This window comes from Myotis yumanensis, unplaced genomic scaffold (genome assembly GCF_028538775.1).
Source record: "Myotis yumanensis isolate MYYU_CA2020_CCGP unplaced genomic scaffold, mMyoYum1.0.hap1 SCAF_1, whole genome shotgun sequence".
In the NCBI taxonomy this organism is placed as follows: domain Eukaryota; kingdom Metazoa; phylum Chordata; class Mammalia; order Chiroptera; family Vespertilionidae; genus Myotis; species Myotis yumanensis.
In genome coordinates this window covers 197,843,944-197,914,618 of record NW_027223752.1, presented here as the reverse complement: position 1 = coordinate 197,914,618, position 70,675 = coordinate 197,843,944, and the positions used below count along the sequence as shown (strand labels likewise).

At 39.3% G+C, this 70,675-nt stretch overlaps 1 protein-coding gene across 1 annotated transcript; it reads right to left on the bottom strand.

The window, feature by feature from the left end:
* Positions 1-10,522: 10,522 nt before the first annotated feature.
* On the bottom strand, positions 10,523-62,247 carry TMPRSS11D (transmembrane serine protease 11D). Its single transcript, XM_070410191.1, has 10 exons — positions 62,160-62,247; positions 48,619-48,740; positions 46,982-47,100; positions 39,695-39,762; positions 37,664-37,821; positions 35,177-35,215; positions 26,447-26,624; positions 20,370-20,629; positions 19,030-19,172; positions 10,523-11,993 (listed from the first exon to the last, which is right to left on the bottom strand). The coding sequence occupies exons 1-10, from the start codon at positions 62,165-62,167 to the stop codon at positions 11,832-11,834; spliced, it is 1,257 nt and encodes a 418-aa protein (XP_070266292.1). The 5' UTR covers positions 62,168-62,247; the 3' UTR covers positions 10,523-11,831.
* Positions 62,248-70,675: the final 8,428 nt, after the last annotated feature.

Below are 70,675 nucleotides of genomic sequence, written 5' to 3'. Positions count from 1 at the left end.
GGTCACATCAATGAACTTCTCTGACCTTTTGCATAGAGTATACATAACTTTTAAGGAAAATACTATCTCTTCGACCAAATGTGACCATTAGATCATATTATGAGTTGAATTTATTTTCTTATTTCTTATTTTTCTAAAAACAATAATATGTAAAAATGTCTGGTGGGCCAAAGTAGGTTAATAATAATAAATAATGCAAAAATAAATAAATAAATAGGAAGAAACTGTGTTTCTCAGACTCACAACTGTAAACCTACATTTGCCAACCCCTGTATTATCCACATAGACAGTTACACTAACAACCATCATTGCTGTTCATGAAATTTAGCTTTATATTGTTGCCATCTAAAAACTCATCAGTAATGCTCTGAGATAATGTTAAAGTTTCTCTTCAGTGTGGATGTTTACCATAAAACCCACATTTTAAAAGTTATGAGTCAATTACACTCCAGAAAACTGGATGAAATAGAAAATTTAGGTAAAATTCTGACATTTTCCTGCTGTTAGTAGAAACATACAAATATCTAGTAATATTCAAGAGTTTTACTGATTCATCTTTTCTGAACATCCATTAGTGATAGATTGGTTACTAAATTTGACAATTTCCCCCCCAGTTGCAAATCAAATAAAGAGATAGCCCAGCTGGTGTTGCTCAGTGGTTGAGGTCAACCCATGAACCAGGAGGTCACGGTTTAATTCCTGGTCAGGGCACATGCCCACATTGTGGGCTGGATCCCCAGTAGAGGGCATGCAGGGGGCAGCCAATTGATGATTCTATCTCATCATTGATGTTTCTATTTCTCCCTTTCCCTTCCTCACTCTGAAATCAATAAAAACATTAAATACATACATACATACATACATAAGAAACAGCTAGTAGGAAACCCTAGCCATTTTTTCTGATTAGTAGAACAAAAACTGGAAACTAAATTGCTATGGTTATAAAAAATGGAAATTTTTAGAATATTGAAATATGTTTACTTCAGGACTTTCTCTATAAAAGAATTGAAATTTATAAAAGCTGTAAAATGCTAATCTTAATTTTATATGTTTCACAAAGAGAGAATAAAAATGGAAATGTAGAAAATTATCAGCAAAGAAAATTTGGGAACATTGATTCCCTAACTATTTTTCTAAGAGCTTTATAAGTATTCTATTTAAATACACACACACACACACACACACACACACACACACACACACACACCTTTTATTTAAAATATTTTCACTTTTATTATTGCAAGTACAATTGTTTAACAATCTCTCTGAATCATTTAAGCCTGCATCTTGTTACAAAGTGGGATTATATTTATCTTTTTATTTTACCCTCAAAAACATAGTTTAGGAAAATGACTAATTGTGGAAGAAAGAGAATCTAATATTAGAATAGAACCATACACACTAGAAATGTTTAAGTATATTTATAATGTTAACATTGCTAGGCAATCCTGTAGATGTATAAAATTTAAATGAAAGTTGAATTCCTTCTTTTTTTGATGTACCTGTTTCAACCTTTTGCTCATTTTCTATCAAGTTATCTGTCTTTTCCTTATTGATTTGTAGTCCTTCCTATAAATTCTAGATATAAGATAGTTGTTAGCTATGTGTATTGTAATAATATCATTCAGTCATTTGGCCTTTTTTATCCTTTAATGGAGTCTTTTGAATAACAAAAAATTCTTACTTTTAATAAAATAAAATGTAACATTATTTTTAAGTCTCTTTTTGCTGTGATACTAAAAACATTTTGTTTTTCTCTTCTTTAAGATATCAAGATATTTCTTGAGCTCACCAAGTATCTATAATAATAAAAGGGTAATATGCTAATTAGAATTGACATCTTCCGAACGTCATCCCGGGCATCCTTCCTGACCAAGTCAGGGCTGGAAGGAAGCCAGCCCAGGTCCCGGGTGCCTGCCGGTGGCCAGAGGAGGGAAGCACGGGTCCCAGATGCCAGAGGGAAGCCGGTGTTGGTAGCCAGGAGTAAGGAAGGCCTACTATTGCATGAATTTTCATGCATTGGGCCTCTAGTATATATATATTTTAATAAATCTTTATTGTTGAAAGTATTACATATGTCCCTTTCCCCCTCATTGCCCTCTTCCCCCTTACCCCCCAAGCCTTCAATACCCACTTTCTGAGTCCTTGGGTTATGCATACACGCATATGAGTTCATTGGTTGATCTCCTCCCCCCATGCCTTCCCTCTGAGATTTGATAGTCTGTTCGATGTTTCCATGTCTCTGGGTCTATTTTTGTTCATCAGTTTATGGTGGTCATTAGATTCCACATATGAGTGAGAACATGTGATAGTTATCTTTCTCCAACTGGCTTATTTCACTTAGCATAATTCTCTCTAGGTCCATCCATGGTGTTGCTAATGATAAGAGTTCTTTCTTTTGTATAGCTGCATAGTATTCCATTGTATAGATGTACCACAGTTTTTTAATCCATTCATCTGCTGATGGACACTTAGGCTGTTTTCAAATCTTAGCTATGTAAACTGTGCTGCTATGAACATAGGGGTGCATATATCCTTTCTGATTGGTGTTTCTGATTTCTTGGGATGTATTCCTAGAAGTGGGATCACTGGGTCAAATGGGAGTTCCATTTTTAACTTTTTGAGGAAACACCATACTGTTTTCCACAGTGGCTGCACTAGTCTGCATTCCCACCAGCAGTGCACAAGGGCTCCTTTTTCTCCACATCTTCGCCAACACTTGTTGTTTGTTGATTTGTTGACAGGCATTTGCAGGTGTGAGGCACAGCAAAAGCAACCATCAATAAAATAATAAGAGTGCTCACTCTATGGGAGGACATATTTGCCAATGATACATCTGATAAGGCGTTAACCTCCAAAATCTGCAGGGAACTCTTATTACTTAACAAAAGGAAGATAAACAACCCAATTAAAAAATGGACAAAGGACCTGAATAGACACTTATCCAACATGGACATACAAAAGGCCAAAAGGCATATGAAAAAGTGTGTAAAGTCACTGATCATCTGAGAGATGAAAATTAAAAAGATGTTTTCTAGTATTATTTTCTAAAAGCTACATTTCCCATTCTTTCTTCTAGTCATTCAATATGACTTTTTTCTCCTACTTCCTTGAAAATGTAAATGCCTTCAAAGTGGTTATGTCCTGTCTCAATCCCTCCCTCAAGCTCATGATCTATATTTACAGTTGTTTGCTTGACCTGCTGGCTTGTACATTTCAAATGTAACAGATTCTCCATCCCCAAACTCAGTCCTCCCAAATTTTCCTCTCAAGTTGTTCAGGCTCAAAATTTGAGTCAACCTTGATCTCTCCCTTTCAGCCCCTAAAATTAGTCTATTAAAAATTCCTATTGTTTCTTTCTAAAAATATTTCCTGAATTCAACAATTTTTCACCATCTTCACTGCTCATGCCTCAGTCTAAGTCAGACTCATTGTTTTCCTGGATTACTGTGTCTCCTGACTCCTCTCCCTCAATACAAGTCAGCCCCATTATTTCTCTGGATTACTGTGTCTCCTGACTCATTTCCCTCCTACTTTTGTCCTCTTGTAGTTCTTTCTTTTTAGAGTAGCCAGATAAATCTTTAGAAAATGGAAAATTGATCACAAAATCTTGTCTTAAATTTAGAATAAAATCCAAACTTCTTCGTAAGGCCCACAAGCCATTTCTTCAATTTCATCTAACCCATCTCTCTTTAGTTAGTTTTGCCCCAGGCACATTAACTTCTTACAGTTCTTCAAACCCTCAGACTTGTAATCACCTCAGGACTTTTGACCTTCCTTCTTCCTCTTCTTGGTTTCTCTTTTTTAGAACTTGTTTGACTACTCTGTAATACTGCCTGGTACATTATAAATGCTCAAAAGCTATTGGTAAACAAATGGAAGGATGAAAGAAATGAATGATTGATTAGATGGATGAATTTTTTCAGAGGAGAAACATTTATTAATGTATCAAATGTTTTATTTTTTATTGCTTTAGTAATTTCAGTCTAATTTTGATGCCTGGAGGTAGGTTACATGTAGAGGTAGCCCTGGAGAAAGCCCTGTGAACTCTGCTTGCTTTAAAATTAATTCTTTAATTTCATGAAGTGCCTTTTTCTCCAAAATGAATTTCTATTTTGAATAGAAATTTGAATTCTGATTGGTTTGATTTCTTTACTCTAGATCAGTGATTCTCAACCTTCCTAATGCCGTGACCCTTTAATACAGTTCCTCATGTTGTGGTGACCCCCAATTTCATTGTTACAAACTGAACATAATTAAAGCATAGTGATTAATCACAAAAACAATATGTAATTATATATGTGTTTTCCGATGGTCTCAGGTGACCCCAAAGCGGTCGCGACCCACAGGTTGAGAACCGCTGCTCTAGATGATTTTTTTTCATGGTTGTGCACCAGATTAAACAAGCAAACAAGTGTTCCAATACTCTAAACTTTCTCACAGAGGTCTTATGCTTCCTTAGAACTATTTGTGTATCATGGTGTGAATGTTAGACAGAAAGGGACCATAGGAATGATCTGCTCTTAGGCTGAACCATTTCAGAAACCTTCCAAAACATTTCTAGAGGAGACAATCCAGCTTTTGATTAAATGGCTCCCATAATAAGGAACCTGTTTCTTTAAGACAACTGGTTGTTTTAGAAACAAGTCACTAGAAATATGTGGGGGAAATGACCTGTTTTCCCCTTTGGAGATTAATCAACCTGACTGACTAGAAATGGAACTGGGTTTTGGATTATGTACACATATGAAAAACACAGAGAGAATCTATTTTGGATCTGTTTAGACCCTTTATTGTTTAGCAAACTGGAAAATGGTAATTGAATTGTGTAAATTAGAGCCTGTGCCAGTTTCAGGTGAATAATCTAAGTTCTTAGTTCCCTTCTCTCAAACCACAGAGTCATTACCATGGCGCATGGCAAATTGATGCTCTGGAAGACTCACTTTTGATATAAAATATTTTCCTTGAGTCTTCTAGGACCTTCTCCTTCTTTTGTTATTCTGTAATAAATATCATATTCTTTATCATTGCATCCATTATGTTACAGTTTTTTCACACCACCATTGTCTGAGTGTCTTAAGGGCAGGGACTATACCTTACTTATTGTTTCATCAGTATGTAGTAAAAACCTGGAACATGGTAAGGGCTTAATAAAAGTTTTAAACTATTGATCGACCACTCTATAATCAAGACCTCCAAGTGTAAGAAAAGGTCAATTGTTTGCTCTAAATTTTCTGGGATAATTCTGACTCTTGTTAGTTCTGTTTATTACCTTAAACTCAGAAGGGTTCAGTTTGTTTGCCATGTTTTGTTATTGGTTTGTCTGTGTATTTTCTATACACTGAACAGGATTCTCCTTGGTATTTCTATCTGGCACTGAATTAGGGTGCTAGAAAATTTCTGCTAGCATTTCAATAAATAATTTTTTGGATGTCTCATAATTCTTTTTTATATATATATTTTTTATTGATTAAGATATTACATATGTGTCCTTATCCCCACATTACCCACTAACCCCCGCTCATGCCCTCACCCCCTGTTGTTGTGTTGATTGGTTAGGCCTATATGCTTACATATAAGTCCTTGGGTTGATCTCTCCCCCTTACCCCCACCCTCCCCTACCATCCCTCCAAGGCCTGACAGTCCAATCAATGCCTCTCCATCTCTGGATCTGTCCTTGTTCATCAGTTTATGTTGTTCATTATATTCCACAAATGAGTGAGTTCATGTGGTATTTATCCTTCTCTGACTGGCTTATTTCACTTAGCATAATGCTCTCCAGTTCCATCCATTCTGTGGCAAATGGTAAGAATTCCTTATTTTTTACAGCAGCGTAGTATTCCATTGTATAGATGTACCACAAATTTCTAATCTATTCATCTGCTGATGGGCACTTAGGCTGTTTCCAAATCTTAGCTATGGTAAATTGTGCTGCTATGAACATAGGGATGCATATATCCTTTCTGATTGGTGTTTCTGGTTTCTTGGGATATGTTCCTAGAAGTGGGATCACAGGGTCAAATGGGAGTTCCATTTTTAACTTTTTGAGAAAACTCCATACTGTAGTGGCTGCACCAGTCTGCATTCCCACAAGCAGTGCAGGAGGTTTCCTTTTTCTTCGCATCCTCTCCAGCACTTGTCCTTTGTCAATTTGTTGATGATGGCCATTCTGACAGGTGTGAGAGGGTACCTCATTGTTGTTTTGATTTGCATCTCTCGGATGATTAGTGACTTTGAGCATGTTTTCATATGTCTCTTGGATTTCTGAATGTCCTCTTTTGGAAAGTGTCTACTTAGGTCCTTTGCCCTATTTTTTTTTTTTTCAATTTGTGTACATTTTATTTTTTTTAAATTTTTAAATTTTTTTATTTTTTATTTTTTTTTATTGCTTAAAGCATTACAAAGGGTATTACATATGTGTCCTTTTTTTCCCCCACCCTTGACAATACCCCAGCTTCCCCTACCCCCCAGTGTCTTATGTCCATTGGTTATGCTCATATGCATGCATACAAGTCCTTCAGTTGATCTCTTACCCCCCTCCCTCTTGACCCCCAACCCTCCCCAGCCTTCCCGCTGCAGTTTGACAATCTGTGTGAGGCAGTTCTGCCTCTGTATCTATTATTGTTCAAAAGTTTATAATGGTCTCTATTATCCATGAATGAGTGAGATCATGTGGTATTTTTCCTTCATTGACTGGCTTATTTCACTTAGCATAATGCTCTCCAGCTCCATCCATGCTGTTGCAAATGGTAAGAGTTCCTTCTTTTTTACAGCAGCATAGTATTCCATTGTGTAGATGTACCACAGTTTTCTAATCCATTCATCTACTGATGGGCACTTAGGCTGTTTCCAGATCTTAGCTATGGTGAATTGTGCTGCTATGAACATCGGGGTGCATATATCCTTTCTGATTGGTGTTTCTGATTTCTTGGGATATATTCCTAGAAGTGGGATCACTGGGTCAAATGGGAGTTCCATTTCCAGTTTTTTGAGGAAACTCCATACTGTCTTCCATAGTGGCTGCACCAGTCTGCATCCCCACCAGCAGTGCACAAGTGTTCCTTTTTCTCCACATCCTCTCCAGCACTTGTCGTTTGTTGATTTGTTGATGATAGCCATTCTGACAGGTGTGAGATGGTACCTCATTGTTGTTTTGATTTGCATCTCTCAGATGATTAGTGACTTTGAGTATGTTTTCATATGTCTCTTGGCTTTCTGAATGTCCTCTTTTGAAAGGTGTCTATTTAGATCCTTTGCCCATTTTTTGATTGGATTGTTTATCTTCTTTTTGTTAAGTTGTATGAGTTCCCTATAAATTTTGGCGATTAGGCCCTTATCAGATATGACGTTGGCAAATATGTTTTCCCACACAGTGGGTTTTCTTGTTGTTTTGTTGATGGTTTCTTTTGCTGTGCAGAAGCTTTTAATTTTGATGTAGTCCCATTTGTTCATTTTCTCTTTAGTTTCAAGTGCCCTAGGAGCTGTATCAGTGAAGAAATTGCTTCGGCATATGTCTGAGATTTTGTTGCCTTTGGATTCTTCTAGAACTTTTATGGTTTCCTGTCGTACATTTAAGTCCTTTATCCATTTTGAGTTTATTTTTGTGTATGGTGTCAGTTGGTGGTCTAGTTTCATTTTCTTGCATATATCTGTCCAATTTTCCCAACACCATTTATTGAAGAGACTATCTTGGCTCCATTGTATGTTCTTGCCTCCTTTGTCAAATATTAATTGAGCATATTGGTTCGGGCCGATTTCTGGGGTCTCTATTCTATTCCATTGATCTATATGTCTGTTCTTGTGCCAGTACCAGGCAGTTTTGAGAACAGTGGCTTTGTAATACAGCTTGATATCTGGTATTGAGATCCCTCCTACTTTGTTCTTCTTTCTCAGGATAGCTGCAGCTATTTGGGGTCTTTTTTTATTTCAGATGAATTTTTGGAGAGTTAATTCTAGGTCTGTGAAATATGCCGTTGGTATTTTAGTGGGGAGTGTGTTGAATTTATAGATTGCTTTGGGGAGTATGGACATTTTAATGATGTTGATTCTACCAATCCATGAACATGGTATGTTCTTCCATCTGTTTATGTCTTCCTCTATCTCTTTTTTCAATGTCCTGTAGTTTTCAGCATATAGGTCTTTTACCTCCTAAGTTAAGTTTATTCCTAGGTATCTTAATTTTTTTTGTGCAATGGTAAATGGGATTATTTTTTTAATCTCTCTTTCTGTAAGTTCATTGTTGGTGTATAAAAAGGCCATTGATTTCTTGGCATTAATTTCATATCCTGCTACATTGCTGAATTCACTTATTAATCCTAGTAGTTTTTTGATGGAGTCTTTAGGGTTTTCTATGTACAGTATCATGTCATCTGTGAATAGGTACAATTTTACTTCTTCTTTACCAATTTGGATACCTTTTATTTCTTCTTCTTGTCTGATTGCATTGGCTAGCACTTCCAGTACTATGTTGAATAGGAGTGGTGAAAGCAGACATCCCTGTCTTGTTCCTTTTTTAAGGGAAATGGTTTTAGTTTTTGCCCATTGAGTATGATGTTGGCTGTAGGTTTTTCATATAAGGCTTTTATTATGTTGAGGTATGATCCTTTTATTCCCACTTTGCTGAGCATTTTTATCAGAAAAGGGTGTTGGATTTTGTCAAATGCCTTTTCTGCATCAATTGATAGGATTATGTGATTTTTGCCTCTCAATTTGTTTATATGGTGTATCACATTTATTGATTTGTGGATATTGTATCAGCCTTGCATCCCTGGAATAAATCCCACTTGGTCATGGTGTATGGTCTTTCTAATGTAATGCTGGATCCGGTTTGCTAGAATTTTGTTGAGGATTTTAGCATCTATGTTCATCAGAGATATTGGCCTGTAATTCTCTTTCTTTGTGGTGTCTTTATCTGGTTTTGGGATTAGGGTAATGCTGGCTTCATAGAAAGAGTTTGGAAGAAAGAGCTCTGACGCACCCTAAGGGGCCCCGTGTTAAAATTGTGGGACAGTGTCTATTGCAGTGATGGCGAACCTTTTGAGCTCGGCGTGTCAGCATTTTGAAAAACCCTAACTTAACTCTGGTGCCGTGTCACATATAGAATTTTTTGATATTTGCAACCATAGTAAAACAAAGACTTATATTTTTGATATTTATTTTATATATTTAAATGCCATTTAACAAAGAAAAATCAACCAAAAAAATGAGTTCGCGTGTCACCTCTGACATGCGTGTCATAGGTTTGCCACCACTGGCCTATTGGAAGTTATTCAGGAAGAGTGAATTCAGAATTTCTCCTGTGGGGCAGTCCACCCACATTTGCACAATATCGCACTCAGCGAGGCTCGCAGTGGCTCCCCAGATCTGCCTGAGGGGTGGTGGGCTCCAGGTGCCTGCCTGTAGGAAATCTTGGTTCTGGTGGTGCCTTTGCGCAGAGCTCTGATGCACCCTAAGGGGCCCCGCGTTGAAATTGTGAGACAGTGTCTATTGGAAGTTATTCAGAAAGAGTGAATTCATAATTTTTACCGTGGGGCAGTGCACCCCGTTTGCACAATATCGCACTCAGCGGGCGCTTGCAGTGGCTCCCAGGAGCTGCCTGTGGGGTTGTGGGCTCCAGAGGCTTGCAGGCTAGAAATGCAAGAATGTGGTGCCCACCGGTCTGCCACTGGGGAGGGGGAGGCTGCACTCACTGCTGCGGTGCGGTGATCCTTTGGAGGTGGAGGTGGAGGTCTCAGGGTCTGGGAGTCTGTGGGTGGGGCAGCAGGACCCTGGCTGGCGTGGCTTCTGGGTCGTGGGCAGTATCCCAGGCCTGTCTGGGTGGTGTTGTTAAGTTCCTAGATGGCCGCTCTCCCCTTCAAGATGGCGTGGGGTGGCCTCCGTGCCCGAGTCCTGCCGTCCAGGGAGTGCCCGCAGCCATAGTAGTCTCTCCCTGTCCAGAGAGTGTGGTCTGCCCGCCCCTGGTACGCCTGTCTGATTCAACTGGCCCTCACTCACTCACACACACACCACACGCACACACACACTCTCCCTTCACCTCTCACTCCCTCACATCCTCTCCCTCACCTCCGTCCTGCCAGCCGCCATCTTCCAACCTCCTCAATAAATAATTGAGTTTTATTTATATTCTTCTAAATAAGCAATTTCCTTTATATAGCTTTCAATATGTAGGAATAAACAAAAATACATTTATGATTATGTGACAGAACACACACTTTCAAACACACCAACACGAGTACAAAACCCGGTCCCCTTGGGGCATACTCTAAATTACCAGTTTAATGTTGTCCTCACAGGGTGGAGCAAGGGAGTGCCAAGCTGGACGCTTGCCTCGGTTATAGAGCTTGATTATAAGGCAGCAGAAAGTGCCAAGCCTTTAGAGTCAGTTGGCAGTTCTCTTACTGGAGAACCAATTAAATAAATTGTTTTGGATTGTCCTTCCTAAATCATAACTTCCATAAATACTTAGACAGGGAACTGATTTGTAAGATTTATTTGAAATAGTGTAAGTCAACAGTTTATACATTTCACCAGGAGTTGGTTACATTTTCAACATCTTTTCTTTAAAATTAAATGACTTCAATGTAGGTCTCACAATTTTACACGAGGAATTATAAGAAGGTTTCATCATAACGCGTGTGGTTTTTCTGGTACCCATAAGTTAGCTTTTGGAAGGAGGAAGCCCTGACACATAGATGGTCATGCATAACCACGCTTTAGCTATGCTAGGGTCCCATAAAAATTCAGTAACATTCATGATTCAGATGATATAAATTGTTGTGTCATTAAATTTTAATATATCTTTATTTAATTTATGTTTGTATGTGCATGAGAGGGAAAGAGAGAAAGAGGGAGAGAGAAAAGTCTCTTTGTCTCTCTAAGATGATTTCATTGAAATTAAACTTTCTCTTTGCAAACTAGTTCTTCACATTTTTTCCCTCATGACTTCCAATTCATTATTTGGAGTTAGGTTTTGAGGATTCTTAAACTCTAAAAAATAACTGTCACTAGTGTTCTTAAGTTCTTAAAATTACTCCTATTTAATTGTAAAAAAGCCCCATGTAGTTGTAAGTTACCCAAGATGCTTGTATAGATGTACTTCCTAAATTTATCTATGGAAGAAATAAAATCTCTCCTTCAGGTAGATCAAGAATATATTTAATAAAAGTTGTCTGGAAAATTATTTTTAATTTTTTCGGTCTTAGTTGAGAAGTGAATATTTTAGCTTTGATCTTAAATGCCTAAAATTCATCAGTTAGCTCTTATGGGAGCATGTTCTTACAGGATAATTAAGATTGCTATGGGACTGTACAATGACTTTATATATATTTAATTTTAAGACTTAATACCACCCATAAAATATCGAGTAAGCAGAAGTTTCAAATAAATAGTATCTTTTCTTGCCTCATGTTGTTCTTTCTGTCTTGAATGCTATTCCACCACTTCTTTTTGCACGTTTTGATACTCTGCCTACGTATCAGCTTTAGTGAAACTTCTTAGAGAAGAGGCTTTTGATGCTGCAGATGTGTCTGGGTTCCTCTTATCTCCTCCTGAAGACCCAATTTCCTCACTACTAGCAGTAATCCACAACTGTCATACATCTCTTACCTCTGCCTGGCATGCTGCCACAGTACTGTGCAGTGTTCATATGGTTTTCTTGAGGAAAATATGAAATCCATAGTAATACAGAAAGATAAAATTGCTGGTGAAACCATATTTATGTAAAGGGTATTAAATAGGGAACTTGCAGTTTATTTTGCAGTTGAAAAGTAGTCGTAGAGTTTTAGACCGGCACACCCGCATACAGACTTTGCAACAGAGAGGCATTTATTCCACTAGATCCCAGTTTGCTCAGCTATCCAGTCACGGTAGGCTGTCACGCGAGTGTACACTCCTGGCTTATCTGCCAGACCACATTGTTCCCCCCAGCTCACTATCCCCACGAGGAACCAGAGCCGCCGTGTGTCCTGTTGTACCAGTGGGCCACCAGAGTCACCCTGAAGAAACAGAAACAGAATAATGATTTCAGTGTGAAGACAACCCCAAAGCGTTAAGGAGTTTATTTTTTATGGCAGTGGAAACAGTCATAGCCATTATGACAATACAGTTAGTCTGACATTACCTGGTAAGATACTATACCAAGTCATGTGAAAATCACCAAACTTTTCCAAGAACACACATTCCTTCAGCAAGTGTGAGAAGATGAGGGGCACATTTTCCAGGCTCCTTCAGTTGCTTGGTTGACTCCACTCAGCACAAGCTTTATCTCCCTTAGGAAGCCTTCCTGAACACCTGTGCCTTCCCTCCCCCTGCCAACCCTTCCACCTTTGGGCTGGATTAGTTTGTCACGGCCTGTGTTCCTATATCTCCTGTGTATCTTTTTCACCACTTCATCATGGTTTTACACAAGCACATTTGTGTGCCTGTTTGAACTTTCTCCCACTGGGTCAGTTCCTCTCATTGTGGCAGCTGCACATCTCTGCAACCCTCCTTGCATTTTCATGATACTTGTTCAGTGTCTGCTTTTCTGGTCATTCTGTAAAGTCCATCAGGGGAAGGGGCCCACCTATTCCAGACACTGCTGTATTCAGCCCATGGTAGATGCTAAGAAAACATTTGTTGAGTGAGTTTTTAGAAGACTCACTTATCCTTCTATTCATAGTACTCTCCCTGCATGGTGTCATTAAATTTGTTTTATTTTTTATCAGACATATGTCGTAGCAATATCTTTACTGATACAGCTCCTAGGGCAATGGAAACTAAGGAGAAAATAAACAAATGGGACTACATCAAAATAAAAAGCTTCTGCACAGCAAAAGAAACCATCAACAAAACAAAACAACAAGAAAGCCCATGGCATGGGAGAACATATTTGCCAATGTTGTATCCAATAAGGGCCTAGTCTCCAAAATTTATAGGGAACTCATACATCTTAAAAGAAAGATAAACAATCCAATCAAAAAATGGGCAAAGGACTTAAGTAGACACTTTTCGAAAGTGATCATACAAAAGGCCGAGAGACATATGAAAATATGCTCTAAGTCACTAATTATCTGAGAGATGCAGTTCAAAACGACAATGAAGTACCATCTCACACCTGTCAGAATGGCTATCATCAACAAATTGACAAACGGCAAGTGCTGGCGAGGATGTGGAGAAAAAGGAACCCTTGTGCACTGATGGTGGGAATGCAGACTGGTGCAGCCACTGTGGAAAACAGTATGCAGTTTCTTCAAAAAATTAAAAATGGAACTCCCATTTGACCCAGTGATCCCACTTCTAGGAATATATCCCAAGAACTCAGAAACACCAATCAGAAAGGACATATGCGCCCCTATGTTCACAGCAGCACAATTTACAATAGCTAAGATTTGGAAACAACCTAAGTGCCCATCAGCAGATGAGTGGATTAAAAAACTGTGGTATGTCTACACAATGGAATACTACACTGCTATAAAAAAGAAGGGACTTTTACCATTTGCAACAGCATAGATGGAACTGGAGAGCATTATGCTAAGTGAAATAAGCCAGTTGGAGAAAGACAAATATCACATGATCTCACTCATTTGTGGAATTTAATGAACAAAAATAGAGGCAGAGTCATAGAAGCATTGAACAGACCATCAAACTTCAGTGGGAAGGCAGGGGAGGCAGGGAGCGGTGGGGTAAGAAGTTAATCAAAGGACTTGTATGCATGCATATAAGCATAACCAATGGACACAGACACTAGGGGTGGTGAGGGCATGTGCTAGGGGGTGGGAGTGGCTGGGGAGAGGTCAATGGGGGAAAAAGGAGACATATGTAATACTATCTGTAATACTTAAAAAAAAGAAAAAAAAGAAAGGGGATTCCACTGTGTGGGAGAGCATATTTGGCAATGATACATCTGATAAGGGGTTAATCTACAAAATATATATACTCATACAACTTACCAAAGGAAAACAAAAAATCAAATTAAAAAATGGGCAAAGACCTAAATAGACACTTCTCCAAAGTGGACATACAGATGGCCAAGAGACATATGAAAAATTGCTCAACATCACTAATCATCATAGAGACCTAAATTAAAACAATGAGATATCAACTCACACCTATCTAAATGTCTACAATCAACAAATCAACAAATGACAAGTCCTGTGAGGGTGTGGAGGAAAGGGAACCCTAGTACACAGTTGATGGGAATGCAGACTGGTGTAGCCACTATGGAAAACAGCATGGAGTTTCCTCAAAAATTAAAAATGGAACTTACATTTGACCTAGTGATCCCACTTCTAGGAATATGTCCTAAGAAACCTGAATCACCAATCAGAAAGAATATATGCATTCCCATGTTCATAGCAAGACTATTCACCATAGCTAAGATCTGGAAATAGCCCAAGTAGATGAGTGGTTAAAAAGGCTGTGGTACATCCTATATAATAAAAGGCTACTATGCAAATCAATCGTACAGCAGAACGACTGGTTGCTATGATGTGCAATAACCACCAGGGGCAGATGCTCAACGCAGGAGCTGCCCCCTGGTGGTCAGTGTGCTCCCACAGGGGGAGCACTGTTCAGCCAGAAGCTGGACTCACCTCTGGTGAGTGCAGCCAAGGTGGCCGGAGCCTATCCCGCTACCGCGGCAGCACTAAGGATATCTGACTGCCGGCTTAGTCCCGCTCCCACTGAGGAGTGGGCCTAAGCCATCAGTCAGATATCCCCTGAGGGCTCCCGGACTACAAGAGGGCACAGGCCAGCCTGAGGGACATCCCCCCACAAGTGCACGAATTTCATGCACCAGGTCTTTAGTTTATAAAATAGAATACTATGGAGTTGTAAAAAAGAAGGATCTCTTTGCCTTTGAGAGAGCATGGTAAGACCTGGAAAGTATTATGTTAAGTGAAATAAGCCAGTCAGAGAAAGACAAATACCATATGATCTCACTTAGATTTGGAATTTAATGAACAAAAGAAACTGAATAGGTCCAGGGACATGGAAGCATACAGCAGACTGATGATTCTCCGGGGAAAGGGGTTGAAGAGGAAAGAGATTAACCAAAGAACTTATATGCATATATACATAACCCATGGAGACAGACAATAGTGTGCTGAAGGCTTGGGGAGGGGGTGGGAGTAGGTTGGAGGGAGTTCATGGGGGAAAATAGGGGAAATCTGTAATACTTTCAACAATAAAGATAAATATAAAAAATCCAATATTTTTATTTTTTATGAATAAGCAGAAAGATATTTATATGGCAATGAGTAAAATGCTCCTCATGAAATACCAGCCAATTATAATAATAAACCAACCAACAAATATGTGCATAGGCTTTCCAGTTGGGGAGACAAATTTAGTAGGTCTTACATGCTGCATGATGAGGTAAATCTGTGAGTTCTGGAGTTAGATAGCCAGTGTTTGAATCCTCCACTAACCAGCAACATGACCTTCGGTAAGCTATTTAATAGCTCCTTGTGCCTCAGTTTCCTCATCGGTAAATGTTTTTGAGTGTTTAAATGAGGTTAACACATATAATGCCTGGCATAGAGTTAGTACTAATAAAAATCAGCTATTATTACCAAGTGTGCTTCTAGAATAGTTTGCTATTCATTTGACTGACCTTGGTAGCTAGTGCTTCCATGCCTACTTAATTACTGGTCTAGATGGGAAGATGGGTTAATGTGTGAATCATCAGAGGCACTGCCTCTTTCAGATTATGCATCTGTGCTTCAGATAACCAGTGCTCAGCACTGTTTTCACCATTGCCTTTTTGCTGCTATTTCCACTATTGTAAGACAATTTTCTGTATAATGTCTTATCAAGAGTGCACAGGCAAATGTTAAACGAAGAAGGACATGTCATGTTTTCCTGTATCTAGCCAGCTTCACTGTCTGATTGTGCAGATATTTGAATTTGTGTTCTTTCTTCTAGACATTGCTTTGCTGAGTGCAAGGAACACATTGTGTTAGCAAGTGTCTGATGCACAGAAACTAATATATTTTCTTTGAATGAATGAATGAACAGAAATGATAGGACATCGTAAGATCTTATGTGAAGTGCTATTTATTCTTGAGGCACAAACTGTACGCATTATAGTATTTCAGCTGAAAATTAATGAGGCCTGGAGTAGAAGACACAGGAAAGTTTCAAGATGAGTTATGGCTTCAACTAGGCTTGGGGGAAGAGCCGAATTTGTATATGCCGAAGGTAAAGGGCATCATGAGTAAAGCATGATAACATCCTTTTATACTCATGTGTGTCCCTAAGTCAGTGGGTGTTAATGCTCTTAGTAGATCTGAAATGGTCAGTGCAGAGGTGTGTTGCTTATTAGATTAGTGAATTATCTGCAAAACTACTATGAAAGTTGAGAGTTTGTTGTTTACAGGGCCAGCAATAAAAAAGAAGCTGCTAAGGGAAGAAGAAGCGGCCTCTACCACAAAGTCATATCCACTTAAACTGGGGATAAAAGGCCATGAGTAATTAACAGTATCCTGAAAATAAATAAACAACGCCCCTCACCTACACACAACTTGCAATCAATAAAAATGTTTCATTTTGGGGAAAATGTGCATGGGTTGGAGTCTTCACAAAAGTTATGTAAGAAGTTCTTCTTACTCAGTTTTTAAAAACATGTTCACTAAATAAAAAAGTCAGTAATGTTTGAGAAAAGAATAAACCTAGTTTTTCTGCATACAGTTCCCAGGAAAAAAGTATCAAATTCCTCAAGAAAACAGATTGATTTTTCTTAATTCCAGTAATGTAATTTCTGATACTGAGAAGCTGTTGCTATTAATATATGGAATTGGATTTCTGATAAAATCTATGAAAAGATATAACCACATCAATGGTGTAGATAACTTAATTAAAATTTTTAATATTAAAATATTATTGTAATGATTTTAAAGGGAGAATTTCATATTTATTGTTTGCATTTTTATACTTGGTTTAAAATTATAGGCTAGATCTAAATTTTTTTCTCATTTGTGCTGTTTTACAATTTGAGAGCTCTTGTAACTCAAGTAATTAAGCTTTTAAAATAAATTTTCTATCTTCAAGGTGCTGATATTGAGGTGTTATTTAATCTTAAAATCAATTATTGCCCATGACTCCTAGATGATAATTAATTTACTTAAACCCTCATAGAGATTAAACGGTTGAGATTACAGTTATTAAGGCCAGTGATCATGATCTAGGTTAATAACAATAAAAATAGCTGGTATTTCCTTGTTGCTTAGTATGTACCCTACAAATTTAATCTCCATCTACTCTTTAGTAGGATGTAAAACATTAGATACTACTACTACTATTATTATATCATTATCCTCATTTTATCTACACTAGTAAAAGAGAAACATGGTAATTAGCGTACGACCGCTACCCTTCCCATTGGCTAATCAGCATATCCTTAAGCAAATTAACTGTCAGCCAAGATGGCGGCCAGCAGCCATGCACTGAAGCGAGCAGGGAGGCTCGCTTGCTCCAGTGACTGCTGACTCCAACTTTCCCCGCACTTGCCGGCCTCTCAGCTGCAACTCTAAGCAACTATGTACTATGTTGCAAATAAGAAGCTAAACAAAACCCCAGAAACTGGCTGTCAGTCAGCCAGGTTCAGCCAGCCTGACCACAACATTGTATCAATGTTTTCAGCAGCGAGGCCTCAGAGCTAAAGCTGGCCCAGAATAAAAAAGAAAAAAAGGAGCGGTTGGAAGCTTCAGCCACCCGCTTCCGGAAAACAGCCCTCAGCCCCTCAGCCAGACTGGCCAGGCACCCCAGTGGGGACCCTCACCCTGATCCAGGACACCCTTCAGGGCAAACCAGCCAGCCCCAACCCGTGCACCAGGCCTCTATCCTATATAGTAAAAGGGTAATATGCCTCCCGGCACCGGGATCAGCATGACAGGGGGCAGCGCCCAAACCCCCTGATCGTCCTGCGGCTCTGTGTGTGACAGGGGGCGGGGCCACAACCTCTCTATCCGCCCTGCTCTGTTCGTGACAGGGGAAGGCTCCCCAACCCCCTGATCAGCCCTGCTCTGTGCCTGATAGGGGGGAACTCCCCAATCCCCTGATTGGCCCTGCTCTGTGTGTGACAGGGTGCAGCGCCCCAACCCACCCCCCCATGGGCCCTGCTCTGTGTGTGACAGGGTAGAGCCATAACCTCCCCATTGGCCCTGCCCTGAGTGTGACAGGGTGCAGAGCCCCAACCCCCTGATCCGCCCTGCTCTTTGTATGACAGGGGGCGGTGCCCCAGCTCCCCTATCAGCCCTACTCTGTGAGTGACAGGGGGGAGCTCCTCAACCCCCTGATTGGCCCTGCTCTGTGCATGACAGGGGGGAGCTCCCCAAACTCCTGATCGACCCTGCTCTGTGTGTGACAGGGTATGGAGTCCCAACCCCCCTGATGGGCCCTGCTCTGTGTGTGACAGGGGGTGGCGCCGCAAACTCCCCATTGACCCTGCCTTGAGTGTGACAGGGGGCAGTGCCCCAACCCCCCAATCGGCCCTACCCTGAGTGTGACTGAGGGTGGCATTGCAACCTCCCAATCTGCCCTGCTCTGTACATGACGGGGCAGTACCCCAACTCCCCAATCGGCCCTGCTCTGAGCCTGACCAGGGGCTGCACCTAGGGATTGGGCCTGCCCTCTGCCACCTGGGAGCAGGCCTAAGCCAGCAGGTCGTTATCTCCCAAGGGGTCACAGACTGCAAGAGGGCACAGGCCGGGCTGGGGGGACCCCCCCACCCCCAGTGCACAAATTTTTGTGCACTGGGCCTCTAGTTGATAAAATAATTGGTTATAGATGTTAAGGAATTAAAACTTAGGCCTGTCTGGTTCTTGAGCTTGGATTAACCACTCTGCAACCTGCCTTCTCAAAATTAGTAAATTAGTATTTCATGACAAATCAACCTCATAAAATGAATTTTATCTCTAAAATCTAGATAATACCTTTTTATAGGACCAGGACTGTATATTACAATTTATCTCTTTGACTATCATGGTATCACATGCTAGTAAGAACTTATAAACTTGAGTAGAGTCATTGATAACATGGTCTTGAACTTACCCGGCATGCATCCACTCCACCTTGAGCCAGTCCAGCACATAGCATTGAAGACAAGACTGCGCCATCATAACTAGTTGGTGCATTACATACACTATTACTTATTATGTTGACCTGTCCTTGTTCTAGTTCTGGAACTGGGTTGCCTGTTAATTACAAATCAGAAAGAAAATAGATTCAAAATAAGTAAATAAATTGAAGACTCTACATTGAATATGGGAAGGAATAACTGTACTCCAAACTTTATCTCTTATTCAGAAAAGGCTATTAAGATGTACTTAGGTGTCTCTTCTCAGTAAAGATACACATGAGTAGAGAAAGATAACCTTTTTTACACAGATCAGTTTCTCTCTCTCTCTCTCTCTCTCTCTCTCTCTCTCTCTCTCTCTCCTTTCGCTTTGTGATGCCACTTAGAATTTAAAAACAAAAAAATAAATCTGCCATTTTAAAATTGACGAGTAGCATTTAAATTATCTACTGACTGACTTTGAATTGGAAAATTACATGTTGAATAACCTTTAATCTAGAAACAAAAGAGAAACTAGTCTGTTTTCAAGGCTAAAGAACTAATTTATTTTATATTGATGTTCCCTCAAAAAAACAATGCCATTTTTGTGATTCGCACAAATTTTTATATACTACACCAAATCACATTGGACCATCAGAACACAATAAAATATTTTCCTGGACAATTAAATCTTTGTGTTATTCTGGAGAGACATCTATAACATTGGTAAATCCCATGAAAATTGTTAATGCTATCTTTCCACTCCTCAGCTGATGATACTCTTATTTTCCCCTTGGCCCTATTTGCTTCCTCATATTTATTTCCATTTTATTCATTCAATAAATAAATCTGAGCAATATTTATGTATACCTAGAGTGTCTTGCTTGAGGCAGGATTTATTTCATTCCAGAATACCTTAAATGGCTATTAATACCTTAAAGGGTGTTAAAACCCTTAGATAATATCTAGCCAAATTCTCTTTTAAAAAATGTTATTTTATTTTTCTTCTTATAAGGGAGCCATTTGAGTAACATGGAGTCTCTGCGTCATTGAAAAATTCATGTATTTTCATCACTTTATCTTGTATTTCCCTATGAAGAACTCATGTTTCTTTATCACCTTATTTTACATTTTCCTGTGCATTTGGGAATTCTCCATAGTAGCTAGGGGCATTGCTTTGCTTTGCTGAGGGAACTCAGGAATAACTACAGTTTAGACTGACCAGAATATAGTATGGCTATGTTTGTAGAATCCATCTTTCAGGTGCTCCCTAATTTAAAAAGATTATATAATAGCAAGTACCAAGAGATTTTTTATTTTTTCCTGAGATACTTACTGTCATATGCTCGTGATCCCCATCCTGTTACATAAGCAGTAGAACCAGGTACAATATTCTGGGTAGCCTCTGGGAGACATACTGTATGGATATTTTTGGTAAAGGTGACACCTTCTACAAGCTTCACAAGTGCAATATCATTTTCATGAGCTGCAGAGTTATAATTGTTATGGATCAAAATAGTATTTACTGCTTTTCTCATTACAGGAAATGCTGTGGAAATACCAAAGGTGACAGTCCATCTACGAGGATCAGAGTAGCTAAAAAAAAAAAGAGAGAGAAAGAAAGAAAGAAATCATGGATTTGAATAGGGAATTTGAAAACATGTTAAATATTTGGATTTTGTGTTTTTTACCCTCACCACCATCGAGAAACTGTTTGGTCAACCCCTCTTTGCTATATATTTCTGTATCACATAGCTAGCAGTTGAGTTGAACTCTTCACTGACACAATAAAGAAACATAGAAAGATTTTAGAAAATATATCTTAGGTTGGTGAAATCTCAGTAAGGATATTCTGATGCTTTGATATGCCTTCATTGATGTTTCTCTTTTCTACATCCTCCTATCCAAACAACTAAGAAGTCTGAAGGACTCTCTACTTTAGTTTTAACTCATTTCTTCCATCTGTATTTTTTCCTTGCCTTGCCTTTAGCCAAAAGTTCTATATAAATAGTAATTATGAAAAGGGGCTCACATCTTATTAGTTAATGAATGATTTTTCTGTACTGTGAGGCTTGTTGAAGATTTCTGTGTACATGTGTACAGTGTGTGTGTGTGTGTGTGTGTGTGTGTGTGTGTGTGTGTGTGTTTAGAGAGAGCGAGGGGGGGGGGCAGGTGAAACCACTCACTAATATAACAAAAAATCTAAGGCATTATCTTTGTGACCTAGAAATTTGGATTTCTTAGTGAAACTCCCAAAACACAGACCATAGGTTAATAATGGATGAATTTCATGGAATAAAATTTAAGTATACTATTGACAAGTTTACTAGATGGATGAGAAACCATGAAAAAATACTTGCAGTGTTTAATATCTAAAACTTTTGTAGAATATATAGAAAGAAATCTGTAAACCAATAATAAATGTGCAGAAAAACTGTTATAAAATGGGCAAAACATGTGAATAGAAAGTTCATGGAAGGGGAAGGTCAAACAGCTAGTAGATACGTATGTAAAAGAATACTCAAACCCACTAGTAAGCTGAGAAATGGAAAATATAACAATAATGAGCATCTAATGTATATTCATGAGGATGACAACAGTTTAAGAAGAGAATAACATGGTGTCGGTGAAAAGAAGTTCAAACTCTTTTGCATTGCTGGTAAAGATGTAAACTTCTGGAAAGCATTTTAGTGTGTTTGGCAGACTGCATATATACTTCTGGGTACATATTTCAGAGAAATTCTTGAAGGTTGTAGAGAGGCAAAAATGAGGGTGTGTGTGTGTGTGTGTGTGTGTGTGTGTGTGTGTGTGTGTGAAGTTGGAACAACCTACTTGAATAAAGGTATATGGTGGAGTTTATGGTGGACCAGATTAAAATTCCCGGGATTGAGCTCCCCAAATAAGGAATAATATGAGCACAATGCTACTTAAATAAATGAAGGGCACACACACACACACACCCTATACATTTTGTAGGTAATTGTATATTTGAAGACATATGTAAAATATCAGTGTGAGGCCTATGGGAGCAGTGGAGGTAGAGAGAAAGATCTTGTACGGAGTGGTGAAAATAAGGATCTATTAATTGTAGGGTTAACTCAACGTGCTCCTAAAGTTGAATAAAAAAAAAAAAATGTAGTCTGGCTGGAGTGGCTTAGTTGGCTGGGCAGCATTCTGTGCAACAAAAGGTTGGTGGTTCTATTCCCAGTCAGAGCACATACCTGGGTTGCAGGTTTGGTCCCAGGTTGGGCACATATGAAAGCATCGAATTGGAAGGCAACCGATCGATGTTTCTCACTCTCCCCCTCTCTCTCTAAAATAAGTAAAAATATGTTTTAAAAATGAAACCAAATAATAATTTAATGGTTTTGTGGAGTTTAGATATATACAGTGGAATTAATACAGAAAATAAAACTCATATATCCAGGAAATGCTTTTATAAGTCACAGTAGCTTGTATAAAGTAAATACCAGTTAAAAATTCTAAAGAAAAAATATTTCACAACAAGAAAATACGTGATTATTTTACATTGAACTTCATTTGATCAGGGTCTTTCCATGAAGATTCTAAAATATATTCTTTGTGTCTTTCTTCCCTCTTTGCCTCCTTGCTTCCCTGTCTCCATTTCCTCCTTTATGTTTTTTTTTTCTTCCAGCAAATGAATAAGATCATGGTTTGAGAACCAGTAAGATTTAGATTTGAATCTTGGCTATGCCACATATTAGCAATATTATTTAGGGAAAGTTACTTACACTCTTTAATTCTCAGTTTATTTAATGCATAAAATGTGATAGATGATTTCCTCTCACACAATTTTAAGCATTAATTCAGACAAGTAAACTATGTCAAGCATAGTGCTTGGCACAAAGTAAATACTCAATGAAGGTAACTATTCTTTTCGCTAGTTATAATTCAGCAAGCCATTACTAAGTATCTACTTTGTATAATGAATAGTATGACTCTCTGAGAATAAGAATATACATAATTATGGGTGGAGTCCTCATGTACCTGTCTCTCCTGGTTGTTCCAGATGGGTAGGTAGCTGTGGCCTCACCTTCTGAAGCAGTGAGCTGCTGTGAGGATCCATGTGTTACTGAGCAGCTCTACGCACTAATGAAGGAGGAGCCTAACAGAGATAATCATAGATCACAGGCACTACTGTTAAAGGTTAATAAGCATATTTTTGTGAAAGAAGGTAGGAGAAGGAAAGGAGCATCAGGGAAAGCTTCATAGAGGAGGTAACAATTCAAGACTCCTTTCTATGAGGGCCTCATCACTTCTATGTCCCTTGACATAAGATTGGTCCTGCCCCAAACAAATCCTCATTAATGGGTTCTCAGTGACAATCAGGTCTACAGGGAGATGCCAATACAAGGTTCATATAGTTTGCCAGCTCTCAGGGATAAGTCAGGGTAGTGAATGGAAGGATTTGGGGAGACAAACTTCCCCAAATGCTCCAAGCCTTTAAAATCATGGATTTCTTTGGTTATCATTGGTGATATTTATAACTGTGGCTTTCATGATAATTGTGGCTTTCATTTTTAACTGTGGCCTTTACTTAGCTTTTGGCGGTCGGATCTGAATACAGCTTAGAATCCTGCTCTCTTTCTATCGCATTCTTGATTACTCTAAGTGCTTGTTGCTAAGTCCAGGTATTTGCATTTCTGGTTCCTAAACTCAGGGGTGATCACAATCAATTAATGCCATTCCTTTTAGGTGGCAATGAAGACTGAAATTTTTTTGTTAATTTTGTTGCTTGTATTTTCTGATATATAGCAATAAATGTGCTGATCTAAATCAGAAATTTGGTTACTCCTGATATCAGAAAGTTCTGCTATCAGAAATTTAAAATGTATTCATTGTGTAAAAAATACATTGAGTCATAATATAGTCATAAGAAAATTTCAGAATAATATGGGTTTTCCTAAAACATTTGTTCAGAATACATGTACTAATCTTTTAAAATGTTACTCCCTCTTAACTTAATAAACACTTTTGAAATAGGCATTGTAGTATGAGGCAGTACCATCAAATCTGTAAAGGACTTCTTAAATTAGTGAAGATTTTATAGAATTCCAATAGACATGGAGGTTTGGAAGGAATATTAACAGTTTAAAGAGAATAATCAGATTGAGCAAATGCTCTGAAGTGGGAAAATGTAAGCAGAGCCCAGGGGCAGAGACTAAGGTAATCTTGTTGGCACTTAAGGCTCATGCTTTGAGAAATGAACCTGAATTGCTAAAATTGGAGTGCTTTGGGTGTGTGGTAAGGAGGATGGATTTGAGACAGGTGTTATTGAAAGAGTTTGAGAAGAGAATAGATATAGTCAGAGACACATGAGTTCAGAACATTATCACTTTCTAAGTGAACTTTTTGAGTTTAGTTCTTTCACAATGTTTGTGTCTAGGATACCCTAATGATAAGGTAGGTCTGAACCTGGCAGGTTTTAGTCACACTAAAGTCTAAAGATCTTCTATTATGAGCAGTAGGGCCTTTTCTTTATGTCAATAGAATAAGTTTATGTATCCTACTATAGTTTATTACTCTAATTATGTTAACAACTAGGGGCCCAGTGCACAAAGATTCGTGCACTGGGGGAAGGGTGGGGGGGGGGTGGAAGGGGGGTCCCTCAGCCCAACCTGCACCCTCTCCAATCTGGGAGCCCTCAGGGGAGCCCTCTCCAATTCGGGAGTTTCTGTCTGTCTTTGCAATCATATGAGCGAATTGTCTGAGACCCCCAATCCAGTTTGGTTTGTTGCTCACAGAATAATAGAGGCATTTTTTTTTCTTTGCTCCATTGGTGGAGATTTCCTGGAAGTTATAGGATATCTTCCCTTTAAGTTTTCCTAGATGCTCTGATTTTACTTATGTCTTTCACTTTTGCTTTCCCTCCATCCCCAACCACAACAGCAACTTGCTCCAGGCTCACTTTGCTCTAGCGCAGTGGTTCTCAACCTTCTGGCCCTTTAAATACAGTTCCTCATGTTGTGACCCAACCATAAAATTATTTTCGTTGCTACTTCATAACTGTAATGTTGCTACTGTTATGAATCTTAATGTAAATATCTGATATGCAGAATGGTCTTAGGCGACCCCTGTGAAAGGGTCATTCAACCGCCAAAGGGGTCGCGACCCACAGGTTGAGAACCGCTGCTCTAGTGTCTAGGACAGCCCTGGGCAAACTACGGCCCGAGGGCCAGATCCAACCCGTTTGAAATGAATAAAACTAAGAAAAAAAAGACCGTACCCTTTTATGTAATGATGTTTACTTTGAATTTATATTAGTTCACACAAACACTCCATCCATGCTTTTGTTCCGGCCCTCCGATCCAGTTTAAGAACCCATTGTGGCCCTCGAGTCAAAAAGTTTGCCCACCCCTGGTCTAGGAGATCCTTCTGCCACCAGAACTATGATTCCCAGCATTCCTGGTGCTCCCCACACTCTGGGTTTTCCCAGACTGAGGGATCTATGTCTCCCCAAGCCACTGGCTCTCCTGCTCTGCATTCCGTCCAGTGACCGAGGGAGCCACGTCTCCCCAAGGGAATGACCGAGGGAACGACTGAGGGAGCCATGTCCCCTGAAGCTACCAGCTTTCCCACTCTGCTCTATGTATGCAAATTACCTGCCATCTTTGTTGTGTTAATTTGCATACTCATGCCTCATTGGCTGGTGGGCATGGCTGGTGGGTGTGGCTTGAGTGTAGTGGAGGGATGGTTAATTTGCATGTTTATCTTTTATTATATGGGATAACCTTTATTCACATCAATAAAAAATTCTCTATAAATTGTTTAAACTAATTTATTTATGTTGATCTAAGTAATTGGTCATTACTTTTGTGTTAGAACTTAGGCTTCCGTGAGGAAGGGGCAGTGTTTGTTTAATTAGTTTCTAAAATAGATAACACTGTTAATGGCATAGGCAGTTTGAGATCAGCCATCAGTCTGTTGATTAGCTTACATGATATAATGTGCAATTTTTTTGCAGCAAACTATTGTGCTAACATTTAACATGTTTGCATTAGCATATTTAATTCTGCCAATAAAACTAAGACATAAATAACAGTATGTCCCTATTTGCCCTAATTTGAAAAAATAAAAAAATAAAAACGAGGCTTGTGGAGGTTTGATAAATTTCCTAACTTTTGCAGCTAAGATTTAAATTAAACATTCTGACATATAAATCTTTGCTATTTACCATGGTGATATACAATTACCTGAAATACAGGAATAAATTAGCTAGCTGGAGGTGAAAAAATATTTTTGCTATCATGAATAGGAAGAAAATACTCAATTTTTTTGCATTGAATTATTTCTGACTCAATCTAATCATGTTTAGTCCTTAGGGTATGGGTGGAGTCCTCATGTACCTGTCTCTCCTAGTTGTTCCAGATGCGTCGGTAGCTGTGGACTCACCTTCTGAAGCAGTGCGCTGCTGTCAGGATCCATGTCTTACTGATCAGGACGCCGCCACAGTGATGCACGCCATTCAGCTGTAGACTGACTTGCCATGGCCAGTCTCCTTCCTCAGCCTTTGTGCCTCCCACGACTCTCTCTTCAGACAATGATATTAGGTTCGGATGGGCCCCGCATTCTAATGAGAAAAGGGCATTAGTGTTCTGGGGATATCATGATTCATTTACTTTTGGGAGATGTTGCAAGAGTTCATCATTTATGACTTTTATGTATTCTGTCTTTTATGTATTCTTTCCCAGGAAATGCTAGCCCTTCTAAAAGCATGATCAATATGCTATATTTTTAGGGTACTTATGTGACTACTGTTGCCTCTAAACTGAATTTTAGAGAACATTTCTGAACTTAATTGATGTGCCGCTTCAAATTCTGGAACAGCTTCAGAGTTCTCTGGAATTCCTCATGAGCTGGGGTTGGTCATGATAGGTCATTGTTGGGTTCACTAGGAAATTTCCATCTTCTTTGTAGCCTCACTACTCAGACTATTGTGACCTGCAATATGGGTATCCCTGGGAGCTATGAAAAATGTTGATACTGTATGGAAACAACCTAAGTGTCCGTGGATGAATGGATCAAGAAAATGTAGCATGCGCGTGTGCATGCGTGCACCCACCCACCCACACACACACACACAATGGAATAATGGTATAATATTTAGCCTTAAAAAGAAAAACATCCTGCCATTTGCAATCACATTAATGAACCTTGAATGTGTTATGTTAAGTGCAATGAGCCAGACAAAAACAACTACTGCATGGTATCACATATGGAATCCTATCTAATAAAAGAGAAACATGGTAATTAGCTGTACCTCTGCTACTCTTCCCATTGGCTAATCAGGGAGATATGCAAATTAACTGCCAATCAAGATGGCAGCCAGCAGCCAGGCAGCTGACGCTAACAGGGAGGCTTGCTTGCCCCAGTGACGGAGGAAGCCAGGTTCCCCGCCTGCCTTGCCGGCCTCTCAGCTGCAACTCTAAGAAACATTGTAACAAATATAGAAGCTAAACAAAACCCCAGAAACCTCCTTTCAGTCAGCTCGGCTTCAGCCAGCAGGATTGCAACATTGTTTCAGATACAGAAGGTAAACAAAGGCAAGAAACCTGCTTTTAGCAGCTGAGACCTGAGAGCCGGAGCTAAGCCTCAGAGCTAAAGCTGGCCCAGAATTAAAAAAAAGGAAAAAAGGAGCGGTTGGGAGCTTCAGTCACCCGCCAGCCTGAAAACGGCCCTCAGCCCCTCACCCAGACTGGCCAGGCACCTCAGTGGGGACCCCCACCCTGAAGGGGGTGTGACCAGATGCAAACAGCCATCATCCCCTCATCCAGGCTGGCCAGGCACCCCAGGGGGGACCCCCACCCTGATCCAGGACACCCTTCAGGGCAAACCAGGCAGCCCCCACCCATGCACCAGGCCTCTGTCCTATATAGTAAAAGGGTAATATGCCTCCCGGCACCGGGATCAGCATGACAGGGGGCAAAGCCCAAACTCCCTAATCGCCATGCAGCTCTGTGTGTGACAGGGGGCGGAGCCACAACCTCCCTATCCGCCCTGCTCTGTTTGTGACAGGGGAAGGCGCCCCAACCTCCTGATCAGCCCTGCTCTGTGCCTGATAGGGGGGAGCTCCCCAACCCCCTGATCGCCCTGCGGCTCTGTGTGTGCTAGGGTGTGGCGCCCCAGGCCCTCCCTCCCCCCTCCCGGGGCCCTGCTCTGTGTGTGATGGGGTAGAGCCATAACCTCCCCATTGGCCCTGCCCTGAGTGTGACAGTGGCGGCACCCCAACCCCCTGATCCGCCCTGCTCTGTGTGTGACAGGGGGCGGTGCCCCAACTCCCCTATCGGCCCTACTCTGTGAGTGACAGGGGGGAGCTCCTCAACCCCCTGATGGGCCCTGCTCTGTGCGTGACAGGGGGCGGTGCCCCAACTCCCCTATCGGCCCTACTCTGTGAGTGACAGGGGGGAGCTCCTTAACCCCCTGATCAGCTCTGCTCTGTGCGTGACGGGGGGAGCTCCCCAACCCCTGATGGGCCCTGCTCTGTGCGTGACAGGGGGTGGCGTCGCAACCTCCCTATCGACCCTGCCTTGAGTGTGACAGGGGGCGGTGTACCAACCCCTCAATCGGCCGTACCCTGAGCGTGACTAGGGGTGGCATCACAACCTCTCTATCCACCCTGCTCTGTACATGACAGGGGGCAGCGCCCCAACTCCCCAATTGGCCCTGCTCTGAGCCTGACCAGGGGCTGCCCCTAGGGATTGGGCCTGCCCTCTGCCACCTGGGAGTGGGCCTAAGCCAGCAGGTCGTTATCTCCCGAAGGGTCCCAGACTGTGAGAGGGCACAGGCCGGGCTGAGGGACCCCCTCTCCCCCCCGAGTGCACAAATTTTTGTGCACCGGGCCTCTAGTCCTATATAATAAAAGAGAAACATGCAAATTAACTGTCCCTCTGCTATGCTCAAGCCACGCCCACAAGCCACATCCACAAACCAATCAGAAGCGAGTATGCAAATTAAACCAAATAAGATGGTGGCGGCCACGGAGCTGGAGTGAGCAGGAGGCTTGGGTTGCCCCCGGTGATGGAGGAATCCAAGCTTCCCACCTACCCTGGCCGGCCCTCAGCTCCACTCAAGGCTATAAAGTTTTAATTATAGAAAATAAATAAATCCCAGATACCTGCTTCCAGCCAGCCATGGCTTCCACTCAAGGAGGGGCTGGGAGCCTGGGTTGCCAGACCTGGGCTCCGCTCAAGGCTACAAAGTTTCAATTATAGAAGATAAATAAGTCCCAGAAAAAAAAGGAGAGTCTGGGAGCTTGGATAGTTGGGGGGCGTGGCCAGCCTGAAAATGGCCATCAGCCCCTCAGCCGGGCTGGCCAGGCACCCCAGCGGGACTCCCCAACCCTGAAGGGGCTGTGAGTAGCCTGAGAACAGTCCTCAGCCCCTCACCCAGGCTGGCCAGGCACCCCAGCGGGACTCCCACCCTGATCCGGGACACCCTTCAGGGCAAACCAGCCAGCCCCCACCTGAGCACAATGCCTCTATCCTACATAATAAAAGGGTAATATGCAAATTGACCCTAACAACAGAACGACTGGGAATGACTAGTCACTATGACACACACTGACCACCAGGGGGCAGATGCTCAATGCAGGAGCTGCCCCCTGGTGGTCAGTACGCTCCCACAGGGGGAGCTCTGCTCAGCCACAAGTCAGGTTGACGGCTGCCAGCACAGTAGAGGTGCTGGGAGCCTCTCCCGCGTCCTCAGCAGCGCTAAGGATGTTTGACTGCAGCTTAGGCCTGCTTCCAGCTGGCAAGTGGACATCCCTTGAGGGCTCCTGGGCTGCCAGAGGGATGTCTGACTGCCAGCTTAGGCCTATTCCCCCAGGGAGTGGGCCTAAGCCAGCAGGTGAACATTCCCCGAGGAGTCCCAGATTGCAAGAGGGTACAGGCCGGGCTGAGGGACACCCCCGAGTGCACAAATTTTTTTGCACCAGGCCTCTAGTCTTAAATCAAAGTCAAACTCATAGAAACAGAAAATAGAAAGTTGTTGTCAGGGGCTGAGGGAGATGCGGGGGGAAGAATAAGGAAATTTGGTGAAAGAGTACAGACATTTACCTATTAGGTGAATATAGTCTGAGGATCTAATGTAAAACCTAGTAATTACAGTTGATAATACTGTATTGCATAATAGAAATGTTCTAAGAGAGTAGATCTTAAATGTTTCACCAAAAAAGGTGGGGGAGGGGTAAATATATGAGGTGATGGAAGTGTTAATTAACTACATAGGGGAATCTTCCAAAGTTTGACATTGTCTAATTTATATTTCAACTTGCAACTTTATTTGTTAATTATACCTCAAAGCTGAAAAAAGAAAAGAAATATTGACTCTCAGACCCACACTAGGGAACAAATCAGAGACTACATTTCCCCCTTACTTTATTGAGAAATAACTGATCAATATCAATTGTATGTTTAAAGTGTACAATGTGATGAATTGATATACCTGTACATTATTGAATAACAAAGATCAAGATAACACATCCATTACCTCACATAGTTAACTCTTTCCTATGTGTGTGTGTAGTGAGAAAGCTTAAGATCCTGTCATTCTCAAAAATATTTTGTAGATCTAAAGTAATTCCTTTTCGGAGAATCGAAGATGGCGGCATAGGTAAACACCGGAGATTGCCGCCGTAAACAACCACTTCAAAAATACAACTAAAAGTCGGAACGGACATCAACCAGAACCACAGGAAGGCTGGCTGAGGAGAGACTCTTCAACTAGAAGCAAAAACAACAGCATTCCGACGCTCAGAGGAGGCGTAGTGTGGAAAATTTAAAGGTACGGTGGTGCGGTGGTGAGGTGGTGCGCGCGCAAAGCGGGCTGGTGGCTGAGGGCGCGGTTGTCGTTTTCAATCAGGAGTGAGTCTCAGACTCTGGGCTACAGATCCGGGCGAGTCTCTAGGGACCCAGACTCAAACGGGAGAAGCGGGACTGTCTGGCTACGGCCCCTCCGAGGTTTGCAGCGGTTACTGGGACAGAGAGGCAGAGCCCCTGGGGACGGACTGAGAGCGGCCATAGCGGTTCCCTCCCCCCGCCCTGTTGATCCCGCCCGCCCAAGCCCTGCGCACAGCCATTTGCCGATCGCCTCAGGCAAAGGCTGGATTAGCGCCTCCCCAGAAGACAGACGTTTTCCGCACAGCTGATTCCTACAGCCAGTCGGCCTGGTGGTCAAATCCCTCTAGTGTTAACTACAACAATTAAGGCTTGGCTAGAACAAGACTGCGCACAGAGACCACAAGGGGGTGCACCAAGAAAGCATAAAAGATGCGGAGACAAAAAAACATGACAGAAATGGAGGATATGGAGCTAAGAATCGCAATTTTGAGGGCTTGCCATAAATTTGTGCAGAGCCTCACGAAAACTAATGAGACCCTCGATGCTACGATAAAGAAATTAGAAAGTAAGCATACACGGACTGAAATAAAGAATATTATACCCAATAGCAGACCAGAGGAGCACAAGAATCAAACCAAAGATTCGACAAAAAACACCCAATTGGAAAAGCAAAATGAAAAAAGAATCCGAAAGTGTGAAGATAGTGTAAGGAGCCTCTGGGACAGCTTTAAGCGGACTAATATCAGAATTATTGGAGTGCCAGAAGATGAGAGACAACAAGATATTGAAAACCTATTTCAAGAAATAATGGCAGAAAACTTCCCCCACCTGGAGAAAGAAATGGACTTACAGGTTCAAGAAGCGCAGAGAACCCCAAACAAAAGGAATCCAAAGAGGACCACACCAAGACACATCATCATTAAAATGCCAAGAGCAAAAGACAAAGAGAAAATCTTAAAAGCAGCAAGAGAAAGAGGCTCAATTACCTACAAGGGAATACCCATACGACTGTCAGCTGATTTCTCAACAGAAACTTTGCAGGCCAGAAGGGAATGGCAAGAAATATTCAAAGTGCTGAATACCAAGAACCTACAACCAAGATTACTTTATCCAGCAAAGCTATCATTCAGAATTGAAGGTCAGATAAAGAGCTTCACAGATAAGGAAAAGCTAAAGGAGTTCACCACCGCCAAACCAGTATTATATGAAATGCTGAAAGGTATACTTTAAGAAGAGGAAGAAGAAAAAAAAGGTAAAGATACAAATTATGAACAACAAATATGCATCTATCAACAAATGAATCTAAGAATCAAGTGAATAAATAACCTGATGTACAGAATGAACTGGTGATTATAATAGAATCAGGGACATAGAAAGGGAATGGACTGACTATTCTTGGGGGGAAAAGGGGTGTGGGAGATGCGGGAAGTGACTGGACAAAAATCATGCACCTATGGATGAACACAGTGGGTGGGGAGTGAGGGTGGAGGGTGGGGTGGGAGCTGGAAGGAGGGGAGTTATGGGGGGAAAAAAGAGGAACAAATGTAATAATCTGAACAATAAAGATTTAAAAAATAAAAAAATAAAAAAAAATAATTCCTTTTCAAGTTTCTTTTCAAGTAATTTCTTGAAGATTGCTGAGAGTATATCTTAAACATTCTCACCACACACATACAAACAAGGTTTATTTAAAATGTTCAGCTGAAACTAATACAAAATAATATTGAATATGAACTGTAATTAAAAAAATTAAAAATTTTAAAAAAGAATGAAATCTACACTAATAAAAGACAAAGATGCTAATTGACCATACCTTCGCTACACCCACCAGCCAATCAGAACGACTATATGCAAATTAACCCAACCAATATGGCAGTTAATTTGCATATACTAGCTGGGAGCGAAGACTGAAGACAACGTAGAAGGAAGCCTAGTGCTGCAGAAGGGAGCAAAGTGGAGGCGGCGGAGGCAGGAGCAGAGCCAGGGCGCTGTGGGTGGCCGGGACGCTGTGGGTGGCAGGAGTGAGAGGGTGGCGGCAGGCAGCGGGAGGCGGGCAAGCAGAATAGGCCCTTGATGTCAGGGAGGGATGGGACCTGAGCACTTGGCGCAGAGGGATAGGACAAGCTCCATGGGAGGGAACAGAGTGGAGCTGAGCTCACACTCAGCCTCGGACTTCAGTTTCCTGGTGTGTCAGGTGGCCCTCCCCGCCTTCACTGAGTTGAAGGTTCAGCTCAAAAGACTGAGAGCCTCCAGGGTGGTTGGGAAGGCAGTTGTGGGGGGGGGGGGGCGCTTGAGGCTGGTGGGAGAGAAGATTGGCTGGAGGTGGGGCAGCAGGGCTCCCGGATTGGCTGGATTGGACAGGGCGGGGCTAACCTTTGAGAGGTGCGAGGGGGAGTGTAAGGGAGTGTGCACACGCATGTGCCACCGGCCTGCCAGCTTTACTCTTGCACTGCGACTGTGGTGGCAGCGGAGGTTACTACCCGAGCCCAGATGGAGCAGAGGCCGGTGGAGCAGAAGGACATCCCGGCATCCCGATACCAGATGGCGTGGCCCGCGGGTCATGGCCAAAGGGGAGGGCACCGAGAGCAGCTCCACAATGGGGCTGCTGCCTACAGGCATCCTCCAAGTGGGTGAACGCCAGGCCCAGGGAAGGTGAGAACCTGGCATCTGGTGGAGGGCAAGGGGCAGCAGCATCCGTGGAGCATGCGAGGTGTCGGGGGTGGTGGACATGGCCATGATGGCAGGCTAGGCCTAGGGGACCCTACACACGCACAATTTAATCGTGCGCTGGGCCTCTAGTAAACAAATAAAAATCTTAAGAGAGCCCATGATCACCGCAATGGCCAAAGCTGAAGTGGGCTGGGGTTGGCCAGTCACTCAGTTCCTCTCAATCCCCACTTGCATGATTTACTTCCTCTGGTTTATTACTAAGAAATTAGAGGTAAATCACCACCACCAATTTCCATTGCTGGACCAGCTCTAAGGTAGTGATACTGTTTCAATATGACAACCATCCAAAGGCTTTTCTTTTTTTTTTTGTAACGGACTTCTCAGATAGAAAAGGTCTAGACTTCTATTAAGAATATACATGGACTGTGGACTGAAGGGTCCCAGGTTTGATTCCAGTCAAGGGCATGTACCTTGGTTGCGGGCACAACCCTGGTGGGGAGTGTGCAGGAGGCAGCTGTTCCATATTTCTCTCTCATCGATATTTCTAACTCTCTAACCCTCTCCCTTCCTCTCTGTAAAAAAATCAATAATATATATATATTTTTTAAAAGAAAGAATATACATGGAGCCCTAGCTGGTTTGGCTCAGTGCTTAGAGCATCAGCCTGCAGACTGAAAGGTCCCAGGTTTGATTCGGGTCAAGGGCACATGCCTGGGGTTGTGGGCTCAGTCCCCAGTAGGGGGCGTGCAAGAGGCAGCCGATCAATGATTCTCTCTCATCATTGATGTTTCTATCTCTCTCTCTCCCTTTCCCTCTGAAATCAATAAATATATATATTTTAAAAAGAATATACATGGAACATATATTCCTTTGTTGTATCGCCAACCAAATCCTCTAGAAATTTACTTAAGCATATTTTCACTAAAATGAAGAAACATGCATTAAATATATAATAAAGTTGAACAACACCCATAGAGTAGCATTATCTTATAACATCATTTAAGTATCTGAAATAGGCCAGCTATTGAGGTATATTAAATTACTTTCTGAGTACATTTTATCATCAGAGAACTGCTATTTTCTAGTGATTATATTTCAGCTATCCTAGCCAGAGAGTATACAGAATGACAGTGGAAAGTAGTGACTTGTCCTTTAGGTTATCAACATAAAACTGGCAGCACATTTTAAAATTTTAAAAAATTTATACTTTATAATTAATGTAATTCCACAACAAAGCACACTATTCCGGTAGTTAGGAGAAGCCATATAAACAATATTACCCAACATAAATGACAATTCTACAGAAATGCCACCATAGGACCAGGGCAGGAAAAGCTTCCCAAAGCTGCCAAGAAATTTTTCACGAGGCCACACTTGTTACAGATTGGGAGGAATGCCACTGCTACGGCTTCTTTCCCCAAGGAGGGGAAACCTGAATAGCACTCTATCACCAATGGAATCAGCAGTGTCTTATCTCAACAACATCCCACGTGAGTGAACTAAGAATAAAGGTATCACCTCAATAGACGCTGCCTTGGCAAAGGGCACAACTGACTTGACCACTTACTCTGTATATTCTGGTAAATCATATTTGCAGAATAATTTTAAAAGTTACCTTGATTGAACATATTTACTGCTTCCTGGTCATCAATAGCTGGTGTCAAAAAACAAAAAGACTGAGATTAGTACATTAAGGACTGTGTGTAATTTTATTGTAGTTTCTTAAAGGGTAGCCCTCAGACACCCATAGTCAGAAACACTTGGACAGCTGCTAAAATACAGCTCCTCATTTAGTAATGACATCACTTCCGCCAATTGCTAGACATCTGAAATGGCCTTTTAACTATTTCCTTCTTGCAATTTTCACATCTTATTGGTTTCCACATTTTGTACCTTCTAGCTTCTAATTTTCCTTTGAATTAGCCCCATTCTCTCCATCCCTTTGGCTATTGCATTAGTTCATGCTTTCGTCATTTGACACCTATACTCTTAAAATAATCTTCAAACTGGGTTCCTTTGCACTTTGCATGCAGCCATCTCTATTTTACCAGGCTGATTTTTCTAAAAATGTATATCAGGTCATATTCTTCTCTGTTTGAAATCAGCTTCATATTTCCTATAAGCTAAATCTAAACTCAGACAGGCTTATGCTCTCTAAAATAAATCTATGCAAATTTATTGGCTGCCAGTAGTTACACAGGGCTTTGGTATCTCATCTGCTGTGTCAGAGGAGCTAAAAAATCCTTTTAGAGGCAACAAAAATAAAAAGAGCTGACCACTGCTTTTCCTTCTTAGAATAAGAGAGACTTGACTTCAAATCCTGACGCCCCTACATGTTGACTCAATTATCTAGCTTTTCTGAGTGTTAACAATAAAAATATAAAACAGGATTGCTGTGAGGATTAAACAAACTGTAGTGTCTGAGTGTCAGCCAGTCAGAAAGGACATGACCAGCCATGGAACTGGAGCAGTGTCTTGGAGGTCTGTTCTGTGCCAAGAATTAACTCTTTACTTGCTGGCAGAGGAGATGGGAGTCCAGGGTAAGACTGGGAGGGCTTGGAGGGGCTGGGGAGAAAACTCTGTGGTCCTGGTGCAATGATTGTTTACCAACAAATTTCAAATTGCTTTCCTCTCTGTTCGTAAAATGCAGATTAAATAGCAGTCCAGTGTGGGAGCCACCAAAATCCTTTAATCTTGAATTTATTGTGAGAGAATCATGGTTTATTAAACGTGTTATAAGACAAAGTTGGAGGAGTGTCCTTAAATTTTATGCATGTACTAAGTAATTCCTTTCCTTTAGTCATGCAACAAATATTAATGGAGTATCTATTATACTAGATACTGAGTAGTAGAAGGACAGTAGGATCAACAAGGCAGACTAGTTCTTGCCTTTAGGAAATGTACAGAAGAGGATGAAGATAAACAGTACAAAAATCACATAAATAATTTTGTGGTTTTCTTTGAGATAAATACTATGAAGGTAAATGAAAGAGTCTGTGACAAGGGTAGGTAGTTGAGTAATGGAGGTTAGAAGAGGTTTACATTAGAAAGTAATAATTCTGATGAAAACTGACAGATGCTCAGGGGTGATCTAGGGAGTATTATAACAAATGGGAGCAATGCGTGCAAAGGCCCTGAAGCAGGAAGAGAGGAGCCTGGCAATTGGAGAAGATGAAAGTGTGGCCAGAATGAGGATGAGAGTGGTATAATACGAGGCTGGAGGGGTAAGTATGAACCAAATCATGCAGTGCTTTAGATGAAGTGGCTATATCCTTTATTGTCCAAACCAGGACATTTAGGGGGCAATAATTATCATGGTTCTTGGGATAACTGGCATGAACTGAGACAGTCCTGGGCAAACCAGAAAATATGGTATTCCACTTAAAGGTGTCTGTGTGTGTACGTGTGTGTGTGTGTGTGTGTGTGTGTTTTGTGGGAAGCTAGGGGAGGCTTGTAAGCAAAATCATTTGTATTGTAAAACATTTCCTTAATGAATTTGTAGAAAATAGATTGGAAGGGGCCAAGAAAAATATATAAGGAGAGCAGTATGAAGTCTGGTGCAAAAGTTCAAATGAGAGATGATGTTGGCTTGAACTAGAGAGGTAGCAATTGAGATGAAGAAAATAGACATAGACTCAAGAAAGGCAGAAGTAGAGATAATTTTCAGAAAGAATATAAAGATATTGCTAAATTTCCTAATTTCCTTCTTTATTCTACAAGTATTTACTAGAAATCTTACAGCTGCATGCTCTGTTCTGAGTGGGGTCATTAAATGGGTCCCTGACTTTGAGAAGCTATTTACCATTCCTGTAACATACATACAATTGAACACCTGACAACATTTCTCATAAGGAGTATTGAAAGAGAAAATTAATAAAGAATTTTTAATAAATGAAATTTACTATATGAATTCTAAATGATTCTTTAAACTTTAAAATGTCTCATATAGAGGGCTACATGTTGTACCTAGCTTCATAATATATTGTTTTCACAAAGTTTAATTCCAGGGGGAAAAAAGGCCAGTTTCTCATTAATTTAAAACATGGGTTAGTTACATTGAAGGATATATCGAAATAAAATGGTAAAAAAACAAGGTACTTGCCTGCTACATCAGTCGGAGGGTTTATTTCCAAGTTTCCAAACTTATTCAGTATTTGATGTAAAACAGACTCAATTCTGCTTTTCATTGTTGCTGCATTGTTATTTCTAGAGAATTTAAATTTCATAATAGTATCTGCCATCACAGCACTGCCTTTTTGCCTGAAAACCATAAAGATATTTTTAAAAATGGATAATTATGATAATTTTCTGCCACAGACAGGGAGATTATATTTGCAATTCAAAAAGTGACAAATGATTGGTACCTACTATAAATACGGAACTTCTACAAATCAGTAAGGAAAAGACTAACAAGAGGAAAAGTAGAAAATATATAAATGTGCAATTCAAAGGAGAGGGATCCTTAGTGAAAGATAAACATGTAAATAGCTGCTCACACAGGACAGTGTTTTATACTTAATAATTTATTTGATCTTCATAACAACCCTGTCAAAGAGTCATGTCACTTCATCTTGGGAATTGTGAATAAAAACTGGCTTTTCAAGGGTAATCATTTCCTGATGTGTTTGCTTTCTGTAGCTCAAATTCTCCATTAACACACTATATTTTAATACAGAAGGGATAGGGGAAAAGTGTGTGTGTGTGTGTGTGTGTGTGTGTGTGTGTGTGTATTTCAGGCAGAGGGAATAGCTTATATAAAGGTCTGAGTTAAGAAGAGTGAAGAACTGAAAGAAGTCTAGTGGAGTAAAGAACAGTGGAAAGTAAAAGATAAGATCAGAGATTGTAGGAAGAAGTCAGATAAAGGAAGGTTTAGTAAGTTTTTTAATACATATATGTATTAAAATACATATATGTCTCTTTGAGACATTTTATTTATATATGTATTAAATATATATATATACGCATATATATACACACATAAATATATACATATATAAATACATACATAATGTGGATTGAAGGAAAGACAGAAATTAAAAATGACTTATATTTCTTTCTTTAATAGGTTAAAGCTTTTGCCATTAATAGAGGTATGCAACACTAGAAGAGTAACATTTGGTGAAGGAGAGATGATAGGTTCAGATTTGGAAATAGGTTCAGCTAAGGGTAAGTGAATAAAGGGAGAGAAAATACAGATAGCTCATTCAGTCCTACATGTTTTGAGAGCTGGTGGCTAGTACAGAGACTTTCACAAGAAGGTACTAAGGCAAATGTGCACTGAAGTGCATTTTGGAAAATACTTTTTTCATGGATTCTGCCCACTCCTCTAACTCTCAACAAAATTTATTGTCCAGAGCTCTATCTCCATGGCTTCTTATTAGGTGACTCTACAGAGAATAAGAAAAATTAATTTTCTTGTAGTATTAGTATTTGAGAAAGAACAGAATCATTCTTCTTTCAAAGACGTTTGCACGTTGTTTGTAGAATTGAGCAATGTGGGCATTTGAGGCATTTGTGGTAGGGTTAGTGAAGGGTGACTATTTTAGTTGTGAATGCTTGTCTTATCACATCATGTAAATAGGTACACATTCAATTAAGGCAGGAATGGCAAATAGCTAGCATGCAAGCTGCTACTCCCGCTGTTATTAATTCATGACAGACATGCTTGCATTTGCCACAGCATCTTTATATTACAGCATTCCAGGCAAACAAAAGCCCAAAGCCACTTTTGATGTTGGCTGTAGTGTTCTGATCTTGGATGTATAAGGCCAGGACCACAGCACTGCATAACGCCAGGGGGCCCTGTTTACAGAGACTGCATTGTGAATGGCATCCACTGGATTTATACAACAGGACAGCCCTGTTACCATACCTTCACCCAAATCTCTCTCCGCCCCTTCCTCTTTTTCCTACCAAAAATTAAATGTAGTTATTTATATTAGTAGGTAAATAGGTCATATCTGACATGTTTTGTTTTTGTTTTGGCATTGTTTTTTAAACTGCTTATGATACTATTCTCATAATATTGCATTGAATTCTGTGAAAGTTTCATTCATTATTCATGCTGTGAATAAAAGTCAAATGGGCCATATTGCATCCAAGTTTCCATACTTTTTGATGTTGTTCCACTTACCTCAGTTTGACAACATGAGCTCGGATGAACTGATTTCTTAAATCTGATTTTTTGAATGTTGTAGTAATCTGTAGAAATAAAGGGGGGAGGAAACCCTCTGTAATTACAGTTCTTCTTCTCCTTAATTTGCTCCCAACCTCGCAACATGAGACTTATGTAAATGAGATAATAGGGACTGAGTAACTAGTTCAGCTCAGTTTAGTTCCATTCCATTTCAGAACACATGGGATTGATTTAGGCAGGTTATATAACCTTTTGATGCAGGCCCATTTTTTTCATTTATTGCACAAAGATGATAGCGGATAAGATGTGTCTCACCAGAAGACATTCTAAACACACTAGATGCTTTACTCAATGAGAGACCGTGTTATGTGATTTGGTGGCAAGCCAACATTAGGGAAGTCTACTGATACTGCTTATATTGTGAAATCCTTTTAACAACTGCTTTTAAAAGTTAAAACCAGATTAAAATGGGTAGCAATGGAGATCTTGAAGAGAAGGGGAGAAAAAAGCAAAAGGCAGTCTTTTCCTTGATATTTCTAATTAATATGTAAACATCAGGTATTTTTAGCATCAGTTGGTAATTTCCTGACCTGCCCTTAGCTATCTCCCTGAATCATTGCTCAGTCCCAGCAAGGATGGCCCTCTTGAAGTTTAGCTTTACAGTGAACGAGGAGTGGTTCTAGGACTGGAACAGTTCCCCCAAATTGCAAGGTCAGATATAGTAAGGTTTTGTAATTGAGAGTGGATTCCATTCCTTTATACTGTGAGGTTGCACCAAGGTGGAGTTGGATATGAAAAGATGAAGGTAGGGGAATAAAGTAGCATGTTGAATGCTACAGTAAGCCAGATTTTGAAGCCAATTCTTTAAATTGTAAAGTTTATGCAATCTCTATTACACCATCTTGCATTTTACTTTTTCAATATCCATTTCTATAGGCAGATGTCAAACCAACCAGCTGTTTGACAAAATGATAATTTCTTTTCTAGAGAGGCCTTGAACATTTTTAAGAATGAGACTAGCATTTTCTCAGTTAGCTGGTTGAAGAGGATGGAAAACTTCACAGGTGGAGTGAATGGCACATGCAAAGTTCTGCAGTGGGAACAAATAGGTTGTGTTTAAAGAATACAAGAAGGCCAGTGTGAGCATGCAGCATAGAGAGCAAAGGGGCTAGGGTGATAGGAAAGGCCAGACCATGCAGCATTATCTTAAATAATGGGAAGTCACTGACATTTTTTAAGTAAGAGGAAAATATAATCAGATTGCAATTTGAGAACAGTATCTCTGGCTGTGTTATTTCTTGGGGAAGAAATAATGCCAATTAGTTATGGTGCTATTTTAGTACTCTAGAATAGAGGTGATGGCTTGGATGCGTGTGGTGGTAGCACAGAAGGAGAGATATGAATGGATTTGAAAAATAATGTGGGATAAAACCTACAAGAATTGGTAATGAATTTGATATTTGGAATGACAGAGAGCAGTATGTCAAGGGTGAATTCTAAGTTTTTGGTTTGAAAAACTGAATAAATGACATTATCATTAATGTGTCTAGGATTATTAGAAGAAGGCTAGGATGGCGTGAAAAGATCATGTATTTGGTTTTGGGACATAATATATTTGATTTTTTTTTTTAAATGTCAAGTAGAGATATCAAGCTGGCAAATGGGTGAAAAGGTCTGAAGTACAAAAGAAAAGTCTGGGCTGGAGAAGGAGTGAGTCACTAGGATACGTTTTGGTTGAAGTCATGCTCGTAGATGAGATTATCTAGAGATAGAAAACAGTGTGAGAAGAGAGGAGGGAACAGGCCAAAGCCTTGGGGAATTCAACATTAAATGGCCGTGTAGAGGAGCATGAGCCTGTAAAGGTCATAGAGGAGTGGCCAGAAAGGTAGGAGAAAAAAACAGGTGAATAGGTGGCACAAATATCTCTCATGGAAATCACAAAATCATAGACTTTTTGTGTTAGAAAGTACTATAAAAATCATCTAGCCCAACAAATTTATTTTACTTATGAGTAAACAGAACCAGAAAAGCGAAGTGAATTGCTTAATATAATAGAAGGTTCCAGGACTAGTTCACTGCTCATTAAGTAGAACAATGTTGTCTATGGGACAAGGATAATGAGGGTACTGATGTTACCAATGGGAAATTATATGATTCTTGGATTTGTGGTCAGGAGACCTTGGTTTAAATTCTGGTTCTACAACTTTCCAGTTGAATGGCCTTTGATGTTTCTTAATCTCACAACCTTTGCTTACTGGCCTATAAAAATGATTTATTAATTCATATGGCTGTTATGAGTTGAAGGTTAGATAATATATGTCAAAGTGCTATGTAAATTATAAAGCACAATTTTAAAGTATTAATGTTATGTTTTAAATGTTTTATGTGTTTTTACAGAAGGACAAATGTATAAGATTACCAAAATCATACATCAGAAAAATTTCACAGGAGATCTTGCTTTGACAGGTGTTTAAATAGATCCTAAAGCCATAGTACTCTAAGTAGTTTGGTATTGTGAGGCAAGATAAATCAGTGGTAGGGAGTAGAATACAGAAAAATAAAAGGAAAAATTTAGTGTATGATAAAGGTAGCATGACAAATAAATCAATTACACTATTTAACATATAGTTTTGGTACCACCACCTAGCTATTTCTTGGGAAAAAACTGTATCTCTATCTAACTATAAAATAAATTTCAGATGAATCAAAGATAAAATTACAAAAACTGAAATAATTAAAGTACAAAAAAGGAAATGTGAGTGAACATGTTAGAATATTTGGAGTGGAGAAAGACATGTTTAACTTGGCATAAAAGTAAGAAATCATTAAAATGATTGATAATTTTAGCTACATAAAAATACTGAACCTATTGGGCATAAAAAAAACCCCTACATTATAAACTAGGTTGAAAGTCAAATCCCATATCAGGAAAATATATGCAACATGAATGATAGATAAATTTTAATATTCTAATAAAGAAAGCCCCCCCCCCCCAAGATTATGTAAAAAGGACAAATGCTTCATCCTATATAATAATCTTATATAAAAAAGGGTTGTATGTAAATAGACCAAATGGCAGAACAACTGAACAACCAATCAAAGTGTAATATGCTAATGATATGCTAAGGCTGCTCAACAACTCACTATGACGTGCACTGACCACCAGGGGGCAGATGCTCTGATAGGTGGGTTAGCTTGCTGCTGGGGTCCGGCCAATCAGGACTGAGCAAGATGGGCTGGACACACCCTAAAGCCCTCCCACAGTCTGTCCCCAGCCCAATCTTGCACTGGTAAGGTCCCTCAGCCTGGCCTTCGCCCTCTCCCAATCTGTGACCCCTCAGGGGATGTTGGAGAGCCGGTTTCAGCTTGTTCCCACAGGCCACTCCCCTTGGGAGGGAACCAGATGCTGGGCTCATGGCTGGCAAGTGCTGATGTGGCAGCACAAGCCTCTCCCAATTGGGACTGATTGGGCTCAAGCCCATGGCAGGCACAGTGGGGCCAGAATGAGAGAGGGCGGCAGGTAGGAGCTTCAGGCGGCGTTGGACTGTGGGTTTCCACCAATCCCTGCAGGCCACTCAGAGGGACCATCTGTGCACAAATTTGTGCACTGGGCCTCTAGTTAATAATAAAATGGGCACTCTCATGACCAGGAAATTCATAAATAAAATAATAAAAATGACTTATTAATAGATGAAGGCAGGCTAAATTATACTAGTCATCAAAGAAATGCAAATCAAAATAATGACATACAGTGGAGCCTTGACTTACGAGTGTCCCAACTAACGAGTTTTTCCGAGATATGAGCCATCTCTAGGCCGATTTTTTGCTTTGAGTTGACAGAGTAATTTGAGTTAACGAGCTCCTTAACGATCACGGAACGAATTAAACTCGTAAGTCAAGGCCCCACTGTATTGCTTTTTTCTTATTGGCAACAATGAAAAAGATTTACAATGCCTAGTGTTAATGCTGTGAGGAAATAAGCACACTTGTGTATACTTATATACCACTGGTGAGAACGTAAACTGGGGCCCTCTGGAGTGCAATCTAGAAATTAAGATAAAAGTTTAAAATACATAAACTACTCTCTATTGGTTTAAGAGGTGCTTGAATAAACACATACATGGGGAAAACAAACAAATAGAAGAATTTTAAATATTCTTCAAATATTCAAAGCATAACCCTTCGCCCCCTTATTCTTAGTGTGTGGTTTTCACATAATGTTTTGGAAAAGGGAGGGAGTAACTTTAGTGTAGAGACCTGACAAATACTACTTCAGCAAGGTGATCAAGGTCAACAGTGAAAAGTCATGTTGCTAATATGCACCCCTTTCATATGATGTAATGAACATGACTCTTTTCCTCTGTGGTCTTCATCCCCCAAACCCATAATCCTTGTTTAACCATGAGAAAAAAACCTCAGAAAAACCTCAATTGTGGGACATTCTATAAAATACCTGGTCAGTACTCCTCAAAGCTGGCAAGATTATAAAAAGCAAAAAAAAATCTGAGGAATTGTCCTAGTTTACAAGAGCCTAAGGAGACATGAAAACTAAATGTAATATCGTATTCAAAGTTGGGATTTGGGAACACAACAGAAAAGTACGTTAAGTAAAAAATGAAGGAAATTAAATAAAATAAGGATCTTGGTTAATACCAATGTATCAACCTTGGTTCATTAATTGTAACAAATGTACTATTGTATGTCAGTGGTAATGATAGAGGAAGCTGGGTGTGATGTATAAGGCAATTCCATATTATCTTTATAACTTTTCTGTAAATCTAAAATGCTTCTACAATAATATCTTCAGTAAAAACAAAGAAAACATTTGAAAATCTCTAGAAAAATTTTTTAAAATGCATAGATCCCATACTCTGATAACTCTACATCTGGTACTATATCCCCAATATATAATCATGCAAATGTGCAAGGATGTGTGAACAAGGGTGGTCATCAGGATGTTGAATATAATAGTGAAAAACTGGGAACAATTTAAAACTGTCAATAAAGGGCTGGTTATATAAAATATTATATATCTACACACTATAATACTACTTAGTTATTGGAAATGGTACATTTCTAAATTTATTGATATTTATTTCTATAACATTCTCGAGAGAAAAGTAGATAAATTAGCATGTATAGTCTGATTCCACTGACAGATAATTATATGTGTCTGGGATGTATGATGTATGCAATCTGCATAGAAAGGTACCTGGAACATCAACATGTTAATAGTAGATATATATGAGTGTTGAGATTTTGTGTATGTTGAGATTTTATTTCTTTATATTTCTTGAATACTCTGAGTTTTCTACATGTTTGTATATTATCTTTATAAAAAGAGATAGTACTAAAAATACTTTGATTTTGATAACAAGATATATATATATAAAGATTTACTTTAAAAACATTCTTTGAGAATAAGAGTAACAAGCTTAAATTAGAAAATCTTTAATAATTTTATATTAATAATGTTTAATTTAATAATTTTTTTGTCATTGGGTAATATGTTCTGAAGACTTAGTGAATATCTTCCAAATGTGCTGGTAGGGCTTTTAAAAAATTAATTTAGTTCCTAGTTTTTAAATTGTTGAACATATGTTTTGCTTTATTATGCCATTTCTCTTCAAATTAGCCTTTTGCAATTTTACATATGCTCTACTAAGCATGAGCTGAGCTAACATACCTGGTCTGTCTGTCAATGACTGAGTGACTTCCTGAAGGTTGAGGACTTCTCTAGCATCTTACTGTAATGACAAATAATGGGGTACCATTCCATATGATGAAGCTGGGAGTCTACTCAAAACCCATTTTGCAGTTTGCTTCCTTCATTGAGCTAAGTACACAGCTGAAGCATTTCAAGATATCTTTGTGTGGATGTGAAAACTTCATTATGAGTAACTGGCCTCCTGAAATGTATATCCATAGTAGCTTGTTCAAGAAATATAGGAATGTCCATTGGCTTGAAGTCCAAATAATGGAATCTCATGATATAAATGATATAACTAAATATTTCTGTTGCTTTCTCATAACAGATTGGGAAGAGAAAGTAGTAAGTTGGGGAGGAGGGTTGCTAAGATAGAAGGTAGAAGTTTTATATGCATTTCCATATTTTCTGTAATATTCCCAAATTCAAGCTCTTGACTTTTGGATTTTTTCTGGACCATTGTTATGGCCTTCTAAATAGTCTTAGTATACAGGCTCTACTCTTCATAATCTAATTTTTACATTTCTGAACACAAATCTGTTGGATCCTGTTCCCATCCTGCTACCTCTTACTGAAGACTTTTTGCCTAGAAAATAAAATTTGCTAGCACCTTCTCCCCTCCGTGCCTTGGCTTATATTTTGACTGTTGTGTGACTTACTCATCTTTACAGACAACCTGAGAAGTCATCTTTATAAGAAGCCACCTCTGATCTCCGTGACTGAAAGTAATTTATCCTCTCACCACAAACTCATGTATGCTATGCTCTCATGTCACATACCCATTACAGTATATATCTTGTATCATAAGTGTTTTTAGATTTGTTTAATCTTTCATGTTAGACTTAGCTCCACAAGGGCAGGGCCCACTATCCATTTTTCATATGTTCACAATGTTTGACAGGATTAATGTTTAATAAATGTTTATTGTAGGAACAGAAGGCTCCCATTCCTGACAATAAACTGATGTTCTCAATGTTAATCCTACATCTACCTCCTGATATAGATTCTCTTCCCAAATCATTCTAATTCTGATATTTATTCTGATCTTATTAAACATTGAAATAATATACCTAATGTCCCTGGTTCTAATTCCATGCTCACCAAGCAGTTGTCTCCTACTTTTGCCCCCAGTGAGGTTTCCATCCATGGGAAAAATGTGTTAGACAAGTGGATGATTCAGTCCCCCAGCCATGATAGCTTTTATTGTGGATTTACTCAGTGGTTCCCAAAGTATGGTCCTTGGGTCACTAGCATCAGCATCACCTGAGAACTTGTTAGAAATGCAAATTGTTGGGCCCACTCCAGATGTACTGAATCAGAAACTCTGACATTAGGGCCCAGAAATCTGTGTTTTAATAATCCTGCCCCTTCTAACACTTTTCACTCATGACTTAAGAAAATGTGGATAAGAATTAGTATACTAGCAGATTAACTTAGAAAAAGCAGAAACACATCTTTTACCTTTGAAGAGAGAAAAATATGTAGAGCACCTAGCAATTGCAAATGTATTACAAAATAATAGGTTTATTATCATATTTTTTATGATGGAATAAAGAACAGAGATAATATTAACTCACCGCAGATTCAATTCTTCCACTCAAATTTCTATACTCTTGTGTAGCTGGTGAATTTAACTTATCGTTATATTTAACATTTGGGATTTCAAAGCTGCTAGAGTAAAAGTAAGATTTTTTATCTGTAAAACAAAGAAAAAGCACATTACTAAGTACTTTAATCTTTAGTTTATACAGAACCATGGGAGGCTATATTACATAATTTAAAAATTTGCTTCTATTAAATGAAAGAATACTTTAAACTTAATATAAATGTATTTATAATAAAACTAGAGGCCAGGTGCATGAATTTGTGCATGGGTGGGGTCCCTCAGTCTGGCTGGTAGTTGGGGACAATCAAGGCCAGCTGGTGGGGGGAGGGACCGCTGCTAGTAAGATTGTGTTTTCAGAAGACAGATTATAAATTAACAAATACTTAGGTACATCCAAATTTTAGGATTGACACTTAAGGTTATTTTATTTTGTTTAAAGTATTACAAATAGTAGTATATATCTCTCCTTTTTTCCCCATTGACCCCCCCACCCCCAGACTCCCCTACCCCCCAGCACATGCCCTCACCCCTCCTCCCCAGTGTCTTGCGTCCATTGGTTATTCTTATATGCATGCATACAAGTCCTTTGGTTGATCACTCACCCCCCCAACCCTCCCCTGCCTTCCCACTGTAGTTTGACAGTCTATTCGATACTTCTTTGCCTCTGTATCTATTTTTGAAACTTAAAGTTCTTTAGAACATTTTTTTTTTACAATCTATTATAATCAAAGCATAAATGCTAATTAGACCAGACATCCTTCCTTCCAGACAAAGCCACAGCAGGTGGGGGCCGAGGCAGAGGCAGCAGAGGCCCGGCCGCTGCAGGAGAGGGAGGGGGCTGAAACCAAGGCCCTTGCACAGATTTCGTGCATTAGGCCTCTAGTTTCATCAAGTTATTAAATGAAAAGAGAATCATAGTATTGATGAAAAATCAAAATAGGCAAATTCTAGTATTAGAAAAGTACCAGGAAATTTTTTTCCTTTGGCTAGAATACTTTTGCCTGGGTAATAATGTTTATTAGACTAAAAAGGCCAAAATAGAAGAGAAAAATATATAGATTGAGGGAAAATATAGAAACAAATACATAGTTAGGAGATTATAAGCAAAAAAATATAATTATCTTATATTAGGAACTAAAAGTGGCAATTAAAGAAGGCCAAAGTTTTTAAAATATTAGTTTCAGGTGTACAGCATAATAGTTAGTCACTTATATAATTTACAAAGTGATCCTCCTGATAATTCAAGTACCTACCTGATACCACACATAGTTATTACAATATGTTGACTATATTCAAGATGCTGAACTTTACATCCCCTTTGACTATTTTGTAACTACCAATTTGCAACCATCAGTTTGTTCTCTGTATCTTTGAGTCTGTTTCTGTTTTGTTTGTTCATTTATTTCATTCTTTACGTTCAGTATATAAGTGAAATCATATGGTATTTGTCTTTATCTAATTTATTTCACTTAGCATAATACCCTCTACTAAAAAGTCTTACCATTTTGTTGCAAATGGTAAGACTTCAAGGAAAGCCCAGTTTTTAATCTGAAAGTATATTTAGTTATTTAGACTGAAAAGTGGCTCTTTTAATCTTCTGGTACTTACCAAAAGCTAAAAAGTGGATCAGTAGACCTATTATCACTGCCAGGATTATCACCACTGCGATAACAACGAAAAGCACTACATATGGATTCAGGAATCTTGAGGTCGATGGCACCCGTGCTGGCCTTTGAACAAGAGAAAAACATCACAGGCTACTTATTTCACGCAGAGAAGCTATTATTTTAGTGCTCATGATCATATTCTGTCTTCTTAAACCTATTAGCTTGCACATGGTTCTATTTATGGAAAACCAAGTGATTCTCTCTCTCTCTCTCTCTCTCTCTATATATATATATATATATATATATTGATTTTAGAGAGGAAGGGAGAGAGAGCGAGAGAAACATCAATGATGAGAGAGAACCATTAGTTAGCTGCCTCCTGCACGTCCCACACTCAGGATCCAGCCTGCAACCCGGGCACTTGCCCTGACTGGGAGTCGAACCGTGATCTCCTGGTTCATAGGTTGATGCTCAACTATTGAGCCAGGCTGGCTGGGCTGAAAACCAAATGATTCTTGATGGGAATTTAGTCCTGGAAATAAACCTGACCTGGACAACATTCTCCTTAATGGTTTTTCTTTCAAAAATTTTTCAGCATGTTGTTGACATGTAGTTGCTAGAAGAATAAGGAAATCTAACCTATGGTTTGCAGTTGTTTTCCCTTCTTCCAGTTGATGAAATTCTCAAGAATAAAAACCCAATTGTTCTCTGTTTTGTTATAACTTCTTCCAGGACCCTATGTGGGACACCTACTATAGTAATCTCCCTCACCTGAGCACCATCCTCAGGGTTGTATAGAAAGAGATCATTTTGAATGGGGCAAGGATGGAGGGAGTCAGAACGGTAGCATTTTTCACTGTTATATTATCCTTATTATAAAGATGGGCATGTGGCCAGAGGCTGAGAGCTGAGGTCCAGGAGAGTAGCAAGCTCCCAAAATGAATTAGGATTGCACCACCAGCACAGGATTTGTGTGATTTATTCCTTTTTCTCATGAATCTGTCAACTGCAGTGTAATCCAATAGTATCTGATATTGCATTAGGCATATAGCCCAGGTACTATCTTTTACACTGCCTTCCTCTCACTGCACACACACTCATACTGGGGAGGTCATCAGAAGAGCTGAGTGTGAATTCCTGTTCTATCCCTTGTTTGATTGGTGATCATACTGTTATTTATCTGAGACTTCCTTTACCTGAAAAATAGGAATAATCATACCAGTCTCATAAGGCTGTTTTGAAGGTCAGTAAGGTTATGTTAGTTATATTTCTAGTTAAATCAGTTATTCACTAGGCTGTGGGCACCTTGAAAGTAAAGATGGTATTCATGCTATGTTTCCGACACTTCTGTAGGGTGCCTGGCATACATAAGTGATTCATAAATATTTATTTGCTGTATGTGTTAACACCTGGCCATGTTTCAAATTTTAAGATTTTTACTGAGCTGAAAGTATTTTACATTTAGCCAGAATATAGTCTGACTTTTATTTTTTTCCATTTGTTTTGCCAACATTCTGGTCTACGTGTGAAGGGAATGCTCTGAGGTCAGATATTGCCAGACATTTATAGGTTTCACAGCAGGGTTGCCTAGTGGTGTCTGGGCTCTGCCCAACTCACAGACTTATGGAAGGGTACCTCCTGGCATTTTGCAATGTATCCCCTGCATATCATATGTTATGGCCCTGGGACTAGTAACATGTCAGATTATTGGAGGTGGACATAGAAATGCCAACTTTCAATTTTGTTGAATAAACACATTAAAAATTGACCATGCCTCTGGCCAGGCCAGTGTGGCTCCCCAGTTGAGCATCAATCTATGACTCGGGAGGTCATGGTTCGATTCCAAGTCAGGGCACATGCCCGGGTTTGAGGCTCAATCCCCAGTAGGGGGCATGCAGGAGGCAGCCAATCAATGATTCTCATCATGGATGTTTCTATCTCTCTCTCTCTCCCTTCCTCTTTGAAATCAATAAAAAATATATTTTAAAAAATTGACCATGCTCGAATATTATCATTTAGTAGAAGGGCATTGAAATATGTAAAAGTAGGAAGGACATAATCTCAGAATGATAAAAAAAAAGATGATGAATAATTAGACTTTAGTTCTAGGATGTCTTTTTACTCCAGTGCTCCTATTTGTTCATTTTGCTCTACTAGTGAAACTGATGCTCACTGACACTGGTCCAGAGTCCAATGTTTAGGAACCACTAGTGGTAATTTCCAAGTTTGGAGAAAATTGGCACTTTGACATTTGTTGACCTTTGATCCTATTTACTCCTGTTACTTTATGGGATTGTCGTGCCAATGACAAGCGATCACCAATGCACATAGTATTTGGTATTTGTGAGTTCAGTGAATATTAGTGGCTGCCCAGCAGTAGGAGAGCCAAAAGGAGACAGCACTGGAGGCAAGGGTAAACCTAAAAACCTAAATCAATTTCAAATGGATTGGGCCTCCTCCTCAACCAGGGATTAACTATTTCCAGAGGCAAACATGTCAAGATTTATGGATGTGAAGAGAGAAGTACTGAAAAACAAAGTTTAAGTTGGAGGTCCAAACCCCAGAAAACAAAAACATAAAGGCTGGAGTCAGCACATGCTTTAGCTTGGATGAGCCTCCCATGGGAATGACATTAGAGCCGACTTTGCTTCAGTTCATAGAAAACATCTTAAATTCAATGACTGAAAAGCATCATGAGACATATGACTCAGTAAACAAAGGGCGTGGAGCTCAAATTATCTTAATCTCACAAGCCATAGTTAATTGCATAAGAATGGATTGTTCCACCCTATAGAAAATAGCTGAAGAAATGTCTGCTCTTTTTTTAGTGTGGTTTGTCCTTAAACCTTTGTAAGTGGCTGGCTTTAAAGCTTATGACAACACAAACTCAATTGTGGACAATATTTACTTTGTAAACTATTAGAGCAAATGTGTTCCAGACACTGTCTACATTTTTTAAAATATATTTTTATTGATTTCAGAGAAGAAGGGAGAGGGAGAGAGAAACATCAACGATGAGAGAGAATCATGGATCGGCTGCCTCCTGCACGCCCCCTACTGGGGATCGAGCCAGCAACCTGGGCATGTGCCTTTTCTCCAGAATAGAACCCTGGACCCTTCAGTCCCCAGGCCTATGCACTGAGCCAAACCAGCTAGGGCCACTGTATGAATTTTGACTCACAAAGCAATAGTTCTGGGCTGAAGTGAAGTGAGCAAGTTAGGGGTGAGGATACATCAGAGGGAGATAAAGTGAGAAAGGCAGGAGTAGGGTGTCGGCAGGTGAGGGGAGATCATTCAGGGCTTTGTATGTAAGGGCTTTGGTCTTTATTCTGAAAATGATAGTCTTTGAGGGTTTTGAGCAAAGGAATGACATCAGATCTATTTCTTTAATAGGCTCACTCTGGGAGGTGCAGAAGAATAGTGGGCTGGGGATGGAGTGGGAGATGATTTGGGAAATCATTCAGTGATTGATGGGAGAGATAATGGAAGGTAGTGATAAGTGGTCAGAGTCTGGATATATTTTAAATTTAGACCATGGAAGATTTGCTTATGATTCACTTCTGAGATGTAGAAAAAGGGATCTAGATTGAATCTAAGAATTTTGTTTCTTTCCAATCAACCTTTTAAAATCTTTCAAGGGATTCTTTTTTTTAAAAAAATTAAATCTTAGGTTTTAACACTCTCCCCTTTCCCTACCTCATTTGAAATTTATCTATAGCTTTTCATCATCCTCAGGATGGCATCCAAACCTTCAACATGGCATTTAAAGTCCATCACAGTCACCTTTGGAGTCTTATCTTCTGCCACATACTCATCTGCCCACTTATCCCCAGTCAGACACCTGGTGAATTCCCGTTTTATTCTTAAAATAATTCAAGCATCTTTCTTTTCCCTTCCTGTGATCTCACTGCTCCTTATCTGATCTCATATGCCCAATGAATTTCTCTATTATAGTCCTTATCCCTTCATGTGGTAAACAATGATTGTACAGCCTGAGCCCACATCTAGGCTGTAGCTCATGAAAGGTAGAGATGCATGGATATGTCCTGTCCTTAGCACAATACCCATTACGAGTCCATATGGGGCTTTGTTTATGGAAAAACTGATGGATGAGACTGCGGAGATGAGTTTAAAAATAATTGTACTGTAGTTTGGAGGGACTTTAAATACAATTGTATGCTATCCATTCTTGTTTTGAATACTGACAAAGTACAGATAGGAGAATAATCTATTTAGTGCTTACCATGTATTTGGCACTGGATTGAGTTTTTCTACATCATTTAACTTAATCCTGGTAAATAACTCTGGTTTATAGATGATGAAATAGAGGCTTAGCTACTCAGCTAGTAAGTGTCAAAGCTGGAATGTGAATCCAGGTCTGTCAAGCTCAAACTGGAAAAATGTCCACATCAGATGGGAGGAGGTTTTTTGTTAATTATCATGTCGTTGTTACTAATTTCTATCACACTACGTTACTCTTGATGCTAAGAGATGGAAAGTTCAAAAATATTTGTAAAACCTTTTATTGTAGAATATGCAAACACATACATTTTGATATGCATGTTTACATTATATATTGGAGCATTGGACTTATGAAGAATATGAAAATGGTTCCAAAGTGAAGGGACAAATTCTATTTTAGTCAGTTTCATTAACTCTAGATGGTTACCACTGGGCAGGCAGCAGAGGTGATCCAATTCAATGATTTAATTTTTTTTTTAAGTTGAGGAGCACTTTAAATAAGGTCTTATTTGGAAGGTCAATAATAAACAGAAGAAAGTGGAGTAGCTTTTCTGGTTGAACTTGAGATGGGTGAAAATGACCTATTTTCTCACTGAGTCAATCCAATACTTTTACTTATTTCTAGAATTTTTTTGTTGAACTTGATGTCATCTTAGTTGATATCGACTCAGTTTATCAGCTTGGTAAACTTGAGTACACTGTATAAGGAAAGAGACACAGGATTCATTAGGATCGTACGACTGGATGGTGGCAGAGTCAGTGCCACAGGTTTAAGACTTCTTATTTGTTTTATTAAATTATACATTCTGAAAACTCTGGGCTTATATGGAAGGTAAGAATCCTATCCTTTGTAATAGATGACATAGTGAATATAGTCAATAACATCTTAGTAACTATGTAAGGTGTCAGATGGGTACTAGACTTATCGGTGTGATCACTTTCTAAGTTATATAAATGTCTAATCACTATGTTGTACCCGTAAAACTAATATAATATTGTGTGTCAACTGTAATTGGATGAAAAAAATAATCCTGTCCTTGAATCACAAGCATGCAACACTATATGTGTGTGTACCTTTGGATTACACTACATGACATTTTAAAATATTCAATGGTTTACTTTCACTTTATTTTTTTTTTATCTTGGGTAGCATATAAATAAGCTTATATTTCCTGATAATATAAATCACTTTATCCTTCCTGAGGATACAGAGGCTAGGCAAGTGGTGAGGGACCCATGCTAGAATGCTTTTGTGAGAATTAGGAAAAGGCAACTTCTCTGGCAGACAGAGACAATTATAAAAGGGTGCTCCTCAGGCTGCATTCAGCTCTACTCTGGGACAGAAAATTTGGCACAGAGCTTAGGCTACATATCTGCTTCTAATCTTCTCCTGAATTATCCATTTTTGTATATTGCACAAACTATACAACTGTGTATAGCAGTCCTGTAATGATGTGTCGAAATTTGGTAACCTGCTACTTGTAGGGAAAGCCAATGTAGGATTGAAATTCTTCTCACAAAATTTGTAAGTTGATATGAACAAGTGACTAGTATGTATTTATGTATGCATGTATGTATGTAAGTATATATGTATCTATGTAATGACTAATTTGGGAGTGATGATGATTCATGAGAACCTGCTGCCAATGAAGCTAGGAGTGTGGGCTCAGTTGTTTCATAAGCTGCTTAAGTTTGTCCTTTGCTGGCTCTCAGGCTCTTTTGAACAGGTCTAAGTCCTAGAGTCAACCTCATGAGAGGGTGTGGCCACCACAGGGCAAATCTACCTTTACTGCTGGGAGAAAAATAAATGCCTTCCCTAGTGATGCTCCATTCATACTTTGTCTAATTGGTTATAAACTTGAAGAAATCTTTATTATATATGGAAATACATGGGCATTTTTCTCCATTTTATTGTTGTTATAACATTAAATATGTTTAAAGTTGATTTACAACAATTATTACCTGATTTTAAAAGATTTCACTGGGTTCTAGTATTTAAAGGTGTATTAAACAATTATTAAAGAAGAAAAATAGAGTAAGCCTCATCATAATATATCAAATCTTATTTATTTGGACCCTACTAAATTGAAAAATACTTCCAGTTTTATAATATAGTCAATAATGTCCACTTTATGCTTCTCCAAAAAAGTAAGGCAGATGCTGAATTTTTTTCAATTAAAAAATGATCATTTCTTCTTTTTGAGATTTCCTTTGTTCTGATATCAGTTATGTTTTTGAAATGAATGATATGAGATTACCTGAGCAAAAAATTTAAAAAAAGAGGGCGAACTCATAGATATGGACAACAGTGTTGAGACTGTGGAGGGGATGAAGGTGGGTGGAGCTAGAAAAGGGCATAGAGGGGCTACATGGTGATGGAAAATATAAAATAAAAGTAAATTAAAAATAATACCATGAGAAATGTAAAAAATTTTTTTTTAAAGATTTGGTAATTGACATTAAACTGAGTGCAGTGTTTAATTCTTTCATTAAAAGACATTTAAGGGGATGTGGAAAGAGAACTGGAGTTAGGAGATTTGCACTGTAGAAGTAGCTTTGAGTAATTGTTAGAAGATGTCTGGAGACTACTGACTGACAAAGAGTCAGTTAAAGATTTAGAGCTATATTCTGGTTACTGCACTACTAAACTTACAGTATACTTGCTTTTAGAAGGAAGGCTATCTTTGCTGGAACTGTACAGTTTGCCCAAAGGGTGGGTTCTTGCAACCATAATTGAGATTATAGAGCCTTGTTAGTGTGCAAATGGGCACAATGTCAATATGGTAGGTGGTGGCTCTTCTACAAAGGTCAGGCTACCTAGGTGATGTGAAAACAACAGAAAGATGGAAATATTTATTTTGGAGCTTCATGATGCTGATATTTTAAGTATATTTCTCTCGGAGTCACCAAATTCACAAAGTGATGAAAGCAATACCTTGTTGACTCTACCATTGTTGAAAGACGTGTACCTAGTGTTTCAATACCAATGGCTGTAACAGAGAAAGTCCTGGAACAGGTTACTGATCTCCTGCTAATTAAGGGTAGGGAGAGGCCAGCATGTACTCTAGAGGTCACTGCTGTTCAGTGTTAGTTTCCTTCTGAGTTCTAAAAAGTTAGCTACTGACAGGACCATTGAGCTCAGAGTAAACTAACAAAGCAAGAAACTATTTAGATGAAGATTTGCTTCCTTGTCCATTTTCCTCTAAATAGCACTTTATCCTCCCTGGATTTAGTTTTAAAACTTGGTTTTCTTTCTCCTTTGCCATTTTTAAAATTCTTCCCCTTCATTTATTTTCCTTTACTCTTAATTAAAGACACCAATATTATTTTGGTAACTTTCTTCAAATTACAAAGCCATACCAATGACAATCTAATTATGATATTTGATACTGTATTGCCAGAATGCTTCTTGGAAATGAATACTTGAAAATAATTTTTGTAGCTATTGAAATGATGAAAATATTTTGAATTTGTATTTCGGTGATGGTTACACAATTCTATAAATATGTGGGAATGCACTGAATTAATTATAGCCTTAAACATGAGAACTTTTTGGTATGTAATCATATCTCAGTGCAGCTGCTGAAGAAAATTAAATTTATCTTTTAATGATTATTACTTACTATAATAACAAAATTATCAAGCTTTCTGCAAAGAATTGTCTGTGAGGGTGGGCTTAAACTCATAAGAACTGAAAAGGACTCAATAACCTGTTCAGTTCAAGTTTCAAGGCCATTTTCTAGAAAATAATTCTCTCAGGCATTGGAATACAGTGGTGTGTTATTGTTGATGGCAAGCCATTTGTTACAAATAATAGTTAAAGCATCAGAGTTTTGAAATGATTTACTTCTTTTTAAAAAAATATATTTTATTGATTTTTTACAGAGAGAAAGGGAGAGGGATAGAGAGTTAGAAACATCGATGAGAGAGAAACATCGATCAGCAGCCTCCTGCACACTCCCCACTGGGGATGTGCCTGCAACCAAGGTACATGCCCTTAACCGGAATCAAACCTGGGATCCTTGAGTCCACAGGCCGACACTCTATCCGCTGAGCCAAACTGGTTAGGGCGAAATGATTTACTTCTTACACAATTTAGAGCAGCTAATTCCAACATAACATTCCTCTCCCTCATTTGCATTTTTTAATTTTTGGTTGAGCAGTGTTTTAAGTAAGGCATTTGGAATTGCTTATAATCCTGGTCAGATCCATGGAAAAGAGTGATTTTTAAATTTTTTAAATCCTCATCTAAAGATATGTTTTACTGATTTGAGAGAGATAGAGAGAGAGAGAGAGACAGAGAGACAGAGAGACAGAGAGACAGAGAGAGATTGCTGTATGAGAGTAACATCGATCAACTGACTTTGTGCATGCCCCCACTGGAGATCAAACTAGAACCTAGGCATGTGCCCTGACCACGTGCCCAGGCAACCTTTCGGTGCACGGGATGGTGCTCCTGCTAACTGAACCACAGTGGTCAGGGCCAAAAGTGTGATTTTATTGAAGGCTTCTGACTTCTCTGTTTTCTAAAATCCAAGTACATAAACAATCCTTGTCTACTATAAGATCAGTATGAAATGTTCAAAACCTTAACTTATCACCTTGTCAAAATATACTGACTCTAATATAGAACTAGATACATGTTTGCTCTTTATAGAACATAAATGAGTAACAGATTTAGGGGTCCTTTCTCCCAGCTCAATGTGACCTGATTTGTAGTACTAAACTGCAAGTATCAGGATATTTCATTCATTGGCTCTACAAAGTGTGTCCCACTGAGGTGGGAAATTTGGTATATCACACTCCAGAGAAGCACAGGCAGCATTATTATTATTTTTTTGTCCAAATGTGTTCACCTTCCAATATTTGATTTGACTGTGACATAAGGACTCAAATGTAAAAAAGATTCTAACCACTGCCAAGGAAACAATCTAGCTTAATTTGTATAGAAGGATATATAATAGTTTTTAAACATTGTTTACTTAGGTAGGAAAGCAGGGAGACAGGAAAGGAGGTATTATGCATGATGGGGTAGAAGAAAGAAAAACATAATTAAATGCACAATTTAAAGAAGTAGAAATCTATTAGTAAAGGATCTAAAAAAAGAAAACCATTTCCTTACAGACGGGATGGGATAAGTTAACAGGCATGGCATGATAGACAATCCAGAAATTTCCTGAAACTATTCTCAGTACAGCTAGAGAAATGAAGACTAGATTCAGAATCCCATATGTATTCATCATGGTTAGTTCTATTTAACTAAAGGATATTGTTCTTATGGGGGTGGGGGGGGGGGGGGGCGAAAAAGTGGCTTTTAATGAATCATGGACCAAACCCAAGGTTAGTTGTTTTAAGTACTCTTGAGTAATATTTAGTTGCATCAATATATTTTTTTAAAACAACATCTTTACTCAACCTCTTCTGAATTTAATCCTACTGGCTTCTTGCCTAGATCGTCTACAGAAACGGAGGAAAGAGTTGTGGTTCTCAGTATCATCTGTCCAGGATGATTTCGTGTCGTAGAAAAATGAGTATAGTTTCAAGATCTCTGATACTGATTTTTTTTTACACAGTAGAATGTATTCCTTAGAGCTCAGAAAAAATAAATGCAGATATATATATCTTATCTTGGGAAGCAGAATGCATACTGGGGTTAAAATTGTTGAGGTGATCAGAAAAGCTGTTTGACCTGAGGTAAAATCACTTCTCTGGACTTTTGGAAGAAGTTGATTCCAACTCACATGGATGACTTTGAGGGGTTCAGGGCTTTAGAAAAGAAGTAACTGCAGATGTGGTGGAAATAGCAAGAGAACTAGAATTGGAAGCAAAGTCTGAAGATGTGCCTGAATTGCTGTAATCTCATGATAAAACTTTAATGAATGAGGAGTTACTTCTTATGTATGAGTGGAGAAAGTAGTTTCTTGAGATGGAACTAATTCTGGTGAAGATGCTAACAAGATTATTGAAATGACAACAAAGGATTTAGAATATTACATAAACTCAGATGAAAAAGTAGTGGCAGGTCTTAAAAGGATTGACTCCAAGTTTGAAAGAAGTCTTACTGTGAGTAAAATGCTATCAGAGAGCATCATGTGTCATAGAAAAAGCATTCCAAAAAGGAAGAGTCAATCAATACAACAAAATTCTTTTAAGAAATTGTCACAACGACCCAGGCTTCAATCACCCTGATCAGTCAGCAGCCGTCAATACTGAGTCATCGTAGTTACTCATTCAATGGTTTTAGGTTTGGGATGTTGCTTTTATTTTACATATTATGAATACACGCTAAATTTAGACTTAAAGAATACTTTGAAAAACTTAAATAATGGCAAGTTTTTTTGTGTTATTTTTTTTTAACTCAAAAGAAATAGAACCTCCAAGTTTGAGTAACACATTTTAAGGAATTGGATTGGATATCGTCAGGTTTCCTTAAAACAGTAGATATTGATTCTTGCCCTCATGTTTTATTTTAGGGGTGTCAACCATAGTCATCTCAGGAGTTGGAGTGGAATAAGGGTAAGTTAAGTAACAAATCTCTGAGAAAATAGCTTGGGAGTGCATCCCGGAGGACAAATTGATAGTGAGCATGAGAGAATTTGCTGGAAAATATATTATCCTAAGTGACTGATTGCAGTTGACCATCCTATGTATTATATAACTCCATCACCACTCCCTTATTAGTAAAACATTTGTTAACCAAAAATAATATAAATTTTTTTTATCACCACCATTAGTAAAACATTCTGGCCAAATTCAGCAACTGTTTTAGTAGGTGGCCTTGAGGATTTTGTGGGCAAAAACTTATATTTTATTCGCACTACTTAAATACACTTGCCTAGTTTTTATTAAGTTATATATCCTTTGCCTAATTATTTGCAATGCTGAGCATGGTTTTTTAAAGTTAAAATAGACAATTATAAACTAGAATTGAGTTTGAAATGCATTTTTGACAACCATCTCCCCCCTTGCCTCGTGTTGTCTTGCACTGTTAGGAGGCAGGGCACCTGACTGACGGTCTTTGGCATGTCTGTGTAGTCAGTTAATTGTATTATGAGCACAAACAAAGGGAAGAAAATGGAAATAAGATGTGTTATGATGGGAGGAATCTTGCTAAGACTTCTCTGTTCCTAAGCTGAGATATGCCCATTTACACCAAATCTTCATCCTATCGTCCAAACATCATCTCACACTTTTATTGTAATTCAGTGGATATAGACACTCTCTTAATGGACCTAAGACGTCTGGAATATCCAAGGATTTGAAAGAAATTATGATTAAAAGGAATGATGATCCTATCATGATAACACCGCTGCCCAAGTTCCTGGGCTCTGTAATAAGGTTTTCTTTTTCAGAGAAGGGAAGAACAGATGGGAAAAAAAGAAACACACCATCTCTGCAACCTTTAGGAGAGGACAACCTGGAAGGGTGTGACAGTTTAATTTATACATAAAAGTAATCAAACCATCCAAGGAAGCCCATTCGCAACCAAAGAGATCTCAGAATTACTTGGAAATTTACCTAAAACTACTTTAAAATGATCTAAAAAATATTAATTAGTTTTCATTTCACTTCTCTTACCCTTTTTGAATACCCTGCTCCCTCAGAGCATATGGAGGAATTGTGAAATAGTGGAATTTGGGATATTTTTAAAAATTGCGTTTCTTTATGCTCTCTGGAATATTTCAGCAGAGAAGAAAATTTCAGTTTTAATTCATTCCTTGAAATATTAAACTCATGCAGATGTACTGACTTAGAAGTAAGATTATCAGAACAAAAATATGTTTATTTTTTTTAACACCCTCAGCCATTTGAATATGCTCTCCCCTGCCCACCGAAAATTCTGCTCTTTATTCATGTTGCCAGGAGGAATTATTTCCCAGTCACAGGTCTTCAAATTGATAAATAAGGATCCATAAGTTATTTTCAAAATTTCATCAATTTGGTATGATAACTCTATTTTATTCTGATAAAAACCAGCCAATCAGTATATAAATTACTTTATATATTTTGATTTATTTTCATGAATTCTTTATATCCATTGCATGAATATAAAATCATTGATATTATTTTCTTTATGTTACTGGTAATTATTAATTATTGTTTATTGGTGGAAACTTAGGCTGCTACGAATTTTCACTCTTTTATGTATATATTTAAATGCACACTATTGTACATATATTTTTAATTTATTTTTTTAAATTTATTTTCAATTATAGTTGACATACAATATTATATTAGTTTCAGGTATACAACATAATGATTAGACATTTCCATACCTTATGAAGTGATCACCACTATAAGTCTAGTACCCACTTAGCACCATATATAGTTATTACAATATTATTGACTATATTCCCTGTGCTGTATTTGATGTCCACATGACTGCTTCTGTGACTGGTAGTTTACTAGTATATTTCATAATCCCCTGCACATATATTTAACTATTAAAATAATTTTTATTTTGGTTGAGTTTTCTAACATTTGGGACATTTAAAATAAGCTCAACTACACTTAACATAGCCAACACACTATTCATGCTTTGATCTATCCCCCTTTTAAAATCACATCAGTATCATATTTTTTTTTGTCATGGAAAAACAAAAGGAACAATTTGTAAACTCATAGATGCCCACACCAAAAAAATCAAATTATATAATCATTTTGAGACTGTACTGTTTGACTAGATTAGGCTACAACTTGTTTTTTATGTGAAAGTGTATAAAAGGAAATATTTATTACCTGAAAACAAAACTAGATAAATACTATTTTCTTCTTAAGTTTCAACAAGAATTTACTTGAAAATAATGATGCCGTAAGTATATAAAAAGTAGACAAATAATGTCTTTACTTTCTTAAAGAAAACTTCAGGATTCATTGCATATTTAATAGCTAGTAATGACACTGCAACAGGAGTAAAAATACAGAATCCAAAAAAAATTTAAAACAACTGAGTTTTTTTTTTTTTACTGATTTCATTTAATGTTCACACCCATCACTTTTTGAAAAATTGAACATGAGAAAACAAAAACACTTCCTTATTTAAAGATATGCTGTCATAATACCAAGCCATCTCTTTAGATTTTTTTCATTTCATAAAAAAATGTAGTCAAGCAGCCAAGAATCTTATTTAAACAATATCAAGCATATTATCTTAAAATATCTAAGAGTGTTAATAAAGTTTCCAAAAAAGTAACTAGAAGCTTGCTAGACACAACCCGAAATTTTCAGCTTCTGTATGTTTTTCACATGCTCTAAGATACAGTAAAACTTCTAAAACTACAGAGTCAGAAACGTACTTACCTGTACATTTTAATGCTGAATAATGAAGAGGTCCTTTTTTCTCGCTGCTCTGAGGTTTTCACGCAAATGAATGACTGTCATGTATTCTGTGTGATCCATGAAGGAGCTGAGGTCAAAGGAGGAAGTCCCATGTGATTAATCCCGAACTTGTTAGACAAGTCTGAAGGAATCAACTTGAACCAATAGAATGACTGTGGAACAGAATCAGAAAAAGACAGGGAATTTCACAAACCAGGAAGAATTTCGTTTCTTCTGGTTAAATTGTGATTCAACACCGTAAGAAGTGACAGGTACTTTGTGGAAGCCTACAACCACTCCACATACTGTAGGGTATTTACTTTTTTCATGTAAAGAAGATGTGACAGTCTTGCCTGTGTTATATCGTCACATAGCTCATTCTTTGCCACAGTATGCCACGGACTATCAGAAAATACTTTCCATGTGTCAAAGAATTCTCCTGTTTGAGAGAAAAATACTGTTTTCTCATTAGCATATGAAACAGAGATTCAGAGAAGTAACTGAGTAGGCCTACAAAGTTGTGTAATAATCAAGTAGAATAGTTTAAACTAAAATTCACTTTGTCTTTTTCTAAGTATGTATTTTGAAAAAGTATTCTAATTACTTCTAGTAGATGAATGGGCAATGGAGCATAGTACGAGTGTGTGTGGGGTTAGAGTAAGGATGGAGTGTTGAGTGATGTTTGCAGACAGGAACTATGACCAAGAAAACATAGAGGCTAGAATAATGTGGAAGTGAGAAAAAACATTCCTGTTTAGTGTGTTGAAAAGAAGTAGGAGATAAATTTGGAAGGTTATGCTCGGATTACTTTGTGAGAAAAAATGAATGCTAAAGAATTGGAATGTATAATAGAATTAGGTTGGATATTAAATATTGATTGAATTCTAGTCTCAGCTCTTTCACCAACTAATGGGAGCCTAAGGGGGGAAAATCACTTATTTCTCTGAGTCTCATTTATCGAATGAGAAACAAGAAGCTGAATCAGGTTGCCTTAGAGGACATTTCCAAGTCTAAAGTCCTATGACTTTACCTTGTAAGTCAATGGTAACTGCTAACCAATAAATTCATGCCAGACTCCCTTGTTTTCCCTTATATATTTTCATCAGATCATATATTTCATGCCTGATATTCTGATTTTTTAAGTAAAACAATGAAAGATTATTTTTAAGACTTTTGAACAAAGTTAATGAAACAAACCATATTATTTCACATGTTAACCTTTAAGTTCTTTTCACATGTTCAGGTATTTTTTCACACAGTTATATAAAAATATATAATTTTGTATTATGTTTTTTATATTTAATGTTATTTCATAAGCATATCCCTGTATTAATAATTTTTATTTCTAGTAGCTATATAATTACTAGTAGATATATATGTATATATATGTATATATATCCAATCCTATCTAGTAATAGACAAACATGGTAATTAACCATATCTTCGCTACGCCTCCCATTGGCTAATCAGTACAATATGCAAATTAACCCAACCAAGATGGCGGCTGGCAGCCACGCAGCTGACGCGAGCAGGAGGCTTGCTTGCTCCAGTGATGGAGGAAGCCAAGGTTCCTCGTCAGCCGCAGCCCAGCTATGAGGTCCGAAAACAATAAAGTTTCAATTATAGAAGCTAAACAAACCCCAGATACCTGTTTTCAGCCAGCCATGGCCACGGAGCTGGAGCCGGCTCTCAGGTCCAGTGACAGCAACAAAGTTTCAATTATAGAAGGTAAATAAATCCCAGAATATAAAAAAAGAAAAAAAGGAGAGGCTGGGAGCTTCAGTCGCCGGCCAGCCTGAAAACGGCCCTCAGCCCCTCACCCAGACTGGCCAGGGACCCCAGTGGGGACCCCCACCCTAAAGGGGGTATGACCAGCTGCAGACAGCCATCAGCCCCTCACCCAGGCTGGCCAGGCACCCAAGCGGGACCCCCATCCTGATCCGGGACACCCTTCAGGGCAAACCAGCTGGCCCCCACCCATGCACCAGGCCTCTATCCTATATAGTAAAAGGGTAATATGCAAACGGACCCTAACAGCAGAAAGACTGGGAATGACTGGTCACTATGATACACACTGACCACCAGGGGGCAGGCGCTCAATGCAGGAGCTGCCCTCTGGTGGTGTGTTTCCACATGGGGGAGCTCTGCTCAGCCTCAAGCCAGGCTGATGGCTGCCAGTACAGCGGTGGTGGTGGGAGCCTCTCCTGCCTCCTCAGCACTGCTAAGGATGTCCGACTGCAGCTTAGGTCTGCTCCCCACTGGCAAGTGGAGATCCCCTGAGGACTGCTGGGCTGCCAGAGGGATGTCTGATTGCCAGCTTAGGCCCAATCCCCGGGGAGCAGGCCTAAGCCAGCAGGTGGTCATCCCCTGAGGGGTCCCAGATTGCAAGAGGGCACAGGCCGGGCTGAGGGACGCCCCCCCCTCCGAGTGCACAAATTTTTGTGCACCGGGCCTCTAGTAGCTATATAAAAAGTATATTATAACTTTTTGTTTTGATATAATTTCAAACTTACAGAAAACCTTCAAATATAGATTCATCAGGTATTAACTATTTTAATGGCTGCATTTTAAAGGATTAGTCATATTACACTGACTAGATTCATCATAAAATACTGAAACTATCTCCTGATATAAAGTGTTTATATCTATTTTATTGTTGATGATTCATTCTTTTAATGACCACCTTCACAAACATAGTTTTTTTTCCACTCTAATGCTCAATTTTTCTTTGAAATAAATAAAAGGTAAAATAATTTATTCAGCCAACTTTACTTTTATTTTAATAATTTTTTCAAGGATGTGAAGTGTTGTCCTCTGGTTTTTGTTGACAGCACTTTCCCCAGAGTATGCATGCTCTTTCTCTTCCATCTTTGTGTTTCCTGGGGTACTCAGCAAAGGCCTTTTTAAGGAGTATGTGTTTAGTCAAAACATATTGTTTGGATGTCCAGTAACTGAATGTATTCATGCAGATCCGGCGCCCCATCACTATTCACAGTAGAACTTGGGATGAGTCAGGGGTGTGGCATGGGGAAAGCTGTGCTCAGTCTGAAAGTGACTTCCTGCTTGCCTGGAATGAGCCCCATACAAAGAGAGCTGGGGCATAAAATTATGATTTGAGAGGCAAAGGATTTGCTCTTAACAGGGACGAGTTCAAAAGATGTAGACTCTTTAAAAACATTTTTTTAAAATTTCTCAATTACAGTTGGCATGTAATATTATATTAGTTTCAGGTGTACAACATAGTGATTAGATGTTTATGTAACTTATGAAGTGATTACCCTGAGAAGTCTAGTACCCATCTGACATCATATATAGTTATTACAATATTATTGACTATATTTCCTATGTTGTACTCTACATCCCTGTGACCACTTCTATGACTGCCAATTTGTACTTCTTAATTCCTTTACCTTATCTCCCTTCCCCAAACCCCTCCCATCTGACAACCATTTGCCTTTCTCTTTCTGACTTATTTCACTTAGCATAATACCCTCTTCATTCAGGTTGTTGAAAATAAGAAGATTTCATTCTTTTTTATGATTAAGTAATAATTCATTATACATTCATCTATCTGTGGACTCTTAGGTTGCTTCCATATCTTGGCTATTGTAAATAATGCTGAAAGGAACATAGGGGTGCATATATCTTTTGAACTAATGTTTTGGTGTTCTTCAGATATATACCCAGAAATGGGATTTCTGGTTCATATAGTAGTTCTATTTTTAATTTCTGGAGAAACCGCCAATACTGTTTTCCACAATAGCTGCACCAATTTACAATCCCACCAACAGTGCATGAGAGTTACATTTTTCTTCACATCCTCACCAATGTAAAAAGATATTGACTCTTAATCTTAAGATCCTCAGAAAGTGGCAGGTTAGGCCTTGACCTTTTCTGTTTGTGAGAGGCAGCATTGCAAGAATAAGGAGCATAGAATTACATACAGAAATAGCATAATCCTCTTCTCTGTCATAAGCTTGATTTTATTCCTCCAGTTGTACATTCACAAAACCAAGGCAGCCCGACTTAGGAGGGCTAACAGGAACAGATATTTGGGGGGAATTAAAGAGAAAATTTATTTTGATGAAGAATAAACTGCCAGCCGAAACCGGTTTGGCTCAGTGGATAGAGCGTCGGCCTGTGGACTGAAAGGTCCCAGGTTCGATTCCGGTCAAGGGCATGTACCTGGGTTGCGGGCACATCCCCAGTAGGGGGTGTGCAGGAGGCAGCTGATCGATGTTTCTCTCTCATCGATGTTTCTAACTCTCTATCTCTCTCCCTTCCTCTCTGTATAAAAAAGCAATAAAATATTTAAAAAAAAAAAAAAAAAAAAAAGAATAAACTGCCAGTATATGAGCTATTGAAATTGATTCTTTTGCCTGCCTAGGCTGAGGGGGAGAGATCATAGTAAAGAAAATATCTCCAAACATGCAAACAATTAGTTCATAAACTTAACTTTGAAAGAAATATGAATTGCTCAGTGGAGTCCGTCATAACAATACAAGCAGAAAAACAACAACCAAAATGCAGATGATCTAAGAGGGTGTAGGCCAGTAGTGATTTATTTGAATTTGGAGTTTGATTACTCAATTCAGAGAAGTCCAGTCATATAGCTTTGGTTGGCAATGAATTTGTCATTACCTCTCTCACAGTTATTATAAAGATAGAAAAACAAAGATAATAGACATGCTCACCATCCTATATAATAAAGGCCTAATGTGCAAATTGCCCCATCGACCAGGAGTTCGACCAGGAGTTTGACTGCTTGCTATGATGTGCACTGACCACCAGGGGGTGGCGACATGTGCCACCTGGGGGTGGGGATGAAAAGTAAAGAAGAAAGCACACTGAGACTGGTAGGAAATGCAGAGGTACAGAATGGGCTGGTCCGGCACCCCCGTGTGCTGCTTTTTTAATCAGGAGGGAGAGCATCTCTGCAGAGGCCACCCATGAAAAGCAAGGGGTCCCAGCCCTACACCAGAAGCCCAGCCCAGGGTCCCAGAGCTGGGGAAAGAAGTCTTCATAACTACAGGCTGTAAAAACAAGTGCAGATTTGGGCTTAGTGAGGCTGCTGGAGACTCAGATGTTCCTCTTTAAAGGCTGGGACCATGAACTGAACTTATAAGGTCACGCTTGCTTTGAGCTCCAGTACCAGGGCGAGGCTTTGGGGGACACAGACACACACGAGGAGGAACTGGATTGTCTGACATCAAGGCATGAACTTGGGGCAGCTTTCTCCCAGATGAAGGTGCTCCCAGGGATCACTGTTTCTATGCTGGGACCTTCCCAGTCAGAGGGCTGACTGGCAGCCATTTCTGTTTGCTCCACCCTGGTGATTCCCTAAGACCCCACCTCATCCAATTTACAACCCCATCCAAGCTGCCTGCAACAGCTTTTGCATATGAATGACCTGTTCTTGCTCAGGCTAAAATTTCTCAAACAAGCTGCAGCGGGGTCAGGGAGTCACAAACCTAACAATAAAAGGACCAAGACCTGGAACCAGCACTGGCCTGCCTTGCTTCACAGCTGGGCCTCCTCTGGGCACTTTCAAACCCAATACAAAGAAGAAGAATCTGCAGATCTCTCTGTAGCTCCTGCTGGGTGGCCCCAGGAAGTGGCTGACTTTGCACCTCCCTGGAGACCCAAAGCCAGTGTACCCAGTGGTCAATGTCAGACCATACCAGATTATAATTCTACACATCCATAAGAAACACACTCAAGGGGCAGACACAGTGAGCACCAAAGCCCCACTGAAGCAAGTCCTGCTCCATAGGATATCTTCTGCATAGCAGCTCTCCCACTGTAGTCACAGCTGGTCCTTATAGCCATTGTCCTGGAGGTCAATTCCTCCCAGTGACACCAGTAGCAATCAAGTATCAATTACAACAAGACTGTGCTCACAGCCCACAAAATGATGCACTTAGAGTCCCCAGCTCAGGTGACTGGGGAGGCTAAGCCTCTGGGCCCTATAGGACACCTACTACACAAGGCCACTCTATCAACTCAAGGAGACATAGCAGCTCTATCCAATACATAGAAACAAACACAAGGAAGAACCCAAAATGTGGATATAAAAAAACATGTCACAAATGAAAGAAATGGAAAAAAGCAAATTACTGAATATAGAGTTCAAAACCACTGTTGTAAGATTACTCAAGAATCTTCTAGAAACCTCCAAGTGACTTAGTGACACTTTCAAGGATCTTAGTGAGAATGCCAAAACAAATGTAAAAGGACCAGTCAGAAATTAAGCATACATTGACTGAAATAAAGAATAATATACAGGGATTTAAAAATAGAGTAGAGGATTCTGAGACTCAAATCAACAATTTGAAATGTGAGGAAACAAAAAAAATCCATCCAGAAGAGCAAAAGAAATAAGAATCCAAAAATATGAAGATAGTGTAAGAAGCCTCTGGGACAACTTCAAGTATACCAACATTTGCATTATGGGGGTGCCAGAAGAAGAGAGAGAGCAAGATATTGAAAAACTATTTAAAGAAATAATGTCAGGAAAATTCCCCTATCTGGTAAAAGAAATAGACTTACAAGTCCAGGAAGCACAGAGAGTCCCAAACAAGAGGAACACAAAAGAACCACACCAAGACACATCATAATTAAAATGCCAAGGGCTAAAGACAAAGAGAGAATCTTAAAAACAGCAAGAGAAAAGCAGTTAGTTACCTACAAAGGAATGTCCAGATGACTGTCAGCTAATTTCTCAACAGAAACTATGTAGGCCAGAAGAGAGTGACAAGAAATATTCAAAGTGATGAACAGCAAGAACCTACAACCAAGATTAAGCTATCATTTAGAGTCGAAGGTCAGATAAAGAACTTCACAGACCAGGAAAAGCTAAAGGAGTTCATCACCACCAAACCAGTATTATATGAAATGTTGAAGGGTATTCTTTAAGAAGAGGAAGAAGAAAAAGATAAAAAATATAAACAACAAAATGGCAACAAATACATACCTATCAACGATTGAATCTAAAAATCAAAATAAATGAATAAGAAATCTAATGAACAGAATAAACTGGTGAATAAAATAGAATCAGAGGCATGAAAATGGAACAGACACAATTCTCAGAGGGAAGTGGGGTGGAGGAGGCATGAAGAAATTAAACAAATATATTATATGTGTGTATGCATTTCCTATGGACACAGACAATATGATGAGTTAGGAACTGGGTGGAAGGGGACGATGGGGGACAAAAAGAGGGACATCTGTAATAATCCAACAATAAAGTTTTTTTAAATGTACATTTATAATAAATGTAAAACTTGTATACAAACAAAATTTTTTAAAATATATTTTTATTGATTTCAGAAAGGAAGGGAGAGGGAGAGAGAGATAGAAACATCAATGAGATGAGAGATAATCATTGATTGGCTGCCTCCTGCATGTCCCTTACTCGGATCATGTCTGCAACCCGGGCATGTGCCCTTGACTGAAATCGAACCTGGGATCTTCAGTCCACAGGCCAACACTCTATCCATTGAGCCAAACTGGCTAGGACTACAAATAAAATTTTATATTAAACTAGTGGCCCGGTGCACAAAATGCCTGCATGGGTGCAGTCCCTAGGCCTGGCTGGTGATCGAAGCATGAGCATCTGGCATGGAAGGGCAGGTCCCAGCTGACCTCTGTGCCCTGGGAAGCACCTGGGCCCCCGGACCCCCGCACACCCCTCTCTGCCTGAGTCATAGTGCCCAGGTCCCCACATGGAGATGTGGTGAGCATGTCCGGATGCCATGGGCTGGGGCACAGCATGTCTCTGGGCTGCCCAGTGGCACTGCAAGGAAGCCAGGCAGGCAGCGTGCTCTCTCCTGGCCGGCCTCACAGACTGGCTTCTGCACAAACTCACGGGAAGCCTGACCAGGCCCTGCAGTCCCAGCAGAGAGGCTCCTCATGGGCACCGGGCACCTGAGCATGGGGGCTTCCCTGGTGCTCGAGCCCTGGTGTCCCATGGGAGGGTACCAAGGGGAGTGATAGTGACTCAGCGCACACCCCATATTCTCACCGCATCTCCGTCTCTAACATGTTAGGTTTGTTTCTGAGTTCCCAGTCAGGCTGGCAGAAATTTATCAGCTAGACATTCCCATTCCATGGCTCCCTTTACCCATTCCTGCTTCCTTCCTTTTCCTTTAACAGGTGGTACTTTTCAACAAACCTTTGTACTTTTACTTTGTCTGCCAGAAAACCCACCTTGTATTAGCTAGGACTGAGGAAGCTCCAGGAAAACAGGTTTTCAGATGAGATTGGGGACTGGATTACTTACCACCCAGCTGGTAATGAGGACTTGGTGGTGGATGGCATACCAACAGCCTCTAGTACAGTGGTTCTCAACCTTCCTAATGGCGCGACCCTTTAATACAGTTCCTCATGTTATGGTGACCCCCAATTTCATTGTTACAAATTGAACATAATTAAAGTATAGTGATTAATCACAAAAACAATATGTAATTATATATGTGTTTTCCAATGGTCTTAGGTGA

Coding starts and splice junctions, on each gene's coding strand:
- TMPRSS11D (XM_070410191.1), bottom strand. Junction 47,101..48,618: donor GATCCACTTTTTAGCTTTTG/GTAAGTACCAGA, acceptor TTTGTTTTACAG/ATAAAAAATCTTACTTTTAC. Junction 11,994..19,029: donor GTGGAGTGGATGCATGCCGG/GTAAGTTCAAGA, acceptor CTGTTTCTTCAG/GGTGACTCTGGTGGCCCACT.